This window comes from Conger conger, chromosome 14 (genome assembly GCF_963514075.1).
Source record: "Conger conger chromosome 14, fConCon1.1, whole genome shotgun sequence".
Taxonomy (NCBI): Eukaryota; Metazoa; Chordata; class Actinopteri; order Anguilliformes; family Congridae; genus Conger; species Conger conger.
Window position 1 is genome coordinate 35839776 of NC_083773.1, and position 72089 is coordinate 35911864.

Below are 72089 nucleotides of genomic sequence, written 5' to 3' on the forward strand. Positions count from 1 at the left end.
GGAGACTGTTACCATTTGCATCCCAGCCCAGAGCCGCAGTCACGTGACACTGCTGGAAAGGCAAAGATGCATTTATAGAATTAATTTTAAATTGCGTTTAAACAGCACCCATGGAGAGGGTAACTCACCAGTCCCGTTCCCTCTCCCAGGGTGAGTTCATTGCACCAGGGCCGTATGTGTGGTCACTCCATGGCCTTAAATAACAGTGACATCCCATGTACAGAATCATGTATCTTTAACAGTGTGGCACTTGGCGGAGAGTATGACTCGTCACAGCCACGCCTGCTGGTGGAGAAAGCACATGCACCTGGTATGAACCAGGTGTTTACCCCCTTAAGTAAAAATGAAAAATTAGGGTGTGGGTTTTTCAAATTCACATTCAAAATCTGGTTGATGACAAAATACCAGAAAAGACCACATCTCCCTGTGTCCAGGTTTGTTCGTCACTGGGGGGCCACACGGTTTGTGACATATTAGAGTTTCTCATCAACATCTCATTTTCTATTTACATGGACTCTGCAGGACAGTATCTCTGCAGGACAGTATCTCTGCAGGACAGTATCTCTGCAGGACAGTATCTCTGCCGGTCTGCATGCTGGACGGCCCTAGCCTTCCCACTGCTGTGCTGGAGATAATCCGCTGTATGCATCAACTAAGCCAGGAGACGTCAGAAGACTGGCTGCACTGCATTACTTCATTGGTCTGATTAAAAGCCATACTGTAAGACTTCCTCAAACTGAACTCCAACACAGTTTTGCGTTTGGAAAACAGAAAAGCAAATGCATCACCTTCATTTAAATCTTGTTACCTAACACTGAATGTTAAATATTATGGTAGGAAGTGTTGTTAGGATTCTTGGTGTTATTATTGAACAAAAATGTCACCAAATGTGTCTCTGTAATTCTCTTCTCTCTGTAATAATTCTTGAGGCTCTGCCCTGGCTACAGCTGACTTCAGAATGCAGTTTTCCACACAGGTTCCCCCTTTTCTCCAAGTTTGGATTGCCTACTGGGACCCAATGGAACAGAGCCTTAATAGATACCAGCCTGTGTAACCAATCCACATACTGGAACAGAGCCTTAACAGATACCAGACTGTGTATCCCAGCTACACACTGGAACAGAGCCTTAACAGATACCAGACTGTGCATCCCAGCTACACACTGGAACAGAGCCTTAACAGATACCAGACTGTGTATCCCAGCTACACACTGGAACAGAGCCTTAACAGATACCAGCATGTATAGCCAATCCACATACTGGAACAGAGCCTTAACAGATACCAGACTGTGGGGCCCATCCACACACTGGCACAGTACCTTAACAGACACTAGGCTGTATATACTAGCTACACACTGGAACAGAGCCTTCACAGATACCAGACTGTGTAGCCCATCCATACACTGGAACAGATCCTTAACTGAAGGCAGACTGTGGGGCCCATCCACACACTGGAACTGTGCCTTAACAGATACCAGACTGTTTAGCCTATCCACATACTGGAACAGAGCCTTAACAGATACCAGACCATGGGGCCCAACCACACACTGGAACAGTGCCTTAGCATATACCAGACCATAGGGCCCATCCATACACTGGAACAGTGCCTTAACAGACACCATACCATGGGGCCCAACCATACACTGGAAGAGTGCCTTAACAGATACCAGACCATGGGGCCCATCTACAAACTGGAACAGTGCCATAACAGACACTTGACTGTGTGGCAACAGCCCCTTGCACAAATTTTAAGCATAATGGACACATTCCATAATGGACCAACTTTTGTAACTATCTAGCACCATAACTGATTACATTTAAAGAATGTAAGCTGTGCATTATGTGAATGCCAAAAATGTAATGTTCAAGGCATTGTTCCGCCATTTTAGGGCATTAGTAAACTGCCGACCCTTGAGAACACTCTGGGCTGTCTCTCATGTCACTGTTCAATTACCTTTTTGTTATGCCGGGAGGAACAGAAGAACCAAAAGCAGACATGGGTGCAGAAAAAATGCAAAAGCATTTGTTTAATTGCAAATGCAGGGGCAGACAGAGTGGAGTCAAAAAACAGGTGAGGGTCACAAACCAGGCGGTCAGTCCAACAAAGCTGAGGTACAGATATCCACAACAAGCAAAGAAGAGTCCAGGGAAGCAGGCAGGGGTCAAAACCAGGGGTGGAAATCCAGATAAACAAGGGCAAGGGCAAGGAAAAAAGGAGGCTAGAACCAGGGGAAGGAATAAAGGGCTCGGGACAAGAAAACAGGACAAGACGAACTAGCAGGGTGCAACTGAAAAGGACAGGTATGAATACACAGGGGAATGAGACAAACTAGGCGGGGCATGGGAGTGAGGGCGGTCTAACAAATAAACATCAGGTGAGACACATGAAAGGGTGATAGCGCAATAACGAGGGGGAAACAAAAACGCGGACTGGATTCACAAAGACACACATGTAATACAAACGGCTCCGGACTAGGGAGTAGACAATTGCAGAGAATCAGGAGATGCAGAGATAAGGAGAGACAGGTGCGAATACTTCGCTGAAACTAAGCAAGTAATCAGTGACAGAGTTACAGAACAGAATTTAAACTGGAGATGCGTTAGTAAGTTAGTTAAGTGATTTAAATGACAAATACCCAAAACTAGTGAATGTTAGTTTGTTAGTTTGACAAACATATTAGTCTGTTAGTATAATTAGTACTGTACAACTTCTATGTCAGTTGGGATTAGTATATTAGTGCTATGTACAAACATGAAATAGAGAGAAAGCAGGAAGTAAGGAATGCAAGATTGGAAGGAAGGTTGAACCCCGGAACTACCGTAAACACCCGAATAGTGGGGCACGCAGACAGGTGAGTGACTGGGCTAGTAAACATTCAGACTCAGACATCACAGGGGAAGACGAGTGCAAAGACTAATGAATATAAACAGAACACCAGACATGAAATATGAAAAATAATAAATTACAAGAATAATGATAATAAACAATGATAAACTAACAGACAGTAGACGGGAACATAACACTGGGCTCCCTGCCCAGCTCTTATTTTAAAGACTAACTTTCACTGGCCTTCCTCTTCCAGTCATATTGCATATTGCATATTGCATCCAATACTTTACATATTGCATGTACATAGATTCATAACTGCCAGTTTCATTTTTGTATCTTTTCTCCACCCTTGTTCATGTCCATTAATCCTCTAATCCACTAATATGTTATTTCTTTGCTTTTATTGATATGCGTGTCGGTAAATTGCATTTGGAATGTGTTTTCTTTTTTGCGTGGAGTTATTTGCTCATGGATATGAGAGCTGTGTTTTTTCATATGTGTGGAACGCTGCCACTGCGACGCAGCTGTATGTTTGTGTTTGTCCGTGAATATTGTACAAGTTATTATTAGTTTCCAGTTTTTTCACTTGCCTTGTCTGTACAAGGAGATGCCTTCTGGGATTCTAGCAGCCATAGTATCTGTTTGCCATTCCTCTCCTGCGGAGAATGCTGGCGTGGCTTTCGTCAGGCCGCCGGAAAGTAAATCCTGGCGACGGCTCGTGTGGACAGAGGCTGTTTTACGGGAAACGTTTGCGGAGACGGGTTGCGTCAGATCAGGGGGTCGAATTCTCCTTCTGGAATGTTGCTGTTGTGAGTCTGGGAATTCAGAGATCTGTATCTGTAGATCAAAACAGGACTGTTGCGTGGCGTAGCTCTTTGCTTTTTACCCTTGCTTTTAAGCAAGAGCATTCAAGGCCTTATGGCTTCAGAACTGTACTTTCCTCTGGGGTCCTCATTGCACTCGTCCCTGGGTTTGATTGTACGTCGCTCTGGATAAGAGTGTCTGCTAAATGCCTGAAATGTAAATGTAATTAAATGTAATGTTTCCGGTATTTTACATTGGGGCTGTCCATATCCTGTTCCTGGAGATCTACTGCGCTGTAGGTTTTCATTTTAGCCATAATCTGACATACTAGATTCCAGTAATTAGGACTTCAAGGCGATCTCTAGTTGTTGAATCAGGTACGCTTTCTTAAGGTTGGAGTGAAATCCTACTGAACAGCAGATGTCTGCGAACAAGGTTGGTTAGTGCAACTAAGAGGGTAACAGGGTCAAAGCCGTAGACTCTGATTTTGACTCATGACTCAACTGATTTTGACTGATTTTGGAAAACAGTGAGGATTCTTTCATTGTAATGTTTCTTTCATTTACTCTATCATTTTATTTTTCTTAAAATAGCTGTATAGTAACTCCTGGGGTTGAGGCATGTCAAATTCCTGGAGGGTTGCAGTGTCTGTCGGTATTTGTGGTCTCCTTTCAATCAGTAGCCCATTAAGGAGTAATGTGTGGATTCTTCAGCCTGTCAGTAACTTCACGGAATGACCAGGAGGTAAATGAGCTGGATTGTTTAGCTCTCCCGACCCAGATATTCTGAAAACACCTTTTTGAATGTCAGTTCAATTCTTTTTGGAATTGTTTCGAACAGTGCTATACCAGAGCAAATTAGGATCTCATTAGGATATTTATTTTGTTTTCCCAAGTTTACTTTCCAAAATGATATACAGTGACCTCCATAGTTTTTATGAAAAGGTATATACTGTATTATTTTATTTAGCTCCTTTTTTGATTATAAATCTTTTTTTTCTGCATGTGCAGCATTCAATTTCATAAAGATTATGGACCCACAACTATTTTCTTGAAATAAATGATACAAGTGAATCGTTTTCAACATTTTTGTTTCTAAATTATATCTTTTCCAGTTTTGTTATATAGAGAAGGCATATGCTTTTACAGGGGCATTGGAAAAAAATCCTAAAATGTGTGAAACAAGACAAAACAAAAAATGGAGAAAATAGCTAAAGAAATACTAATAAGTGTGAAAAGGGATTTCTTCAGTCATGACACATTTGGAGTGCATCCCTTCCCCTCCTGTGTTCGTGCACTATTACATGCCCTGTATCTCTCCTCTGACACATGAATTGCACAGAAAGAAAACACATTTTTTATTCTCCATGAGCAGGGACCACACACAAATCAGTCAATTCAGAGTGTAGCTATTCGCAGTCTTAGTTTCTGTGAAAAAAATGAAAATATGTCAGTGCAGTTATCTCTGCACCTACAGTTTTTGTCACAGGGCGGCACAGATGGTGCAGAGGGTAGCACTGCCGCCTCACAGCAAGGAGGTCCTGGGTTCGCATCCCGGTCGACCGGGGCCTCTCTGTGTGGAGTTTGCATGTTCCCCCCGTGTTTGTGTGGGTTTCCTCCGGGTACTCTGGTTTCCTCCCACAGTCCAAAGACATGCAGGTTAGGCTGCGACCCTGTTCAGGATAAGCGGGTTAAGATGATGGATGGATGGTTTTTATCATCTTCTGATTGTGCCCAATTACTTTCGATAGCTTATGATTTGCATCAAAGTGTTGGACACTCAGTGGTTGAATAATGAGCTTGGAGGAGAGAAACACATTCCCACCTGGGTGCCAGTACCTGCTGGACTAATTCCTGGTATTGGATTTCGCTGAAGAAAATACAAAGTGCCTGCGTTTCACCTGATGGCATCAGCTCTGGCCTTTCTAGTGTTAAATAAGAGTTTCACGAAGCACTTCTGAATTTTGCACATTTTATTATTTTATTTTTTATCAGCGGTGTCATGCCAACCCCCCTTTGAAAATGAATGTTTCAAATCTTTGGAAAGGATTTCTGGTTTTTGTTTACCCTGTCCGGTCGAGTGGTTGGTCCTTGTCTCTGAGGTTTGAACCTCTGAAGGGCGTATCTGACCTGAAGAGCTCATTCAGAGGGAGGGGGAAACACAATAGGACATGGCAATTTAATTCAGTGTGAAAAAAAAAACAGCCAGCCAGTGTCTCAGCCACCCTCAGATCAAATGCCCTCTTGTGAAGCTATACTTAGCTGCTGAAGCACCTATTCCCTGGGTGCTGTGATTCTCCCTCTCTCTCTCTTTCACTGTTTTTTCCCTCTCCCTCTCTCTGTCACTTCTCAAGAACAACACTTTCCTTCACAGCTAAAATCTAGGTCTCTACTTGCACACTCACTCAGGTTTTTAAAGAAAGCGTTTAACCTATTTGGGTTATTTCTGATCACACAACAACATGCGCATTGTGTTGAATATATTACACTCGAGACAGAATTAAAACTTTTTTTTTATCTCATGACTTGCTATGAATTCCTGAATACATTCAATGACACATGCATTTTAAAAGTGAGAAAGTATTTCAATGGTCATCAATATAAAATGGGGATAATGTCACTGACGCCTAGTGTGGAGTCAGATGCGTTTTCACTGTCTTCCTCAGATCTATTCACTCAGATGAGTGATTTCTTTTGAGTCCTCCAAATGTAGTCTTCTATTTAGACTTAGTCATCAAGAACCAATTTTTCCAACTCGTAACTTTAGTATGCATACTGAAACTGAAATAAAACATCTGTGTTGTTTTATGCAAGCCTAACAAACAATATACCATTGGAAACATAATTTAATTAGCTAAAATGCTACTCAGTCATCACTCTAATACCATATTCCTAACTGGCTGTACGATAAGCAAAACTTATTCTGCAGGTTATTGCTCACGGAGAAGGACGTTATCCATTCCACGTCCTGACCGGGATTCAAACCCAGGACCTCCTTGCTGTGAAGCGGCTACCCACTGCACCATCCGTGCTGCCCTGTCTTACAGTATATATTGCAAAAAAAAATGAACACCAAAGGTTTTCTCCATCAACTTCCTGGAAAACGTGTCAAAATGTCTGTCAATTTTCTGTTCCCCTCCAATCAATATCCTTTTCACACAGTGGCACACATCCTCATTTGACGTCCCCCTCCTCATTTGACATCAGTCAAATCAACTGCCCGCCCTTCAAATTTCTGGAAATTTAGTGCTGCTTGTCATTAAATGCTCTGGGTCAGCCAAAGAGAGCTGCCAGTGTGTGATGAGCTGCACCATCCCAGCCCAATGAAAGCCCCTCTCTCCCTGGATGGCACCGTGGAGTCGTCCCTTCAGTCCCAGAACTGAATGAAAAAGGTTTTCATTCCATCAAATTCATGTATGAGTAATTGTTTCCAATTACACATACTCAGACATACATTTCCAATTACTCATACATTACTTTAAATGCTTTAATTACTCATACATTACTTCAAATGCATTACTTACTCACATATTTACTTTAAATGCTTTAATTGTTTACAATTACTCATTCAGTAATATGCATTTAACTGCATTGAAGCTCAGAATATAAGCAATAGCCGTTATTTAGACGACACAAATAACACATTTCACTTTATATTGTATACATTATGTGCAAATCTCCAGCCCTAATTCAGCAAATAATTGACCTAATTGCATAATCAGGATATGAGGCCGGAATAAAAACCAGCACACACGCAGCCCTCCATGGCATTCAGTTTGAGACCAGTGTTCTAGGCCATCTGGGAGATACAGGCTGTTATTGGCCTGCTCGGAGGAACGGTTGACGGATTGCTGACTGTCTCACCGAGGATGAAATGAAAGGTCTCCATGACTCACTCACTCGTGATTACAATCCACAGCCCGGCTAACCCTTGACCTCGCTAACCTCCTCCCATTCCCCACGTCCTTCACCCTTGGGCAAAATTAATGATTTGTTTCTTAGCAGCCAATGGCATAGCCCCTGCGTTATAAATCTCCCCCCCCCCCCCCCTGCTTGGATATCCCGCACCCTCCAGCTAAATGAGCGTGGCTTATCTGTGGCAGCCCGTTTCAACTGGACCGATTGTCTATTAATCTCCTTTCCTTGCACTTTATTGTCCATATTATCTCAGCACATTAGCCGGCTCTCATTTCATAAGAGCAATTAATGATATGCCCTGCAGGCAAATAATAAGATATCACTGAAACAATAGCAACTACACAATATTATAAGGAATATGAATTCTATCTATCGTCTTAATAAGAGTTGAAGAAAAAAAAGGAAGCTCCTGCTTTATAAATGAGCCTGAGTGATTAACTGATTATCGTGGTCTTCGATTATCTACAATGATGTCTGCAGTGAATCTATCCCAGGGTGCATGTGTTCTGTCAGAAATGTGTGTGTGTGTGTGTGTCTGAATTACAAGTACAGTAAATGCCAGGGCTGTGTTTAAGGGGATCGAATGCTGCAGGCTGTTTGAATGACTGAAACGGTGGTAGGTTAAACAGCTAGTTGCAGAATGATGTTACTGCACATAAGGTGATAGCATATGGTGTGGCAGCCATTTTAAACAAATTATTCGCTCTTGTGGTTGCACCCCAGGTGCGCCCACAATAATAGTCAAATATAACTTCTGCATTACACTGAATGCTCAATTTGAACCAATGGTTTGTGCTTTCATGTCTTGGCATTTGAAAGCTTTTAAGAGTGCAGGCCCTATCTCAGCATTCCTTCAGTGAAATGCTTCAAGTAACTTCTACTGTGTGGAATTAGTCTGATATGTATCATGATAATGTTCCCTAAAGTATCTTAGAATATAAATATTGTTAGTTCCAGATATGTTGCATACAAACATATTGGTTACCATATATCTGCACCATATCAGCATTGCTTTTCTTACCTTGAATGTAGCCCAAGTCTGTCACTGCCTGTTGGCAGATGGCTCTGCGCTGCTGACATGAGCTTTTCCAACAAGCTGGATGCACCCTGTGCTCTGCTGGCTTCCAATGAGCCAGATGATTTGATTGATTTGTTAAAAAATACAAACAAAAAAACAGATCAATACTACCTAGCAATATGCTGACTTCCATTAGGACTTTTATTTATAGACTCCTCAATGCATGTATTTTTGACAAATAATATTTTAATACTAATACTACTACTACTACTACTACTACTACTACTACTACTACTACTACTACTACTACTACTAATAATAATAATAATAATAATAATAATAATAATAATAATAATACAAATAAATAATTTATTTTAAAAAAGTATGTAGGTACATTTTCACAGAACAACATTTGAGTGGGTAAGACATGGATTTATGCAGGACAAGATGGCAGATTGGTTAAAACAGGGCCTGGATTAGCAGGAAGTGAGAGGGAGATGGGTTAAAACAGGGCCTGGATTAGCAGGAAGTGAGAGGGAGAAAGGTTAAAACAGGGCCTGAATCAGCAGGAAGTGAGAGGGAGATGGGTTAAAACAGGGCCTGAATCAGCAGGAAGTGAGAGGGAGATGGGTTAAAACAGGGCCTGAATCAGCAGGAAGTGAGAGGGAGATGGGTTAAAACAGGGCCTCAATCAGCAGGAAGTGAGAGGGAGATGGGTTAAAAGAGGGCCTCAATCAGCAGGAAGTGAGAGGGAGATGGGTTAAAACAGGGCCTGGATTAGCAGGAAGTGAGAGGGAGATGGGTTAAAACAGGGCCTGAATCAGCAGGAAGTGAGAGGGAGATGGGTTAAAACAGGGCCTGGATTAGCAGGAAGTGAGAGGGAGATGGGCTAAAACAGGGCCTGGATTACCAGGAAGTGAGAGGGAGAAAGGTTAAAACAGGGACTGGATTAGCAGATGAGTTTTACAGTAGGTGTTGTGTTTTGACTTTGTGATGTGACATTAGTATCTGAGAGCTAAGTAGCTGGGCACTCAAAGTGTGTGTGGTGGGTGCGGGGGGGTCATGATGAGGGGGCAGCGATGTTATAAAAACATTTCCGACATAATGACAGCACAATTTGATCACTCACTGCACCACTGAAAGAGCTGCAGGAACAGGAGGCCCTGCTGGCTCTGGAAGGAAGAGCGTAATGAAATTAGTTAAATTATCAGATTCCGAAAAATAAATCAAGCTGCCTTCCGCTAACACCGAATAATACAGTCAATTTCCTAATGAGGTAACTGGGCAGTGACATCATTCTCTCAGAGAAGTTTGTAATCAGTCTATTAGTGTTAATTAACCCAAAAATGTAATTCCAAAAATCCAACCTGAAAATGACTGCTATTCCTTTTCATTTTTTAACCTCAAGGAATGTATTTTGTCATCACAATGACATGTTTTTTGGGATATGGCTGTAATTACACATACAAATGATACATTTTCCCAAACAAGGTTTTTTCTTTTTCTTCAGTATTTCTTGAAGATTTTAAATGGAGCCTTAGCTGGAACTCCCTTCTCCACACACAGTAACTTTTCCGAAACATTTTTGAAGGATGAATCATATCTGAAACAAAGAAGATGGAGAGCAGTCATTGTCCATTTATTTATGAATGTAAGACAATGAATGATATTAATATTTTTAGGGTGAACTACCCCTTAAATCTGTGATTCTTTCTAAACTGTAGGACATGGAGTGAGTCGTATACCTGGCCCAAGCATCCAGTACAAATAGTGAGTGTTGAGCAATTGGATCAATGATGATCGAAGAATAGACATGGTTTATTTTATTATTTATTATTATTTATTTTTATTTGTAAAGTTGAAGGTTTTGGATTAACAACGCACTTCACTGCAAATTGCTGTACATTGGGACTATTCAAGCAGTGACGCTCCACTCACTCTTGGTTTAAACCACACCCACTTCGGAGTATGAGTACGAAAACTCTGTGAAACTTGAAAACACATATAGTATATCAACATACAACTGTCATTATCAATATATCAACATAAAACTCTGTAATCATTGATAGTCTAACACAAAGGAAGGATACTGACGCACTATCAGCGTGGAATAAAATCCAATTTAATCCCATTTTCAGGATCCAGGGAAGGCAATGTTTCCCCGGATGCAGTGCAACGACATCACATCCGTGGAAACAGCCATGTACCCACGGTGCGATTACCGCCCACGTGCTGTAAGTCCCAGCATGGTCATGAGACGAAAATACGAACGCAGTCAGATTACAGATATTAAAAATAAAACCAATGGCACAGGATTAAATATGTGTTTGATTTAATAACAGTTGTGGAAACAAGTAGCTGTTGCATAAAATGTATTATAACAAAGAAATGCCAGGGGAAATCAAATTGCTTTAAAAATAAATGTCTGACCTACGACTAGTGCTACTACATATCAACTAGTGGGTTAGCACAACTGGGGTATAGTGCATAGTATTTATTTATTTATTACACCTTTATTTAACCCGAAAAACCCCGTTAAGGTCAAAGTTTCTTCTGCAAGGGGAGCCTGATATAAAACGCAAAGTTACCCAACAAGACATTGGACAATCAAGTTAAAAACATCAAACAGAGAATTGGACTGTAGTGCAACAGTAATTACAAAGCAGAGCAGAGGTCAAAAGCAGGAGCAAGTCACCAAGTCATGAATTACATGTTTATAATTAGCAACCAAAATTAATTTGCCAAGTTTACGTTCTTTTCTTGATTCTTCCAACTATAAAGTACAACATATCTGAAGCCCAGCTTTCTAGATTCAGTATAGAAGGTACTTTGCCAAGACACCTCTCCAAGGCGTGGGACCAGCTGGGTGAAAAAGCTGGACCGTTTTAATGTGCTAACATCAAAACATTTAATAAAATAACAGGAAAAAGAGGTCAGACTGATGTCAGCTCAATCTGGAGACAGAGAGTCTCGACCAGTGGTGTCCAGTCATTTGCCATGGACAGCCGAGAGTATGCAGGTTTTCATTCCAACCTATCAAAACACCAGCTGATCTTACTAATTAGTTCCCTCTTCTCAGGTTGAAGGTGTGTTAATCATGGGAATCAGCTGCTGTTGTGCAGGTTTGAATGAAAACCTACATACTCATGATTGGGCACCCCTGGTCTAGACTCTACCTACCATTGTATTCACAATTAATTGACAATAAAAACAATTTAATTTTGTCTGCAGGCACTGACAAAAATAATACAGAAAATATTGATTCACAGTATTGATTTCCCATAGCAATAAAAAGCTGAATGGGAAGCACATTAAATACAAGGTTATTGAGAATAACATACATTCCTCCTTGAAGCCAGTGCAACTGTAGTCTGTCCAGAGCTTTTAAAGCGGCAATAAACTCTCAGGGCTTAAAAAAATATACATTTCAGTTTAGTGAATGTTTTCAAATGGCTTAGACCAGGGCTGCCTAACCCTGGATATCGACTGTCCTCTAAAGCAAGAAAAGTGTGTAGATATGAACATGATAATTGTGCTGCATTTATTCAGAAATATAAACATTAAAAAAAAATATATATATATTTAAAAGTCCTTGATGACACACAAAACTGCCAATCAAAAGAATTCACCTGAAATAACATGTTTAAAAGACCCTGCAAACTATCCCTTTACGGAGCAGTAAAGTCCCCAAGGACAGGGCAAATACAGTCAGTACTCACTGCAGAACTGCTGAGTGCTATGACACTTAATGAACTTGTTAAGAATTTGTCACAATCACGGTCATTGCTGGTGCAGGATATACACTCTCTAGAGTTTGCAGAGAATGGTGTGAAAAACAAAAAAACATCCAGTGAGCAGTAGTACTGTGGGCAAAGGAGGTCAGAGGAGAATGGCCAGACTGGTCAAAGCTGATAGTACGCAAATAACCACACATTACAACAGTGATATGCAGGGAGTATCTCTGAACACACAACGCGTCAAACATTTTAAGTGGATCGGCTACAGCAGCAAATGTAAGTTAAAAAAAAACAGTCAAATAAATACCTAATAAAGTGCTTAAGGAGTGTACATTTTTATCATGATCGATCCATATTAACAGAATCTATGAATCGCACTACATATTTCTTTAACTGCAGATGTTCTGACCTTGTTGGAGAGTGTGCTGATTTATAATGGGCATAGCAACCGTAGAAACACACACTGTAATGGAGAGGACAGGCAATTCAGCCCAGCTTGACTTGTTATTAACAGCAGACCAGAAAGTATCCAGCACTGTGAAAAGAGCAGCTGTGACCACCCAAAGGGCCTGTAATACGTGGCCTGGCATGTGTGTACCACATCGGCTGCACACTGCTGTTGTGAGGACCTGTATAATTGTGAGGACCTAACTGTGTTATTAGAGAATGACATGGACGCTGGCAGCTGGACTCACAGGGGGATGTGTCACACACACACACACACACACACTCACACAAGTACACAAGCACACGCACACACAAATGCACACGCACACACACACTCACACAAATACACAAGCACACATACACAAGCAGACGCACGCACACACACACACACACACACACAAATACACATGCATGCATGCATGCACACACACATAAATACACAAGCACACATACACAAGCAGACACACACAAATACACATGCATGCATGCACACACACATAAGTACACAAGCACACACATACACACACAAATACACACACACACACGCATACATACACACATAAATACACAGACACACATACACGCACACAGTATGTAAAGGTCAATGAATCTGTGATACAAACTGACTGGGGCAGCAGGATTCAAGCAGGAGGCCTTAAGGCCAGTGTCCCAGTAGACTCAACAGAGGATAACTGATGACACCTGGTCAGGGAGAGTGGCCTTAAGGCAGCCATGTGTGGAATACTTGTCTGTGCTTGTGCGGATAGGTCACCTGACTCACTGAGGTCTCTGCTGTCGAATTATCATGTAAGGAGAAGGGATCTGTCAAGAGAGACAGTAATACAATACAGCAAAAGACGCCGTTTGAAATCTAAAGCCAGATATGCTGCGCAATCAGGAACCGATCATTAAACACGTAAAATTACACGTATCATAGATATTCTGCTAGTGCGGTTCCCCTAATTGTTTGTAACAAGATAATGCAAATAAAGTCCTGATTTAATTTGATATCAGACGTATCTGAAGGGCCGCTTTTGAAGAAGAGCATTGTGTCTGCTTTGATGCAGCGGCTATTTGATCTAGCCGTCAGAATGAATGTGAATAATCTCCTGATTAATTGCACGGCCGTAACCCCAACACGGAAAAAGGAAGCAGTGGGAGTAGCCTTTAAAGTTTTCCTCCATTTTGTCTGCCGAGGGAGGCATCACACCAAAGCACTCTCTGATTCTGTCACCAGTTGCTGCCAAATACACTCAGTATCCATGACAACAGCTACAGAGCTCATTGAAGATATTTTTATTCTTGATCCAGATTTTTTACATTTATTTATTTTATACTTATTTATGTAACATATTTACGTTAAATCACAATGTGTATTTCATGAAATATTATCATGTGCAATATCTACTTCTAACATGAACTATTGTGAACAATAACACTAATCCGTCTGCCATTGGATTAAATCACATACAATAAATTGTTGTATGTGAAGTTGTATTTCTGCGACAAATGTGCCACGTTCTTATTACACTGCATGTGTTCAATTGACATGACACTTACTTTAACTTATTTTATAGCTTATTTTAAGGCCCAAATGTCTGGGGTGTAGTTGGGGTGAAATGTTCCTACACATTATAATATGCAATATAAACATGTAAACCCTTATTCTAAATCACCATGCGCTGTCTTCAGTTTCTCCTTTGCTGATAAAATATCCATATTGACTATGTTACACCCTAGAGGACACAGAGAGTACTACAGGACAGCCAATTACTATTTTACACCCAAAAGGCCACACAGTACTACAGGAAAGCCAGTGACGGTTACACCCTGCAGGTCACACACGATACTGTGGGGGAGCCAGTGACTATTTTACACCCTACAGTCCACATACAGTACAACAGGAGAGATGGAGACTATTTTACACAGTACTGCAGAGAAACTTGTGCCATGTGATAGATAGCATGGAAATTCAAAGTAATTTAAGGCAATGACACAATTGTGGATATAGAGGAAGCTACAGCTATTTAGAGCTCCAAATTCCAGTTCAAGGTATTGTCTTTATAATGAGTACATTAAACAAAACTGATTTGGAAATGACTAAACTAATGTAAAAAGTTCAACTCCACAAGAGACCACAGTACATTATATTAAAATGTGCTCCAATCAATTGGGCCATTGCAGTCAGCTGAAATACCTGCTAACTGGCAAGTTGCCACAGTTATTAATCAAGTGAAGGAAATGTAAAGCATCTGAGATCGATGATCTGGTTTACTCCTTTAGCCTGCATATGCTGCACCAGCTGTATATGCTTTTAAAAAAAGCTTCCCACTTAACAATCTGAATGTCAGACTTGGCAGAAACCGTACAAATCTGCAACCCACATACTTTCAGTAAATTAAAACATATCCGTACTATAAAAAGCACCTGCCTGGTTCATTTTGTACAATGTAAATAATAGTGACAGAAGGAGCCAGACAAAAGCCAGATTTTACCACAGGAGAAGCATTAATGCTGAACACACTGAGATGCCAAAATGTCTGGGAACTGTTTGTCAGGATCCCAAACAAATGACTATAATTATTGTTATCCGTATGCAGCCGGACTGCTTAAACAAAATATTTTGGAAAGCACAGTCGATAATTTTACTGAACATCAAAGGTTCTGTAATTCATTTGCAGCTAAGCCTTCCATAAATGTCCAAATGCTGCAGACACAGTGTTTGTAATAACTCTGCACTGCCCCTAGTGGTAAATCAAAGGAATTATTTCACAGTAATAAAGCACTGATTTGGCCAGGTCCATAGTTGCTAAATGAATATGTTAAGGTGGTAAGTGAATACATTCAAAGAAATAACATCAAGACTTTGTTTGTTTGATCCCTCGGCTTGCAAATAGTGGTCCAGTTGATGTTGGGGATTTTTGCTCTTGAAGAGGAAGGGCTGTGGTTTACGGCTTTGACCGGGGGGTACGGTGCCAGACCCAGTACTGTGCCAGGCCCGTTAAGAGGAAAGCTTGGCCCATTAGACTATTAGATGCAGTGAAGCAGCCATTTCAGAACTATGCAGCTATTTCTATTTCTGAAATCTATTAGTGAATCGCATCATGACATGTTTTTGTTTGCGTTCAGACAGGCATCTGAAAGGTTATGTATGAATTTAATTTGGCGTGTTGTGTGTGTGTATGTTTGTAGGTGGTGGTGGCTTTGGCCAGGCTAAGTATAATAAATAATGTTTTCAATGGAATTAACAAGTAGAATTAAGTCAAAATATTTGGCTATGCTCTAGCTTTACCGTACCAGCGAATTATGTGCATGTCCAGTTTCAATTGTTAAAACTGGCATCTTTTTCCTAAAGAATGCAGTGGGGACATAGTAAGAAAGCATGGGGGGAACGCAAACAGTATTTGCCATAAAGCAGGATCAGATCAGAGCGAAATCAAACAGATCGCATGAAAGGCCAAGGATGGCGGTTCAATAATGTACTCTGTTCTCACAGATCCTGATTACGGCTTTACCACCGTCTTTGACGCGCATTGTATTTCCGCACTGGCGATTGGCTGCTCCCCTGACCACTTTGATCATGGCTCATTACTTGGCTGCGTAGTAAGTGTATAATGTTTCACACAGACCAGAGGGGAAATTGTCCATTTGGACTAGCCATGTGTATTGCATCTTATTTAAAAAATGCTGATGATCCTCAAGGAATGCCCTCATTAATATACCATGTTGATCTGTTGAGGATGGACAGCATTTAAAAATCAGGTATTGCAAATATCTATTTGCATGTATGGGTTTCAAACAATGTGTATATACCACCCGTAAAGCAGCCAATTTTGATTGTAGTTGTAGAGGTAATTTTGTGTGGATTCTTTTCTCTTAAAATAGTACAGCCTTACCTACCAATGTTGGCACTGCTGATCTGCAAAAAATATTACATAATATCATTAGAAAATGCCATTATCTGGATTACTAAAAATGGTGGGATTGCTAGGGGGGTTGGGTGGGAGTGGGAACCAAAATGGCGTCTGTAGAGATGAGTCTTCAGTCGGCATCAGAAGGTACACAACAAGCTCTGAAGCTTGATGCGAGATGTTACAGGGAGCCAGTATGAGGAGGGATGTTAAGCTTGTAAAGATCTGTCCATGAGCAGTCCTGCAGGCTGTATTAGCTGCCTGATATCAGTCAAACAAGAGAGGATAAGGCTTCTTTAGATGATCTGATAGGAGCCAGTTTCCCCTTAGAAGTCTACTATCGAAGCATTCTTCCTCCTGTGCAAACATTACAATAAGCCTGATGACTAAGCCAGTCAAAGAAAAAACACTCATATTATTAACATATCAAACGAATGTCAGCTGGCTTCACCACTCCCTATTCAATACATCCGGTACAGTGGATTTCAGCAATGTTCTAAATGCAGATTCCATTATAATGAAAATACTAATGTCTTACTGTGAATAGCCTTGTAAACTTGCTTGTACCAACATAAATATCATTATTAGTATTTTTATTAAACCTGGCGAGTGATGGCTTTTTAATTTTTTAATTAATTTACAGCAATAAAAAAAACCCTGCTTTAAGAAGCCTTGCATCGTATTATACAGCTTTAAACACACCGACTCCATATATTATTATTTTTTTTTAGATGATTAAAATAGCCTCCAATCTATTTTCCGCTCCTAGTTATGTAATTTTGTTGGATTATTTCCATTAGCTTATTACATAAACAGGGAAAATGAAATGTTTTTTGTGTGATGTGTGCATGTGAAATTATAGTGCCAAATGTCCACATCATGTAGATGGTTTGAGTGTCTTGAATGTTATACTGAGAAAATGTTAAATGTATGTATCCCAGAAAAAATGTATTATGTATCAAATATATTTTTGCAAATCCCAAATAAATAATGTATGGCAATGTACCTGGAAAAGCCACCTGCATTACATTACATTACATTAATGGCATTTGGCAGACGCTCTTATCCAGAGCGACAGTAGTGACAAGCCAGTAGCATGCCGTATACTATTGCACAATATGTTATCATCATCTAAAATATCGATATTTAACAAAGACATCGATTGTAGCCATTTTTCTGAAACACTGATGAAGATACTGGATGAAATGGTCCCAGTTAATCTGTTTCATGAGGTTATATTCCTGATTGATTTATTATTATTTTTCTCAAACAGTGCCCCCCCCCCCCCCCCCCCTCCCCCAGGCAACAAATTCAAATGCCACTGATGCACTGTTCTCCCTTGATAAATATCTGTTTGGAGGGAGGCATAGACCCAGTCCCCTGCCTGAAAATGAGTTCTGTCAGCCGAAGATTAATTACTAAATTTCCCCCTCAGTGCTGAAGACATCCTTAATCAGAACAGGTTGAGTTTATGCTGTCTTCTCCTGTCTTTCTGAGTGCGCACGACAGGCAGAGAGGCGCTAAATGAGACGGGGACAGAGAGAAAGAGACAGAATGGAAGGAGAGCGAGACTGAGTGAGGGAGAGAGAGAGGAGAGAGAGAGGGAAAGAGAGAGGGAGATGGAGGAGGGAGAGAGAGAGGAGGGAGAGAGAAAGAGAGAGGGAGATGGAGGAGGGAGAGAGAGAGAAGAGAAAGAAAGAGAGAAGAGGGAGAGGGAAAGAGAGAGGGAGACAGAGGAGGGAGGGAGAGAGAGAGGAGAGAGAGGAAGAGAGAGAGGGAGACGGAGGAGGGAGAGAGAGAGAGAGGAGAGAGAGGAAGAGAGAGAGGGAGACGGAGGAGGGAAGGGCAGACAGGACTGGCAGAGCCTGCCGTGACACAGCCTCCCGCTGGCTCCGCCCCCTCGTCCACATACGCCTTCCCATTGGTGCGCGCTCGCTAATTCCTCCAGAACAGCGCTCTGCCACCACCCCCCGCCCCCCACACCCCCTCCCTGTCTCCACAAAGGGCTCAGCCGTGAATGAAACGCACCCACCGCCAGTCTGAGATGTAGTAAGAGAACGCCTCTGCCTTTCCCACTCAGCAGAAGGACCAGACACCCGGCTGAAAAGGCTCGCACACCTCTCCCGGATGCTACTCCGCTCTCAATACCATGCATGCGACGCCGAGCACGACGACGCCGTCTGAACTGTAACCTTAGATTTTTTTATTCCTTATCCTTATTATTACCGTAACCGTCTCTCACTATTTTTGACATTTTTTCAGTCTATATCTGCTTCTCTTGAACTACCCGGGGAGTTACAAACGACAATAACGACAACAATTAAAAAATAAAAAAGCGAAAATAAACGTCGACGCCGCCGAGCCCGCGGGGAAACGGAAAGCGGGGTAAAGTTTCGGGGGGCCGAGAGGAGCGAGTGGCGGAGGAGCGTTAGCCCCCTTCTCTTCGCGCGGGACCCGTGAAAGCGCGCCAAGACGCCGCGTGCCGTGCTACGCGTGAAAAATGCCCAGACGAGGCTGGCCAAGCCGCCCGCGGCCGACCCCGCGGCCAGCGGCCTGTACATGGAGCGCTCACAGAGCCGCCTCAGCCTGTCGGCCTCCTTCGAAGCCCTGGCCATCTACTTCCCCTGCATGAACTCCTTCGACGAGGACGACGTCGGTAAGCGCCCCCGCGTCTTCTCCGCCGCGTTCCGGGTCTGGCGGTTACCGGGGGGTGGGGGGGGGGGGGTGAGGTCGGCCGGGGGTTGAGACAGAGCCTGGTGTTCGTTTGGTGTTTCGTAGCCTAACGACCTCACGTTGTGTCGATAACACGCATGAACTGCCTTTTCTCTCTGACAGCCAATAGCAGGAGGGAATGTTCAGCAACATTACCACTGAATACTAGTGCCCCCCCCCCCAGAGACATTTAGGGTCTGAATGTGCATTTACAGATCAATAAGGGAAAAGCAGAAGGCTAGTGAGACATATGTAGAGTTCTACGCGGAAGTTGGTGATAAAGACTGATGTTTTGGGAGATAGGGAGGTTTAATTTAAGTGCTTTCTGTGTTGGATTCCATCTCCCTTGGGGACCACATCATATTATCAGAGGTTCAAATAACAAAGTGTAAAATAAGCGTGAACTGATTTGCTTTTCTTCGGGGGGTCAAAATTCAAATAGCATTTCGGTGGCTCATTGCTGTTAATATGAAAAGGTTTATTTCAGTCTCAGTCCATAGTCAGATTAAATCCATAATACTATAGCATTGACAAATACACATGCACACACACACACACACACACACACACACACACACTATGTAATTTTCACAATCTCTTAAGAGACTGGCACAGGTTCTAACCCCATCAGATGACATTTATTGCAAGGCAGCCATTTTAATTTGGAATACTTAGAGCACTAAACTAATTCAGATTTCTGAGAAAATGATTTATCCTCTCAATCCCATTAGAGAGAGACAGCTGCAGCCGCAACACCAGCACCAAGGGCTCCATTCTCTCTCTCTCTCTCTCCCTCTCTCCCTTTCGCTCTTTCTATCTTTCTCTGTCCCTTTTTCTCTCTTCCTCTGTCTCTTTCTCTCTCTTTATCTCTTTCTTTTTCCCTGCAGTCTCTCTCTCCGTCTCACACACTCACACATACTCACAGACATTCAAGCACACATACAATACATATATATGCACACTCACACTCATACCCATTGCATATGTGCACACTCACACCCATACCCATTGCACACAGTGCATAACCTGCACAAACAGACGGACTGTTTCATGTGCCAGACCAAAGTCATGTGAAAAATCTGTAAGATTAGATTTCATACCTAAAACATCATAAGTGCCTGGCTGACCTATAAAATGGCAGGCCTCATCTCAAGTGCTTTTTTCTTGGCACATTTCACACATTTTATCAAACCAAAGTTCGGCCATTACTTTTTTGAGTCCATCTTTCCCCATATCACTTCCCTGTCCCTCTACTGTCTCTCTCCCTCTACTCTCTCTTTCTCTCTCCCTCCCCCTCTTCTTCTCTCCATCCCTCCATCTGTTTGTCTTTCTCCCCGTCTCTGCATCAGTCTGCCGTTCCTCCATCAGTCTCTCTCTCTATCTCACTCTCTTTCTCTCTCCCTCTCTCCCTCTGCCTACAAGGCCTCAGACAGAACACAGTAACGCTTGTCCAGACATCACGTCTCACCAAGTGAAACTGAGACGAACTGCCGACACATTATACCGTGTGTTTCTCAGTATTTCTTGTAGCGTGGCTATATATTCTCATTCAGCACATACCCTGAATTCTGACAATAATATCAATAGCAGCAACAACAACAACAACAACAATGGCAATAATAATAAACCTATATTTTAGCTTTAAAAAATGTAAATATGTTCAGCAGAGATCAGCGATACCGCTGATGCTAATGCTAAACTACCGGCATAGGCACACAGAGTGATCCAGCCAGGTGAGCATGTTGGTGGCCAGGTTTGGGATTATCACCTGTAGGGAAATGTACCGACGACCAGCTGTGATTATCCATCGACCCGGCACGTATGCACACACACACACAAACATTCACACACGCACGGGTCCAACCTGGCTGCCATACAAGAGTATAATGTCCTGTCGCATAAATACGCCTCCCTACACCATGGTCCCTCACACAGGATGAGCTAATGACCATCTCGCTTCCTCTTCCTTTCCTTATGCATAATGTTGACCCCCTTTTGTATGAACTGAGCTGAAAGAAACTGACAGGTGAAAGAGTTAGAAAGCCTAAGCTTTGCATCTCTAATTAAAATCTGTTTTCAGTTGTGAAGCATATAATGTAGTCATGCGTGTTGCCTGTAAAACCAATTGTAGCTGTGTTCTTGAAAATAAATCTCTGTAATCTATACTGTATATAAGGAATTATAAGATTCACCTTAAGGTGTAATGAGGTTAAAAGCTCCTTATGAACCTGCCCAGGTTAGTGCTTTATTATTGTAATGACATTTCAAATATTATATTTTTCTCTCAAGTAGAAAATATTAGCTTGTTTTAATATGATTTTGTCTTTTCAAGTGTTCTAACCCAATTGGAAAATCTTGAAATGTGTGAAATGGTCTCACCTCATGAGCAATCTTTTTGTCTTTGTTGTTGCAGTGTAAAAATAGAAAAAAATCAGCATGTGAGAAATGAAATATAAGAGTGAGAACTAGTTTTGTTATGCTGACCTGGATGTAAATTGAGGTGGATCATTTGTGAAGGAAGTGGAGCAACTTGTGAGGTCAGTGAGTGTGTTCATAACTCTGGTTTCAGTCTCCACAGGCAGAGAAAAACAGAAAACTGTTCTGGGATCTCGTGGGGAAAAATGACCCCAAAAAAAGTTACTGAAAGTCACAGAAAAGGCAACATATACTTAAAAAAAACATATTGTTCTCATATTGAAGTCTTTGGTACACAAGAACATTAATCTTGGTGCTTTGGGAATGGACAGTGCTGTACGTGAAGAGACCTCATGCATGGACCCACACACACACAGGTCCAACCTGGCTGGCATACAGTATAATGTACTCTCTCATAAATTCACCTCCCTACACCAGAAGTATTTCTTTTTGTCTGTCACTTATAAATGATAAATGCTGAGATGGTCATTAGATTGAGCCACAGTATACGGGGAGAAAGCTTTGTGAGCTGTACACATGGGTGTATGGAGAGGCTCCAGAAGGCCTTATTTAAAATGGAATTTAAATGGTTAAATTCTTGTTAGTCCCAGTGGTCATCTGTCTGACAGAACGCACCTACAGCACCGTACATACCGTATTATAACTGACATCTTAATTTAGGACAGTTTTCTGAATTTAGTAGCTTTATTGAATCCGATGCGGCACACTCATATGAGCCCTTCCTATAAAAAGTGAGACAAAAGATTTCTTGCATAAGCCCCATTGTTGTACAGAATTCCTTTTTTTCTGGGTAAGCCACAATCACAAGTAATTGTGCTTTTTTGACTGTGATGCAGAAGAGCCCCTGTGGATATAATGTTAAAAACAGAGGATTTAATGTATTTCTTTAATGATTTGCTTGTGTTGCCAACCACGTCAATCAAAAATGGTTACATTCTGCGAGAAGAGAATTTGCTCCTTCAAAACTTAATTGTCCCGGTCCTCGCAGTGTTTCACATCCGTTCTGCTGCTCAAAATCAACTGTTTAATTTTAGAAGCCATTTAATCCCACAAAACTGTAATATAGTGAAATCTCATTTGCATGCATTGTTTTTATTGGTTGTTGTTAACTGCACATTATTATACTGTGTAGAATAAGATAACGCTAAGGCATTGCATACTGTTTCGGTATGTGGATAGGCCCCACGGTCTGGTATCTGTTAAGGCTCTGCTCCAGTGTGTGGATGGGCCCCACGGTCTGGTATCTGTTAAGGCTCTGCTCCAGTGTGTGGATGGGCCCCACGGTCTGGTATCTGTTAAGGCTCTGCTCCAGTGTGTGGATGGGCCCCACGGTCTGGTATCTGTTAAGGCTCTGTTCCAGTGTGTGGATGGGCCCCACGGTCTGGTATCTGTTAAGGCTCTGCTCCAGTGTGTGGATGGGCCCCACGGTCTGGTATCTGTTAAGGCTCTGTTCCAGTGTGTGGATGGGCCCCACGGTCTGGTATCTGTTAAGGCTCTGCTCCAGTGTGTGGATGGGCCCCACGGTCTGGTATCTGTTAAGGCTCTGTTCCAGTGTGTGGATAGGCCCCACGGTCTGGTATCTGTTAAGGCCCTGTTCCAGTATGTGGATGGGCCCCACGGTCTGGTATCTGTTAGGGCTCTGTTCCAGTGTGGGGATGGGCCCCACAAATGTCCGGTATCAAATGAAGACCATAGCATTCATCTTAATAGATAGATTTGTGTAAAACCACCAAAAACAAAAATGTGTCCTTAGGACTGACAGTTTCAATTTGAATTACCTCATCAAAGCAGATTCTCCAAAAGGTCTTCCATCTTGTATTTTATGGGCAGTATTATCCGTTGGATATTGGTATACAACTGGATATTTACTGGGCTTTAAGTACCTTAATGGTACAAGGAACTGGAATCAGAACCCTTTTAGTTCCGTTCCATAATCACACTGACACTGAGTCATTCCAGTAAGGTCACATCTTTCAGACCACTGCGTGTACTCATTTCACAGACCCACACACACACACACACACACACACACTAATAACTCACCCCCACACTCCTACAAAGCTGTTCTGCGCTGGTATCCGTTTTGAGTAGCATCTGGACATACTGGAAGATGAGAGAGAAAACGTCCATGAAATGTCTGCACGCTGCTGTGCTTGTGACCCCTGCTGCGTCAGACCACGGTGATTCAGGAGAGAAACTGGGGCGTGCTGGTGAATATCTTCCCTGCTGAAACCTGTGTACAGTACATCATGTTTTCTAAGCGTTGTTTTTATGTACTGTAGATGTGCCTCTTCATTGCCTTATGATGTTTAGTTACGTGTTCTCAAACACAGTCCTGGTGCTCCTCCTCTGCACGCCCGTTCTTGTTGCAGCTGATCGCTTGGTCAATTAAAGCGGTTACATAAGAATCATAATAATATATAATGTGGTGAATGAGGCAGTCAGCCCTCCTACAACATAAGAGCAAAAAAGACATGATGAAAACAGGCCATTCAACATACAAACATAGGAATGGAGAACAGGCCATTCAACATACAAACATAGGAATGGAGAACAGGCCATTCAACATACAAACATAGGAATTGAGAACAGGCCAGTCAGCCCATCTAGAACATGAGAACACATAATGAGGAGAACAGGTCACTCAGCCGATCTAGGTTTGTCATTCCTTTAAATAAATATGTTCATGCTCTTACATAATTTTGTGCTAAAACTTATTTTGGTTTGGTTCATTTGCTTTGTCGTTGAACAAATCTAACTGATGAATTGTCATGGGATATACAGGTAAATATAGAACATCCATTCTTCACAGCTAACATAGCTTCTTCTGGCATAATGTGTCAGTTAAAGAGTAAATCAGTCATCTGTCATTAGACATAAAAAGTGGGTAGCAGCATTCAGTAAACTGAGGTAGAAAAGAGGTGCGATGGAATCCATGACAACACCCACTGTGCAACTAGGGGAGGTTTCTGTGTGCAAAGAATTAAAATGATGGTGCACTTTTAAGCAATATTTCATTTTCACATTCAAGATGTGTCTGCATCAGGCGTCTTGAGATCTTAGAAATGCGGGGCTCGTTCCACACGTTGCATCGCCGGTGAGACTTCCAGTTCCCATGTGAAAAGATTGTTTTCGGTCACGTGTGATGCACACTATAATTCCGCGTTCGTTGTCTGTATTCTCCCGTGTGTAAATCTGCGCTCGCGTTTCACACGCTACTTTTTCGTCTTTGAAACTAAGCCCAGGATTCTGGTGGCAGATCAGTTAGGGCTCTCAGACAGAACTTATTATTGAGTAAGCGATGCTCCAAACGACCCATAACCAAAAAATTCACAATAGAGCCGACTTTCCTGGCTGTCAAAGAAGCGTTATGTTGAGTGCGTTTAGTGGACCGACGCCATCGGATTGCTAAAGAGGGAATGTTTCCTGTTTCAGTGTCATGGCTGTAGACCAGTGCCTAGTATGGATCTGACAATTGGCAGCAGGCTGAATAAAGAGAAGCAGGACTCTAAGGATGAGAAGGATATTGTGGGTTACCAAACTGCTGGCTTCACTGCAGAAATAAAAAAGCAAGTCAGTCTCAACACGTATTTTAGTCTTATCTTATTTCTATTACTTTTTTGTTTAAAAAAGACCAAAAGATCTTGCCAGTGAAGTAAGACGGTTTTATTAATTTCAAGATTTGCCAATGGGGAAAGAAAATTTCACTTAACAAGTAAAAAGTAACTTAATATTAATTATTTAATAGAGAAAAATGTTTTTAAGTCTAATTTCAAGACTAAAACACTTGTAAAGATGTTGCAGGGTTGTGACTGTTAAATAATGTTTATAAATGAATCATCGACATATTGTTTCTATTAATTCTTATATTGGAAAGTAATTGTATTTATATTGTATTTAACAATTATAAAAATATATTGTTTCTAAAACAAGGCATTAGTGATGGAGCAGCAGCACATTTTAAAATTCTATTAATATCTTTCGATGTATAGAAAATATGTAAAATCACTGCATAAATACAGTGTACATTTTGGTTCTACATTAGTCAGTTCTGTGGATTGTGCTGATGCTGATCCATCTGTCACGTACAAGAAAGAGGCCCAAGTGTCAGAGGTTGGGTAGTACATGTAAAAAGTTAAATACACGCCTCCCCTTTGATAATTTGTATGGGTCGTGGCCTGCTTCAAATCAGCAAGATTTTGTGAGGAACAGCTTCCTGGGGGAGCCCTATAAACAAAAACAAAGGTATCTAACTGTACAATAAAACACGTTTTAAGGTGGCATATTTACAAATGGTTTCAATGCAGCTTTGCCACTCAAAGGTCATTTTTTCATCCAAATACACATTCTGCAATCTGATTTTTTATTCTGAGATTCTGCGTATGGGCGGCACGGATGGTGCAGTGGGTAGCACTCGCGCCTCACAGCAAGGAGGTCCTGGGTTCGAATCCCCGTTGGCTGGGGCCTCTCTTTGCATGTTCTCCCCGTGTCTGTGTGGGTTTCCTCCGGGTACTCCAGTTTCCTCCCACAGTCCAAAGACATGCAGGTTAGGCTGATTGGAGAGTCTAAATTGCCCATAGGTATGAGTGTGTGAGTGAATGGTGTGTGTGCCCTGCGATGGACTGGCGACCTGTCCAGGGTGTGCCTTTCGCCCAATGTATGCTGGGATAGGCTCCAGCCCCCCTGCAACCCTGTTCAGGAAAAGCGGGTTAGGATAATGAATGAATGAATGAATGAATGAATGGATTCTGCGTATGTGGTTTAGATATTCGATTGGGTTGGCAGCAGGGGTTTTCATGGTTCTCCCTGTATTTGTTTTGCATTTCTATGGAAATATTTACTTTACCACTCTATAACCAGCATAATGTACATTGTTATGTGCTCATCAGAGCAAATTCCCTGAGAGGTCTTCCATTTTATGAGCAGTATAGTCCAGTTATACCACCGGATATTTACAGGGGTACTATAAAACATGTTTTAATGCCGAGTCTGACACGTTAATGGATGTGTTGACTCCATAGCAGAGCTAGAGGAGCTGCTGCAGTTCAAGAGCAGCAGGGTAGTCAGGAGCAGACTGCGGACCGCTGTCCCCCTTTTCACTCTTCCTCCACCGCTGCTCGGTCTTTCTGGAACTGTCTGTCTTTTTAAAGGAAAACACCAACATTTTGGGAAATATACCTTTTTTTCTGACTTACCTAGGCTTAGATGAGATGTTTGATTCATTTTTGTGCATTCACTGGCTCATTTTGACGTAACGTGTTAGCTTAGCATAAAGACTCATAGGACTCATAGCATAGGAGTCGGTAGCCTAGCAGAAAATAGAAATACACCTTACAGCAACTCCAAAGCTGTCTTATTCGCACAAGGTATAATGTGTATTTGAAATAAACGTGTGGGAAAAAAATTGTAAAAATATTGTTTTCTGAGAAGTTAGATGGTTGGAACTATAACCGCTGAACACACATGTATCCCCTAAATGCACAGTATGGCCTTCTGCTTAGTGCCTTTCTCTCTCATTTGCTACTTCTCAAGATCTGCCATATTGGAGCATCAAAGTAAATTGGGAGCCAACCCCTCAAGTCATCTGAGTCTGTGAGTTATGGGGACCAGTGAGTTCATTTAATTAATCACCGCATCAAACAGAATAATGTGCTTTTGCACTAGGGAACGGGAAGATTTATCCACCCTGGCTAGCGAGTTAAAGATAGCTTGTTAGGGCACTAGATATCTGGCATATCTTTGCACTGCCAGACAGATGGATTGGCTGAGATAGAGAGGGGGCACTATACTACATATTATGTTCAACTGCAGTCACAGAATCCAGACACTCACATCTGGAGAGACCTGAAGACCTCCTGGAAACAGCACTTACTGTTGCAGTCATAGGCCACTCCAGGGACCTGTCAGCTTTGCCATTGGTCAGATTCTTGGTGGGCGGTCATCAGAATAATGACATGATATTCACTACAGGCCTCCTCTTACTATTCAACCACCACTTCCTGTGCCTCATTGTTTATGTTTGATTGGCTAGTTTTAATCACTGAATTGATGTGATTGGTGAGAAAACTGGCTGCAGCCAATGGGCTTAAGTGGGAGGGTTTACTGCGCTGAAAGGCACTGCTTTCACCAGGCTCATAGCTGTGAGTTATAAACCTGACACACAAGGCTAGGCCAGCTGAACCTGCTGAAACTAAACCACAACCTCATTCCACAATTCGAGTCATTAAATTCAGTGGTGCCATTAATTTGCCACTAGAGACATAGTTCTGTGCTCCAGAATGTTCCCTCCCATTAGCCCAAATCGGTGTGGTATATTTATACGTGGTTAAAATGTAACTGGACCACTCTAAGGAGGTCACTTTATGTCCAATTATAGACTCTGCATAACTTTGCCCTTCTTATTCTGAGATGGCTGCATCCATATTTCTATATGCTTTTCACCTATAGGGCAATGCGATTTTAGTTAATTTCACAATAATGCAGCTCATTTTTCACCTTTCAGAGAAAAATAAATACTAAACTCAGGATGGTTATCACAAACAGTATTAAGTATGAACTGTACTCAACTTATAAAACAGAGATCAACTATCATGGCCTCAAATCCAAATCCAGCCATGTTTTTCTTTTCTCCTGCGTAATTAGTGCTACTGATTGGACTGCCTGTTTTCACACCTTACTCCCAGGTAAAAGGAGGGTGGAAAATCAGCAGTTCTCAGCCGTGACAGGACCTCGAGTCGCTGATCCCTCGAATCGAATATAGTTACAGCGTATAGAATATGGTTAGTTGTCCGTCTGCAGAATTTGAGTTTTTCAAAGTCCGAGTGGCAGGGCTTCTGGAAGGGCCGATCGATCCAGTGCTGCGGGTTCAGCCTGACTGTCCGTTAGGACTTTTCCAGAAATTTCTACTCTTCGGATCAATGAGCCCCTGGCACTGCCAGTATATCAAACGGTTAAGACATTATTAATGCGGGAGTGACTCGTGAAGCTTGATGCCAGGGATTAATCAATTCTCCGGAGTGGCCAAGCTACGGACTGCTCTCATACAGATCGATAAGATTCTTGGCAATTGCCGTGGTGTCTTATCATTTTAATAAAGTAACGTAACGCAGAGTAACAAGTGTGATTGGTACCGTTCGGAAACTGGCTAGATTGGATTTACTATTTTCACGTCAGCAAACTACATGGGAAAATGCAGCTGGTAGAATAAATCTATATGAAGCCAAGCGAATGCTGCAGTTTTACCATACGTGGACATAAAATGACAAAATAATTAGCAGGAATCTGTTTAGTTACAACACATTTTAGGGGCTGGATCATTGCATCAGGGCAACAATTATTATTAATGATATTTACTCATTACAATGTTATGCATGCCCGGTTACCTAAAACATCAATTATTATTGTTGTATTGCGGTTTTCAAATCCGGAAAAAGGCAAACTGTCCTGAAACATCTCTCTTCAAGTACAGCCAGTCATACATTTTTCAATATGGACTGTCCATCTGAATTCAGTTGCATCACTGAGTTGTCACTTCTGTCATATCAGCGCTCAACCTCTCCCGTGACCTGTGTCTGCAGCTTTGGTTTGCTTTCTTCAGTTTGCGTTTGCTTTGCTCTTCAGGTGTATTTCTCTCTACTCAAACCATTCAAACGTTTTCTTTTCAAATCATCACCGTTGTCTTTTTTAATTTTCAAAATAATGTCGGGAGATGCAAGCGCTCTGACATAATAGCCGTTGTGTTATGTGTAAATTCTGCTGGCGTGCAAGGTGAATTGCGGAATTCAATTTTAACTGTATGTATCTACACTATGAGTGATGTGCCTTTAAAGATTTTACAGTCGTGTTCATCATTGACATGAATGAGTGAATTTTATCGGGTCTTGTGGGTCTCCACCTGCACGAGTCCTCCGCATGGGGGAGGTTTTATTGCAGACAAGCTGTTAGTGAAGTGTGTGTAATTATTGCACATATAATGAGTCTTAAGTTGTGAATTAACGTTGTCAGAAGAGTTAACAGTTTACTGCATAAACGAAATAGAAAAGGCTAATATTTTCTACTTGAAACTGTTGAAACTACTTGAGAAATGTCCTCCTCTGCAAAGCTGTAACAAAGCACGGAGCCATGTTACATAGGACAATTTGGGAATTGTGCCAACCATTTTTAATTATAGTCTGTATTGCTTCATATTTGTCACTGTCATCTTGATGAATGAATTCAGGCAATATTAATGAATGCGCTCCGCTCAGGACATTTTTATCTATTCTCTGGAGGCTTTCTTAATGAGCCCTACTTCAGCTTATGCTAGCGTCTAATTTAGCAAACTGGTTCAATATGTTGGAAATAAGACATAAAAAGATGTCTCACATTGTACAATTTGGCCTGTGCACAGCGTTATTTCAGTACAATCTCAAAAATAACGGCGCTTAAGGTTCTGATGACGCAGGTTTGTGGGTAATGCTCTTCTCGCTAACATTTTCGCTAACTACAGAGCCATCTGAATTCTGTTTTTTTGTTTATTTCACATTGCTTATAATACCATTGACTACTGACAATACCCATTCACTACTGATTCGACTTATGAAATGCTATTTAATTATACTGAATCCAAGGTCACTTGACACTGAGGGAACCCGGAATCATCCAAATTATTAAATGAATCCGTGTTCATATGAAAAAAAAATACTCAAGCATAAAAAATGCAGACAAACAGTTTGAATTTGGCTCTTAATCTCCTCAGGCTTAGCCAAATGAGACTGGGGGAGGATGTTTTACTGTGGTTTTTAAAAATTTAAAAGGGATTAATAACAAGGATTACAAAAGTTATTTCAGGTCAAGTTCAGTCAGCACATAAAGGGGGTGTAGGTGGACATTAATTACATTTAATTAGATCCATTTAAATAATAAAATGAAACAATAAATATGTATTTTGAACCCAAGAGCCCTTAACAGATGGAACAGCTTGTCAGGTCATGTACCAAAAGCAGAAATCCCTGGTGTATTCAAGACCAGACTAGACTCTCTCCAGACAGTACACTCGAACAGTCTGATAATGTTTTCCAGCATTGTTAGTATATTATAATTGACAGGGATTGGTTATGTTAAAAATGAAAAACTAAAACTTTAGACCCAAGAATACGCGTGCATGAACGCGTTTCAATAAGACTGTATGAATGCTGACAGTGAAGTCACGAAGGAGCAGCGTGAATTGATGTCTTGATTATTAGCACAGGCTAAATCACACAAAGCCAGCCCTCTGCTGAAACTCTTTTTATTAAACACATTTTACACAATTGCGAATCAGAATTGTGAATAGCGTGTTGAGTGTGCGGTGTCATGCAGCGATTCATTAACCGTTCTTCCGTCCAGCTGCATAAAATTGCTCCATCCTGATTTGTGGAACAGTGGCAATTTTCAGTTCGGTCTGCTCTGGACTGTCACCCAGGGGCTGGTGGATATTTATACCACCCTGATCTCATTTTATAAATCACCTTCACGATAAGAAAATGTAAAATAATGTCAGGGCAGCACAGGTGGCTAATACTGTATAGTTTGACACGCATATGAAATAGCTGGTAGCCAATGCTTAGAATTTCTAATGGGGAGCAAACAGCGGTTCCAGGTTACTGTTACAAATGATTCTCCCTAGCATTCGGAAAGCATTGTATTACATTACAGACATGTAGCAGATGTTGCCATCCTTATAGTATACAACATTTTAACATAGTATTCATCTGTACAGCTGGAATATCCATGTTATGTTACTATGTTACTGGAGCAATTCTTGTTAAGTACCTTGCTCAGGGGTACAAGGGTACCTAGGAACGAGCCTGTTTGGTTTCTCTAAGCAGTATACCAGGCTGCCGCTATTTGTGTTTAAGTCTGTGTCATAGTGATACACTCGAGCAGGTATTATCACAACATGGCAACTAATACAGCCTGAAGCCCTCCAGACTGGCACGCCTGCAGCCATTTTAAAGCCACAGATAGCACTGATCTCTGAATTTCATTGGACTGTCTCCCTTGGCAACAACCAATCATATTATGTCCACTTTGTCTCTGAAACCGATTAATACTGATGTTTTGTACATTAGTTTTGCCGAAACACAGTCTTGAAAATTATAACCCTGAACACGGGAACAGGAAACCAGGCCATTTATTTAATTGGTGAAAGAGTGAGGATGGTGAAAAAAAGCTTTTAAACATATTATTATTTTTTGATAGTGGATATTTCAAACAAGGTTGTGTTTTGGGTAAAAGCATCCAGGATATCCCTTAGAAGTTTGATAAAACAGTAGTCTGGTCAGGTTCAGATGTCGTGAATGTGGAACCCTACACCCTTACTTCCCCTGCTGGAGAAATCGAGTATGGCCCATCGCAGGCATCGAAAGTATCCGAAGATGAACAATGGGCACTGTGTCACCGCTTCTGACATCAGATATTGGATATCAGATTTAAAATAATTAAATTGTGAGATAAGCAAGATAATTAGCTTAATAAATATTGTCCAAACATTTCAATAACATTTTAAATAACAATAGAATATATTTAAAAAGCATGTAAATATTAAAAAACATAAATGGCTAGTTATACTGCATCTAGATTATTTTATTTGAATTCTGCCGATACTGTAATGTCTCACGAACCACATCTGAGCCTGTGTTTTAGATACTACTGTCACCATTTACTGACTAATAATAATAATAATAATAATAATAATAATAATAATAATAATAATAATAATAATTAGAGTAAAAATCTCTAAATGCAATTTGTAGAATTGAAAGTATACAAGCCACCTTTAATATATATATTAAAGGTATATATAAATGTATAAATGAAAGAGAAGAGGTTATATAAATCAAAATTCACAAAAAGTACAAGGCGTACAAGTGTTTGCAGATTAATTGTAACGAAGCTGCTGCCGCTGGATTCTGTACAATGAGCGCACATAATCACTCCAGTTATCTTAAGACAGATGGACATTTCAAAGCCTGCTGTCTACTGGAGCTTTAAATTAGACCACCGTCTAAGAGGTCTGCGGTGCACAGATCAAGCATGGTGAGCTTTATCGATATCTGAGAGAGCTTGGTATCATTCAGAGCGAGGTCAATCTATTATTAAATACCTGTTCAGTTCCCTTGGCTGTAAATCAGAGAACAAACAAGATAATTAACTCTGAGGTTTATTGATATCTGAAAGAAGTTGATGAATGTCCGCTACTGAAGCCAAGTACGAGACATTTTGTGTCTGAGAATTGTCTGACCAGCAGAAGTCACAGCTTTGCTTATATTTGGTGGCCTGCCCTTGACTTGCCCTTCCTCCGGCAGACTCAGAGGGACGGCGGTTGAAGGGGACAATCCAGCGCAGCACCGAGACGGGCTTGGCGGTGGAAATGCCCAGCCGTACGATCCGCCAGGCCAGCCATGAGTCCATTGAAGACAGCATGAACAGCTACGGCTCAGAGGGAAAGTGAGTATGCCCGCTGCTAGCTACAGCTGCCGGCTATTGCTAATACGCTAACTATTCATGCTACTAGTTACAGCTCCCGGCTACTACACACGCTGCTAACATGCTAACAACTATGCTGCTAGCTACAGCTCCCGGCTACTACACACGCTGCTAACACTATTTATTTATTTATTTTGTTAGCATCAGCCAAAACCTTAAAAAATTAATTGGTTTCTCTGAAAAAGTCTGATGACTACAATTGCATTGAATAATTTATTTTATTAATGTCAGCAAAGTAAAACATCACCTTTTTTTGTTTAAGGGTTTTCTCTGATCTATACCTTTGTAATCTATGCGGTGGTTTCCCTGCTTTCTGGCCTGGAGAGTGCTGGTTCAATGGAAAACAAAACAATCAGGGAAAGCAAATATCCTGCATATTATCACTATATAATATTAAATACAAGATCCCAGACACAGTAAAATCATCTCTATGTCAATGAAGAGACAGACCCCATGTTAGATTGAAGAGAGGAAAGTTTATTGACATAGCAGGTTGTGAGAGTGCGCTGTAGGTGTGTTGCAGTGTTGGGCAGACAGACACACAGTACAGTTCACTTTTACACAGTTGAAACAGTGTAGTTACATCAAGGCCCTTAAGTGTGAGACCCTATCCTCTGCCTGGTTGGTTCTCAGACACTATTGGAATAAGAAATATAACATAACATAACATAACATAAGGTAATGGCGAGAATAGGCCATTCAGCCCAGCAATGCTCGCCTTTTCCTACCCCTAAGTGTACCTACTGCCTAAATTGCCTAAAAGCTAAATGGACTCTAACAGTGTATCAAGCCTGTTCTTGAAATCCCCCAGTGTTTCTGCCTCCACAACATGCACTGGCAAGCTATTCAACACATTGACCACTCGCTGTGTCAAAAAATGCTTCCTAATATCTGTATGGAATTTCTCCTTTGCCAATTTCCATTTGTGTCCTCTTGTCCTGGACTCATTCTGACATTAAGTAAAAAATGTCCAAATTATTTTGTCAATGTTAGAACATTTCCACAACAACTTTGTGAGTATTTATTTTGCTTGCTGGGGCTAGGCCACTATGTATGTATGTGATATGCAATTCTCTTGTAGGCAGGTAGGTATATTAACTTATATTAGTGTTAAAATCACAGGACTATTGCTTATATCAGAGTTAAATGTTCAGGGCCATTGCTTAAATTAGTGTTAATATTGCAGCACTATTGCTTATATCAGAGTTAAAGGTTAAGTGCTACTGCTTATAGCGTTAAAGGTACAGTACCATTGTTTAAATCAGTCTTAAAGTCACCGTGCTGTACCTTACCGTAGGCATTTCTGGTAATAAAGCGATGAAGCGCACAGCGGCGTGTAAACGCACAGCTGTTTGATCGTGCTCCTCGACGCTATTGCAGTGCACAGCCAGACTGCAGGCCCCGCTGGGGCTGAACTGCAACACCCCCCTCATGTGTGCAAACCCCCAGCGCTGTGACATACAGCCCAGCAGCCTTTCTCTTCTGTTTCACACAGACAGGAAAGGGGAGAGACTCTATTGGAGATTACGTGACAGCATTTAGCAGACATTGTAATCCGGAACAAACTTTTAGAGTTTCTTTTTTACATTCAGTTCCTGGAAACCTTAACAAAGCGCACCTCATAAAACAGCTAGACATCTCTTCGAGCTGCTAATCAGTAGCATTAGGTGTGCCAAATTAGAGTTGGAATGAAAACTTACAGGATGGTAGATATCCAGGAACAGGGTTGGGAACCACCATTTTACATTGAATCACTTATTAAGGTATTGTAACACACAGTGAAATAGATGCTGTCCCTTCACTGCAGTCTGTAAGCATGACAGCAGAGTGTTAAGCACAGTGACATTCAGTAGAATCTGCTTACAGTTTTGTGCCAATGGAATTTAAGCAGGAAAAAAAAAAACTTGATCAATTGATCATCCCCAGTGACGTTATTTCCGGGCCATTAAATGTTTTCGTCGTTTCCATAGCTTCTGAGGGAAGGGGCGTTCTTATTGACCGTTACCGGATCTCATGACGAACAGTTTGTTTATTCTGGTGTCATTGCCTTAATCTTCTCATGAAAGAATAATCAAAGGGCTAATCTTCCGTAGGTGAAGCGGTTTTCCCTACTGAGACTCATTCTACAGTCTCTGCATCTAAATAAATGTCGCGCACGCTGTTAACTGGGAGGGGTCGGCAAATTAATTGCCGACTGTCTACGTGATCAAAGACATCACGCGAAGCTTTCAGTTCAGCTGGGGCTTTTAATCACGTATGAAGCAGGGTTCAGCCTGTACTTGGACGATCAAGGAAAATTAGCATTGTAATTATTTTTTCAAATTAGACAGGTTCAATTACCTTTGTGGTTTTATTCATAATTGCATGTTTTAGACTAAAGAGGTTGTACTTGGATCTTTTATTCCTGGGCAGAACTGGCACAAATTATGAACACACTGCATTTATAAAGAGAGTTTGACGGCAATATTTTGCTATAATTTATTTTGGCATAATAAACTTTTTGGCATACTAAATGTAATATGCAACAAATGTAATGTCAATGTCAAACAAAAATGAATAACTAATTCGAATTACTTACATAATTAGAGAGTCTAATTCATCTCACTGTTGGTCATTTTATTATCAGCTTGCTGTGTTTCGTTGCCCAGTGCATACAATGTGTGTACATAAAATTATAAAGTTCATATAAAGAATACTGTTTCTTCATAACAAGTCCTGTCTATTCTTGCACAGAGCTATCAAGCCAGTTATCTGTGTTTATATTTATTTGATATAAAGTTAGTTTACTTTATATTTATAGGTGTTCTCTACCTGTGTACTGTATTTTAAGATGTGTTAAACTGTGACAGGGCACAAAATGTGTTGTTTTAGATAATTAGAGGGAAGAAGTTGCCAATTTGAAGGAAAATAATTAATCTTTGAAAACAGAAGGAATTGTTTTTGAGTTGTCATTTCTTTCTGACATATCGCAACAGTGGCTTGTTTGTGAAAAAATAGAAATTTTAACTTAAAATTTGAAATTTATTGTCATGCTTATTAGTAAATGTGTTTAATAATGTACAGATATTCCAATTACGGCCACTTTGGTCTTATTTACCTTACTTTAGCAAAATCCAACATGTATATTACAACCTCCAATGGTGATTTTTACTGAAAGGATGAAAACTACTTATCGCAACTCTTAAGGCCAAAAGCCAGATAGATACCCTAGATGGGAGGTATTTTTTATAATCATTACTTGACCTCTAAAATGGCTGTACCCCTCCCACCTCTCACTATTATAGAGGCATAGAACATAATAGAAATGTAATAGGGAAACAAGTCTCATAAGTAATTTAATGTACATCACAAAATAATAACACAGCGCCGGTTCTAGGCATAGGCGATGTAGGTGGTTGCCTAGGGCTAGGGGTGGTAAATGTGCCCGCAATTGCCATCTCCAGCACCCCCTACCATCCCCCTCACACCCCCCCACCCATCCCGCACTCTGACCAAGGGCAGCAGAAGGCTAGAACTGTTCCTGTATTGCCACTTGCTGGTCATCCAGTGCCCTCAACAATAATTTATAAAGACAGTAATTAATTTGGCAGTATTGGCCATTACCCTCTTCTGGTTGTAAAACGTCAGGGCTTTTAGCAGTGCTGTGGAAAGTTCCCTTCGCCCTCGGACCGTGCTATAAATGTTTGGTGAGGTTGCACTCTGTAACCGAATCAATCAAGGGAGCACAAGCCCTTCCAGTACGTCATTGAGTAACCTTGCGCCCGCCCCCTACAGCAAAACAACCGCAGGATGACCTCGCCGGGCGCGGTTTAAGCGAAATTTATGGACGGAGTGCGTTTCTGACACGAGGAAGATATTTAATTATACCGCGGGTCAAGTACCTCATGAATGCGAAACTAGCAACAGGACTTATATATAATAGCCCGGAAGAAATGCGTACAATGGCCATCAGGGCTGAAATGATTGTGATTGTTCTTTTTGGGTTGGGTGGTGGCGGGGCTGGGGATTGGACCTTGATTTGAGTGGCTGGGTGAGTGGTGGCGCTAGCCGGCCTGAATCCCCTCCGAATGCGGCATTGAGACGAGAACCAGAAGGAGGTCAAGGAGAGATTACAGGACCACGGAGTAGATTGCCTTAGTAATGCGCTTTCTCCACCCGTCGCCTTGCGAGGCTGTGCCTGGAATCTCTACATATGAACATACAGTACATATCCGAAACCAGGGGAGGTCAACCCTGGTCCTCCAGTGCCAGACATGGTCCTGTTTTTTCTCTCCATACAAATACATAATTACATAATTTAATTATTTTTCATTTGTTATATTAACCAGGTTTAAGGCAGTCAGTACGTTTCACCATTCATAATATTCAGACTTTTAATCATCCATCAAACTGTTGTGATCAAGCTGAGATGGATCAAAAAACTAAATTGTAATTCAAATAATTCAAATGAATAATACCATTTACATTTGCCATTTCATGTATTCGTATTGACATTCCAATTAAACAGGGATTTCCAGTCTTTATGAGCAGCTCTATTCAATGTCTCTGTGCTCATTAATACCGCGTACAGAGGCGGGAAATTGAGGGACTGAATTTTCGAGGCCAGTGTGGGACAGATGAACACAGAGAGCAGTGGAGATGAGAAGGAGGTGGGGACCGGGGGTGTCACTAGAGACCCCTGCCCTCCCCGAAAAACGAGCAGCATCTGGTTAGGGCCATCCCAACAGTAGCTTAAAAATAGACCGGGGCGAAAAAAGAAGAGGAAGAAGAAAAAAAAAAGGAATAAAAAATGGAGGTCAGAACTGGAAAGGGAAATTAATTACGGCCCTTCGACACCTCGGTGATAAGCAGCGGGAGCGGGTTGGTTGGGCGCGGAGGAGAAGGAGACCAGGATAAAAATACGCGGGGAAAAGGACGAGAAGAGAACGTGGGGCGGGCGGCCATGTTCTCTTCAAGCCCCCCGCCAGCACTCATTACATATCCATTGATCCATTATCCAAGGATTTGCCAGGAAATATTGGATTCGATGACTTTATTTCAGTTAATGTTAATTTGTCCTGTTGCTTTTGGTCCCCTTAAGTTGGTGGGCGATATATATTAAAAGGGCTGTAATTCCTACACGGTTTACTTTGAGGGTGTAAAAACCCTCAAATAAAAGTTGAACGTCTGCACTCTGCAAAGGTTTGTTTCCTGAAAACAACAAAAAATGTGTCACTGTCCAAATATTTATGGACTGCACTGTATCTTAATATCTGGACTCTGAAAGTCGGTATTCAAGTCAATACAGACATTGCTTTTTAACAGCCGGGCCAAATATGAACACAGAACACAGCCGCTTGACAATCTTATCAGTGCAAATAATTACAAACTGAACTCTCGTATGGATACACAATGGACTATTTTTTATAAGTTTGTCATTGGCAAGGAAATTAAGCACTTTATCACATTGATCACATTTCTACCCTGTTATTTCCCAGCCCTGTGTTATACATAATATTTTTCAGATAATATTTTTCAGTTTTATAATACAGTTTATAATAGTAAATAATACTCCAATGCTGATCTGCATTATCAGTTCCTAGCTCTGGATTCGTGTCTGTCACTGAGTGTACAGAGATGATTTTGGGGAGGGGGATTTGCAGGGGATAACACAGGATGTTATTCCGTTTAACGGTGCATATCAATTCACGTTTTCAGAGACCTGCAGGCTTTTTAGACGGATGTTTGGTAAAAAAAAACTAAAAAAACTAAAATACCAAGTACTAGCATCCGGAAATATCTTAAAAGGCTACTACGACACCCACGAGAGCTGGATCTGTAGCTGGCAGCACGTCAGCCCGCGCTACTTGGAAACGTGCTCCGTGCGGTAAATCTCCCCCGCTGAGACTCGCGCAGACCAACTGCGAAACACCTGCGTGGCTTTGCGCCGCACCCTCCCCCTTTGAACGCCACATTCTGTTTGCCTCGCCACTGCCAAAAACCACACACTCGTTAATTCCTGAGGGTTTAGGCTCCCACCACCCGTGGCTGCTTGCCGGAGAGCCTCTCTGCTGCGTCTCTATCCCGGAGGGTCGAAGGGCACAGAACGACTCTCAAAACCCCGGCCCTCCACCCCACAGCACGGGAGGAGCTTTATCGAAAGCTTCCAGAATTATGCAACTGCGCAAACCGGGACGCTAGCTGAACCGATGGGGTTGTTAGCTACTGCATGAATATACTTTGCAATTTATTCAATAATTCGAAACATGGCTACGAAGAGTTTAATGTATTGTGCATTAATTAAATGTTGTATTTTAGCCCCATTTATTTGTAACAACCAAATAAACACCAAAAATGGAAATCTTCCTATATTCCAGATAAATAACAGTAGTTTAAGTGCATTTGGTGCAGTATAGTATGTACTCATAATATGTACTTGTAGTAAGTACTGTATGCTTCTTCCCCATGCACTCTCCACACTTACCATCCTTCATGACCTCAGTGTGGTATTTAATGGTTTTCAAAACAGTTCTGCCAATAAACAGCTTATTTGAAAAAGTTACAATTCTGCTTTTGAGACTAATTAACTGGTCAAATGTTTGTCAATGATATACTGTTAATCAACAATAATAATGATAATAATAATAATAATAATAATAATAATAATAATACTCACATGCATTAAAAGCCCTTTCCAGATACAAACTAGCAATAATACATTGAAACACATGAAAATATAGTCAGCAATGTAAATACACACAGGAAAGGGAAATATAAACAGCAAATCAAATAACAGGCAAGGACCACGACAGCCTCTCACATCCTGAGTGCAGTTAGCATCAGTCTCTGCTACAAACTTTCACCCTGTTCAATTCGGTAGCAGAGGTAGTTGACAGTAACTGCATTCGGCTGTTGAAAATCTGACTGATAACCTTCCCAGAACGCTCGTTCTCTTGAAGCCTGAAAATTAACTTTCTGAAATTATTAATTTTTTATGTAAGAATGGCTGTGTGAAATCATAGGCGTCATAAAACATAAACCATCTGGAACTCCTACCATAAACATGGCAGGCAGGGATTTGTAATGATCCATCTCTCTCTCTCCTCCCTCCTTCCCTCCCTCACCCCAACCCACCCCTCTCCTCACCCAGTCTGACCTACAGTAGGATGTGCCTGTCCTCAGATGCCCAGTTCAGCGACTTCCTGGATGGAATGGGCCCGGCTCAGTTTGTGGGCCGACAGACTCTGGCAACAACTTCAATGGGTGAGTCTATTTCTGTGCTACTGTCACTTTAAATGGGTGAGTCTATTTCTGTGCTACTGTCACTTTAAATGGGTGAGTCTATTTCTGTGCTACTGTCACTTTAAATGGGTGAGTCTATTTCTGTGCTACTGTCACTTTAAATGGGTGAGTCTATTTCTGTGCTACTGTCACTTTAAATGGGTGAGTCTATTTCTGTCCTACTGTCACTTTAAATGGGTGAGTCTATTTCTGTGCTACTGTCACTTTAAATGGGTGAGTCTATTTCTGTGCTACTGTCACTTTAAATGGGTGAGTCTATTTCTGTGCTACTGTCACTTTAAATGGGTGAGTCTATTTCTGTGCTACTGTCGCTTTAAATGGGTGAGTCCATTTCTGTGCTGCTGTCGCTTTAAATGGGTGAGTCCATTTCTGTGCTACTGTCACTATAAATGGGTGAGTCCATTTCTGTGCTGCTGTCGCTTTAAATGGGTGAGTCCATTTCTGTGCTACTGTCACTTTAAATGGATGAGTCAATTTCTGTGCTGCTGTCCCTTTAAATGAGATGGGCATCTCTGACTATTCTCATGTTATAATAGCACTCATCCCAGATTGGTTAACGGGACAGATTGTTAATGGACAGCCTAGAGAGGCTGATGGCATGTTCTCATTAAGCTTCGTAGCACCCAGCATGTGTGTCCGGCTATACTGTACTACTGTACTACTCCCCAATAGATGATAGCGTTAGTGACAAATGGACATGGTACCAACAATGCCCTCTGCCAGTCCACATTATTCCAGCCTTCTATGGCTCTTAAATTGGCTTGCCCGTGCACATGCTAATAGGAAGCGTGTTACAATTTCTCTGCATTCTCTAGAAGTTCTGAGGAGTTGGCGAGGAAAGTTTCACAACGTGTCTCGTCGCATCATATGTTCTTATTCTTTGTGCTAGCAAACAAATGCTCGTCTAACTTCCTTAAGTTCCCCCAAGTAAAAAAGTTATGCTGTTCTTCAAGTACACATTTTTGACAGTTGGTGAGCACTGAACTCGCCAAGCTGTCTTGGAAAACAACAAAAAAGAAAACCCTTTAGTTGATTGAATTCAGAGCATGGTTACTGCCGGTGAGTGAAAACACAGGTTGGTTTCTCCTTGTTTAGGCGATGTGGAGATCGGCCTGATGGAGAGGAACGGAAAACTGGAGGTGGAGATTATCCAAGCCAGAGGGCTCACCGTGAGGCCTGGATCAAAAGGCCCCCCAGGTAATCCGGCAATACCTTTCCTGTGAGGACAGCCCTGTGAGAAACTACTGGTTATATTTCACTGTCAAGTTCTTGTGGCACTACCCTCAGCATAGACTGTGCTCCCTTATATTATTCACTGTTGTTTTTGTTTAAATCTGACAATATGTAGTTCACACAGGTAGAATGGGACAGTTATATGGCTGCAATATTTATAATCCAAGCTCCTAGTTTCCTTCACACGGACATCACAGACATCTAAATGTAAATTGCGAAACAGTTGCACAAATGGCTCTTTTGCATCCGTGTGCTGCTCATTTTACGGGCTGGCAAAATGGGGCAAGTTCTGAAACGCGACACGGAAAGTGTGTCAAACTGGCAAAATAATCAATTTATGTGGTACTGTCACTTTAAATGTCATGGGTATGTCTCTTTATTGGGATGTCTTAATAGCATACACCATAGAATGGTTAAGGGGGCACAGTGCTAATGGACACCATAGAGAGGCTAATGGCATGTGTACAAAAGTCCTCATTAACCTTAGTAACACACAGCAATTGCACAAATGGTTCTTTTGCATGCTTGTGCTAAGTGTTTGAAATGTAAAAATAGAGCATAAAACACTGATTACATAAACATCGATTGCGTGTTTTTCGATAAAGAATTCAGCTCATGAAATACCACAGATGGATAATTAATTGCACTGAAGAGGCTGGTCAGTAGACAGAACATCAAAGACCAAAAAACAAAATGACAGTGTTTCCCTCTGTATATTGCTTGTTTGAAATTTAAGCCCAAATTAATGGAAACTGGAGAGTTAAACACAGCCATGCAGATTTTAATAATCCTGTTAAGGCCAAGAAAATCTTAGCAAAATCCCACAGTATGTACATTGGGATTAATTATGCTGAATATTAAAATATTTTGCTCATTCTTCAAAATCTAGTTAAGCTTCTTTAAGTCTTTCTTCCTGCCTTGGTGTGCTATGGCACACTAATGTAGCAGCTGCTAAGCTTAGCCTCAACCCCATGCTTTTCTCTTTTCAACAGCATGACACCAAGAAATATGGCATTCAGTTACGCCTGGATAGCATAATGTTAGCGAGCTTAAGTATTGACTGTACTTAACTAACCAGCCAGCAAGTGAACGCTTAATTAGCATGCCTGATGTTACACCTTTTGTGTGAATAAGGGCTCTACAGTGCTCCCATTTTAGGAACATTTGCTCCAGAAAATGAATGTGTGCTAACTGTAAAATAATTTAAGAGCACATCTACATCTACTCATTTGAATGCATTAGTGTGTTCCTAATTTGTTCAACTTCAAGGCACACGTGCTCCTTGGAAAGAATGTTAGCGTTGAGTCCTGACTAGCCTCTTAAACATCATTAAATATCATCTAAAATGATCCAAAACCCATTGAAAGAATATGATTTTATAACCTTCTAAGAAAAAAGTTGAAGTATATTTTTTGACACAAAGATATCATGTGTCTTGGATGATAAAAACACGTTGCAGTGAAAATATCTTCAAAAAGTTTCTTGAGTGTAAGACCAGCTACTCATGTCCCCTAAGATGTGTCTTTGGAGGATATGAGCTGGTTGAGCCTCAAAGAGACGAGTAATTCATGTCATTCTTTCATTGCCAGCTGCTTATATAAAAGTGTACCTACTTGAACATGGTATCTGCATTGCCAAAAAGAAGACCAAGTCGGCGCGGAAGGCCTTGGATCCACTCTACAACCAGGTCCTGGTATTCTCAGAGAGCCCTCAGGGGAAGGTTGTACAGGTATGGAGGCTTCATTCAACCAACCAGTCAATCAATCAACAACCAACCAGTCAATCAATCAACCAACCAACCAGTCAATTAATCCATCAATCAATTGGTCTTTATTTCTGTAGCTGAACAGGGCCATACAAAGTAAAAGTAGTAGAAAGTCACTGAGGGGAAAAATATTCCTTTCCCATTCCTTCCATTTCCTTAACCCCCTTAAAAGGCTTTCAGGCAGAACTCCTGTAAAGGGCAGCTGAGGATAACAGCTCATTAAACACAAGCTTTCTGTACAGGAGAAAAGACTCATGGTCATGTTTACAAGAATGATTTTGGAAGGCAGTTTGTTCTGGGATCTGATGGGAATCCTGGGGGGTATATCACAAAGCAAGATTACCGAGTTCCTGTAGCCAGATAACTGCACTGAGTAATGCCCGGAACCCCTCCAAATCTGGAGTATGGACTGAAATAAAAAGAGCTGTTCCAGGTTTTACTCAGTGCAGTTATCCAGCTAATTCAATCCTGCCTTGTGAAACAGGACCTTGGATATACTGGAAGTCAGGGTGAATGTGGATTTGTACTAATTTGAGAAAACGTTCATTGAAAATGTCATATTCAAAGTTCAACTGTAATGTTCTACCTTACCATGCCCTATCATGGTGGAAGCACTGATCTAGAAGGAAATGGCTTGGACCTAGAAGGGAGCAGCTGTAACAACAACATACAGACAAAAATGATAACAAAGACATTCTCTTTTCTGGAGAATCGTCACAGTCGCACCTATGCAAATCCATAGTTGGGAGTTTGGGGACGAGCTTGATCCGATCCGATCAGAAGGATTTTGCTATGTAGTGCTTTGAATCCAGTTGCATCTGAACATAATAGCCCTTTTGGAAGGATTCCCACATAGAAGACACTGGGGGGGGGGCTTGATTCCCATAGAAGAATCTAGATCAGAGCAGCCAGGTTAATAGAGAATCTAGGCTAATAGCCTTGCATAAAATTTGTTTCAGCCGCTGGTGAATAATTATGAGAATAATTTGGTGTCTCGTCGCTGAATATTTGGATCTGGCACGCCCGTCTAATCTTTAGTCTCTGACACACTTCGGCTTCTGGGAGTCTTCTGGTGGAGGGCGGGAGATAAATCACTCGCTTTTTTTCCCTTCATTTGGCATTAGATAAAAAAGCAAGTGTTTAACATTAATCAGAATTTTTTTTTTTTGGAAGAGAACATTTACTCCACACTGTCAAAACAAATGTTACATTCTCAAAGGAAAAAAGCTTTTCAAAGGGTAACGCAGAATGTGAAGGGCATCTAGGTGAAAGCCGTCTTGCATGCACAGGATGATAAATATAAACAGCAGTGATACCTTACACTATGAGATAAGCAGAGACAAGCTATTTAATGTAGGGGTGGCCCATTGTGGGCCCTGTGAACATTTATACGTTCATTTTGTGTAACACTACCCTTGGTTACCACAGACGCACGTAACATTACTTAGCATGTAGAACCCTGGATCATTAATGATATCACAATTTCGACTGTAAGGCATTAATGGCATTAAATATTTTTTTGAAGTGGATATTTTGGCTGCCTGCAACAGGATTTCAGTTGTTTAAACTTGGGAAAATATGTTTAGATGATTTATATTATTTGTTTGCTAAATGGGACAAAATATTACCAAGAGGGGAGACAGTTGAAGATTTGCCAATGTGGTAAGAAAATTTAACTTGTGACGCAAACAGTAAAGTAAAACGAGCTAATATTTTCTATTGAGAAAAAGTGTTGAGTCTTTCTGAACACTTGTCTTAACACTTAAGACAGACATGTTTTGCAGTGAAGCAAAATATTCTTTTTTCAGTCTGCCAGTCATGTTAATTTCCAATGAATGTCTAGATTATTGAAATTGAACAGAAACAGCAGTGTCCATTTGTATACTGAAGCGTATTGCTTAGCCAACCCAACCGGACTCATCTTGTTTTTTTTTTCTTCTGCAGGTAATCGTTTGGGGAAACTACGGACGCATGGATCGCAAGTGCTTCATGGGCGTGGCTCGCATCTTATTGGAGGAGCTGGATTTGTCGAGCATGGTGATTGGCTGGTACAAGCTTTTCCCCACCTCCTCCATGGTGGACCCCACCATGGCGCCTCTGATCCGCCACTCCTCCCAGCTGTCCCTGGAGAGCACAGTGGCGCCCTGCTGCGACCGTTCCTAATACCGCCACCGGCTGGCTTCGTTTTTCTTTTCCGGAACTCTCTCATTGCCTGCCCCGCCCTTCCCAGGGTCCCCCCCCCCTCCCCCCTCTCCGCGTTTGGGACGTCAGCAGGCCCGCTCCGAGGAAGCGCCGGGCAGGTGTGGCGCGCAGAAAAATTTGACGCTTGATTGGTGTTTCCATGGCGACGGAAACTCGGACCAGCACCTGATTCGCGCCGCTGAGCTGGGCTTTGCTCCCAAGCGCCCCGTACGGTCAGGGGTGGCGGGTTCCTGGGTTTTGTCGAATCGAAACGACGCTCACCCTAGCTCACCCGAGGACGACTATCCATCACGGAGATTACCATCCGGAACGCTGCCTCCACGTTTCTGCCACACCGTAGGGCACGTGCAATATCGGGGCGACGACCGACATCCATGGCAACAGGCCCGAGGGCAAGGCGGGAAGGCATCCTTAGTTACGCAAAGCCGGTTATGCCCTTTCACCGACGATCCAGAGCTCGCTGTCACACACTCGGGTTTCGGAGGCTGGACTGCATTCACTTTCGCTGTTGTGTATCTGAATTTCTGCTCAAGAAGAAACATGAATGTTTGTCTTTGAAGCTTGGCTCGCCCCTTGATTTATTAATATTTATTATATATTTTTCTTCTGTTTACTGTGCCAATTTACCAGCAAGTGTCTTTACTTTGTGGCTTGTGCCATTGTTCTGTGAATTAAGAGTGTCTTCTTGGACTGAAACATCAGATGACTGCTTTTAAAAGATACAGTATATTGAAGTATTAGAATTAGGTTCAGTACTTTTCTAAATATTTGTTATCCCGTTGAATCAATGTGAAACATATCTGTTGGATAAGTCAATAACAATAACATTTGAACTTAAAAAAAGCATTGTATGTCATCTGACAGGAATCATCTGATTACAAAGCTGAAGCTGCAAGCTAAAAGGCGAAGAATTGAAATGAGTGTACACACAGCGAAATATTAGCTGAACGAATGTTCAATTTAACGGGCTATTTGTGCACTTTATTGTCATTATTTATTTATTTCCTTTTTTACATTATTGATAATCTGATGTGAGCCAAAGTCTTTTGCTGTATTGATTCGTAATTTTAAAAAAGAGAGACACAGGTACACAACTGGACTTTGGTAGCACAGCAATCTTGTAGCATTAGCGTTCAGCATGAGAGACTATATAGCTTAATACAAAATAATAAGGAAGATTTAGAAAAGCATGGGATTGTTGTTACTGGGCAATTGCCAGAAATATTTTGCTTGACAAACTGAAAAATCATGAAGTAGGGATTAACGATGTAGCAGCAGACTAAAGTAGTTAATTATAGAGGCAAATTTGCATTGTACTGTGAAGAATACAGAAGTGAAATCATATGTGTTTTTTTTTTTACAATGAATGACACATTATGATTAAAAAACACTGAAATAAGAAAAAAAATGTTTAAAAATTCCAATCTGGGCTACTTTATACCAAAATACACAGTAAAGAAAAGATGCAGGAACATCGGTCCTTTTTTGAAAGCAAATTCCAACACCAACGTTGAAACATCATTTCTTAATGCATCGTACATAACATATTTCTCTATTGCTTACAACATGGATTGCAGGTGTTTTACATGTTTACAGTTTATCATGTACCACCTTGGATCGCCATGTAAAAGTCAATTATACATACAAAAGAGAAATTAAACTTGAATTGAAAATAAAGCTATTCTATTATATAGTTTTGTAATAAGGATATTGTAACATTTATAAACAATGTGCATTATGACAGACCACTAAATCCGAATGAGGTTTTGTGGCAAGACCACAAAACACTTTAACATTTTTAAACAAAGTAAAATGTTTCTAGCTGCTGGAAAATGGAACTTGAATCTTCGAGAAACCAGTAAACAGCAATCAGAATGTTTTATAACTGACACTTTGTACAGTGTAGCTGAAAGGGCATTGCAATGTACTCTGCACCTACGTTTTAATTTAAGAACTATAATTTATGAAGCAATAATTAACAAGCTCCTTATTTCTTCTGGTATTGCCTGATCAGAGCCAATAACCAAATGTTATTTAAAAATACAATAAATATCATTTCAAAATAAATAAAACATGCATGATTAATTAAGTCAGCACACCAATGTGTTTTTTTTAATTTAAATTATTTTTTATTTAAAGACTTTATAAAATAATGTAATGGTAGTCTGAGGAAAACATTTAAAAAATAATATGTGAAATTCACTTGTCCATTCGAAGTAAATTAAACTAGAAATGTATTTCATGCATAATGTACAAATGTATCTAAAAAAGTTTCTAGTTTTTTTTAATATATTGTTCTGTACCAGCACAAATTTAAGACATCTCATTATGAGTGTGTTTGTGTCCGTGTGAGTGTGTGTGTGCGTCCAAAATTGTTCAAGAAATGGTGAGGTACAGTAGATGTATTCAATTCCAGGTTTTGTCATAAATAGTCATAAAACTGCCCCACCCTGGCACGATCTACAGTACTCATGTTCCTCGGACATTAAATCATTGCCATCATGGATTTGATTTGTACCAATAGAATGGAAATGGAAGCTTAAGTGATATTTCTGACATACACCAAGGAAACAGTAAAACATAAGTACATTGTATTACAAAGTCATGTTATACTTCAGCTTTGTTTCTAAAATCTGATGTGAGAATTTAAAATGAAATTGAAAGTGTGGCTGTGGTTTAGTTTAAAATTTATTTGACATTTTCCCTTTGGAGACTCATAAAATAAGATATGTATATTCTCCATGTACAGTACACCCACATCAAGATACAGTAGTAAATCATGGAAATATTTGGTTAAATCATGGTTAAAATTAGTTTTCCCTTTAAAGGAGCACACATTCATTTTATTAAACTGACTTCCAAGATTGTTTCGCATTGGAAATTTATACACAGCTGGTGCCAAAAATGGCGCCATTTTTGGTTTATTTAAAAATAAACATGCAGAATTGTGTTGTAACACAGCTTATAGTTGTTCCAGGATAATAATGCTTGATCCCCCAAGTATTCATAGTCGTCATATATTATAAGATTTGATCGACAAAATGTCCACCACAGCAACATTTCTCATATTGTAACAGTTATTGGTAATTAAGGAAAAAACTGGCCTTTGTTCTGTTCTCTGATTCTCTTTCTCCCAAAGGCTCTTTCATTTGTAGTGAGAGAATAACATTAACCAGAAATAAGACAAGTAACTCAACTAAAAAATACCTTCTAATCAAGAACAATTGCACTGGACAATTATATTTCTCTAAACAAAATGACTTACACATTATTAAAAAATGAAAATCTTACATATCTATTATTACTATATAACAGGAAGTTTCCTTTTTCAGCCAATTGTAATGTAAGGGGCTTTTGTAATTATCACTGTGGTGGAGTCCACTAAACTCATGTCACAAGGTTCCTGATGGCAAGTTGATGGTATTTTTGAGTATCACGTATTGTAGTCTGCATAATTTCTCAATAATGCGCATGCGATTATTTTTCTTTGAATTATTGTCTAATTCATTTTAATTTGAAAGAATGTGATGACACATTGGCAATAACCTGGATACAGTAATCAAGCTTAACAAGCAATGAAATATTCTCTGATTTTCCAAGGTAGTTTAGACACAACTCCCTAAGCACATTCCAATCGCTTATTTTATCCTTCCTTGTCTCCTCGTTATTCAACTGACCTCCAATCAGTTGAATAACAAGTTTAAATGCTCTTTGAAGGAGCTAGGAGCAAGGAGCTAGGAGGCTCCTGAAGCAAGGAAATAGGAGCTTATCCTTTGCGAAAATATAACCTGCAATGGATCTGTGGATCCACCTCTCCCAATCAGCCATGTCTGTTATTGACAGGGCTTCAAACTGATGCTTGTAAGAGCAAGGACATTGCCCAGTACATTTCCTTGATTCCTCCATCCTTGCTTCTTTCCTTGCCTGGCACTGTGAATGACAAAAAGAGGCAAGGAAAGGAAACAAAATAAATTGCATGTATTGCTGGGTCTTAGATTCACAGGTGTCCAATCTTATCAAGGGCTGTGGTGTGGATGCAAGTTTTTGTTTTAGCACAACACTACACTACCTGATTCAACTGATTATCTACTCATGCTATTCAATCAAGCCTGATTCTACTCAATCTTGATAAGTGGATTCAGGTGTTGTAGCGGTGGGCCAAAACAAAAAGCCCTTTTCGGATAAGAACGGGCGGCTCTAACCGGACACCTGGGCCATCACGTCTCCGGGTCTGAATTCAGAAGGCTGCAAGACGGCACGTGCTCTTCTTCCACAGACAGCCCATGGAGCTGCACAGCCGCTGGGTGGAAGTCAGCTCCCCCAACACGGGGTAGCCAATCACACGCGCCGCACTGCGAGGCGGCCGGCCGCGGCAGGCGTTGGCACGGAGACGACTCGATGTAGCGTGTCCGCACGCTCAGAACGGAACGAGCCGTCCGGCGGCCCTGTTCTGACGCAATAACTTCAGCCGCACGTTCAGCCTCCATCTGCGATACAGCGGCGATGCGCAGAACACAGTCTGGGTCCACTGTATGTGCGAAGGCTCACGGCTTGTCTGATGCCTTTCATTTCAATCACACCTCCCACCCTCTACACGGTCGGGAGAAATTGGACCCTTTTTTCGGGGGGGGAAACGGTCGCTTGTTTGCCAGGGCATATTGCATCAGTAATTACAAAACTGTGAAAACTGGAATGACATCCAGAAAATTGGGAGTCCAAAAGCCGATTTGAGCAGAATCCCAAGCCGGGTCTGAATTTTAAGAAGCAGTCAGAGGAAATGGAATCCCTTTGTTAGTCGGCGCAACTAAAAAAGAAACGAAAATTCACACCAATGAAATGACGCATGCTAGCATCTCTGAAGCTTCATGTGTGAAACACACCTATCCAAGGTGGCCCTTCCTTCCGTCCTCGTTTTATATATATTATACATTTATAATTTATAGCATATGCCCAGCAGGCAAAAGAAAGTGAAGTTACGTTTGACACTCAGAGGTACGACAGGAATTTGCACCCAAAAATCTTCAGGGTTCTTTCCCCTAAATCACCCAATGCCCCTCCATAATGACATTTGAATGATCAGCCATAGGGAATGCTAGAGATGTATCCAAATATATATGTACAGTACCAGATTACAAAAATGATCAATTGATACAATCATCATCCAACCCATAACAACATTCTGAAAGTGCTATTCATAAGACTAATACTAATAATAATAATAATAATAATAATAATAATAATATCCTACATTATTCTATTATTATTATTATTATTATTATTATCTTTATCTAAATTATACTTTTAATTTCAGGCAGAATGACACCAATGAAAAATAAAATGGATTCCAGTGTGTGGCAGATTCCTCAATTAGCAGTCATTCAGCTGTTACCTGGGCGATCTGCGCAGCAGGGGGGTTTCTGTGAGGTCATCTCTTGCATCATTTCCTCTTATTCTTGAGTCTATATCACACACTCTGACTTAGAAGCCTTAAAATCAGAGACTCCAGCGGTCTTGTGAAGCAAAAATGTAAATACACCTGACACTACCTACCTAACTATTGAGAACAAAAACTAAACAAACATGTGATTGCGTGGTCTCGTCTGAAAATATTCAGCAATGAATTTGGATTTGTTATTTTACACCATCTTGTTGTTCTTTAAGTGCGTCTTCTCTTTGTGGTGTATGTGCTGTTTAATGAGTTTAAGTCTTCCAGGCCTTGACTTATAAGCCTGGTTAAGAAGGTCTATATAGATAGGATGCTGTCTGTGTCCATGCACATATCACTCACCTCTGTTAGGTATGGACTAACAGGATTCAGCCATGTTCTGGGATGTTGTCATTTGTAACAGGGAGTTATGTTTTATTTTCCCTGGTTTAATGACGTAGATTTGAATTATTTTAAAGTATATTACTGTTGAATAATGCACAGTTTGATGTAACTGTTAAAACTATTCCAACTGTTAATAAAAAATGGCTTAATCTGTTTTCTCAGAAGCATGTGTGCCTCTTTTCTTAAATATTTAGCTTTCAAAAGGTCAAACTCAAAGATCCAAAATGCTTTGGACAGGTCAGATGTTATGGCATGGTGATGTCATAACAATTCCTCTAAATCAAAACAACGGTCGCATGCATCTTCATATGGCGACACATAATTGGCCATAGTGTAGAAAGCACAAGAACATCTCTGTCTGGTCAGACACCCGCCCTTGAAGCCCCACACAATTCGATGCACATTCTCAAGTGTGCAAGATTGTGTCATACAAGTAGTTTGCAAAGGACCCTTATTGAGCCCTTCCATGAAGTCTGCATCTCCGGATACTTCGATGAAGGATTCTTACAAACAGCAGTTGTCATGTATAAATTAGCAGCCTTAATCTCATATATAAACATTACATTACATTGCATTATATTACAAGCCCATCTCTTACCAGCTCACCAGCAATGAAAGGAATTGTATAGAATCTCATTTCTTTCTCCCATCTTTGCTTCTCTGATACCTTAATTTCATAGTAAGAATATATCTAAAACTGCTCGTAAACAAGTACCAAGCTGTAACGGGCAATGGGCCACATTTAAATGAAGCTCTTTGAGTCAGATAGATGAGTGATAGATGAGAAGTCTGTTCCATTAATCTGTTTGCATCTGATCAGCCTCATCAACATGGCGGCAAACCGTTCATTTTCCACGGAGGCAGCGTTGGCAGCGACGGCACGCCTGGTGTAGCGCGCAGCTCGAAATGAACGCCGTGTTGTGATGTTCAACGCTCAATTTTGACCTAGTTTGGCGCTGACCTTTTCGTGGAACCAATCACATCGCGGCTTCATGTGACGCAGGGAAGAACGGCTTGAAGCCAATACTTTTTGTTCTCCGGCGTCAGACGTTTTCTGCCGACAGCCTACTATTATCGCTATTATCCTGGCGGTTTCCTGAACCCCCATCTTCCTCGACGGATGACGCGAAGTTTCAGCAGCTGGTGGCACTCGATTCTTCTTGTGTGTAGTCACCGCCTTACTTGGCGTTGAGCATTCGCTTATTGCCACGAGGAAGAGGCTTTAGAGAGTAAAATGGAAGAGTGTGTAACTCTTACCCGAGGAGACCCCGGACCTTACGTGTGGAGGGCTGCAGCGTCGACACTGGGATGCAGTGCTGCAGTCTGCCTGCACCAGTTGGGCCTGCCTGCTCCTCCTATGCGCTGAATGCACAGCTCAGACTAATGCACGGATCATAACATCTGGCCCTCGGATCCAAATCCAGACCTGGTTTTATTTTCTCCTGGCTAATAAACTGAACATTTAGTGCTCCTGTCTGTCTGGCCAGACTGTCTTCACACCTGACTCCCAGGTAAAGAGAGGGTAGAAAAACAGCAGCTCTCAGGGCCCTTGAAGTAAAATTCTAGTCAGGCCATTTTCATATTTCACTCATGCTCTTGGAAGTATATTCATGTTCAGATATTCATTCACCAAAACCATATGCATACTGTATTGTGCTAGTTAGGTATATGTGTTGTGCAAATAATCCAAAGGTGTTTCTCAATACCAAGAACATCGAGATTGGACTTGAATTCTCTTATCAAGTTTCCACAAGGACAGAGAATGTTGCTCTATGTATTTGAGATGCAGTACATGTGTGTGATGTGAGGTTATGCTACCACTAGCAGCCAGCATCAGCCTTTTTTGACAGTTGCCCCGTGTCTGGTGTATGTAATTTCTTTGTAAGGCTGTTTTACTTGCCTACATTAAGTTGTACGCTAATTTCCATTATCACTCGTGTATTGATATAATAATAAAGCCAAAACAAACTCAATCTTTTCAACACTATTTCACAGCCTTACAGTATCTTAGTCAGCATGCAAGTATGTTTCCCTCAAGGGCAGACTCGGCTAACTTGTGGCAGCCAAGCTAGCGTCAGCAAGAAGCTAGCCAAGCTGTTCCCTGTTTAAAGTTGCTATTTGCTTGACAAGTACAACTTTCTCACCCTATTTGCAAATTCTGAAATGAGTCAAAATGTCTTACCTCATTGGCTGTCATTCTATCTTAATTAGCGTTAAAATATTCAACATGGTGTAAAGCCATTAATTTCCTATGGAGGGAGAGTTAATTATCAAAAGAGTAAAATAAATAAGTGCCAATATAAGACTAAAACAGAACATGTATCTCCAAAGACACAGCTGGCTCTGCTTTCATAACAGGTCTAATGATGGCAATGAGTAGCACCTGCACTTTCCTGTGAGTGAGGTTTCTGCCAACCAAGGTCCTGTAGGCCTTCCTGTGCAGATCTGACCAAAATATATATCCGTGTGGCAAGCTGTTTCAGTCAGAAATACGGCTAAAAACAGGGTAAGGTTTTGTCTGAAGAGACTTTTATAAAGGCAAAGAGCCCAGGTAACAAAGGCTGGATGTCCTTCAGCATACCCACGCCACCACCACCCCCCTACCCCCCAATCCCTCTTGGGGCCTGGCAGCACTTCAAGAGAGGCAGCCTCCAGCATGGTAGGCTTCTGTTCCCCGGATAAGGACAGCGTGTGTTCAGGTAATCCACCGGGGTTTGGCTCACATGCAAATGAAGGACCCTGGCTCGCTACCAAAGCTGATTCTGTGACCTTTAGCCCACCAGCTAGAAACAAGGGGCAGACGGTAGACATCAGGTTATGTGCTAGGTAAAGGGGAAATAGCAGCATGCTACTTGGAGCAGTACAGAGAAAACGGACAAAAAATGAGAAAAAAGATATTTATTCATAAATAACAATGTTACACTTTACAAAATGCCAAGTGCCCTTCTGTAAGAAGGCTCGTATGCTTTCATTTTGAAAGAAATTTTCACATCAAGCAACCAGCTCTGGATAGCACAATCCTATAGCCAATTCTTCACTTAAATTAGAGCGTACAATAAGATATACATTAAAAACCTCAATCACTGTTTTATGTATTTGCACTACTGTATGCACAAATACACTTATCTAGAGCAACAACCGATTACATTTTGTTGCATACAAACCATTGAAACTGCTGGATATTTTACTGAAGCAATTCACGTTGAGTACTTGCCCAAGGGTACGACAGCATTGTTCCAGCCAGGATCAAACTCACGCCTTTCGATTTACAAGCACACGTCCATAACTTAACCACACTGCTGTTGTTACAGCATGAATATACAATTAATAATCATTCATTCTTTCGTTTGTTCATTCGTTCATTCATTCTTTCAGTCATTCACTCATGTTCATATAATCCTGCAGCCCTCCTGCAGAGGGAGTGTAATTCATATCATATCAAATGTATGTGCATTTATTGCGTACTTAAGCGTACATTTCCTTTCCCACTCCCTTTTGGGGGTCTCAGACTCCAGTCCTGGAGAGCTGCAGTCTCTGCTGGTTCTTGTAACATTTTATTTCAAATCGGCAGCCAAATTAAGCCTTGGAAGGCTGACTTAGAAACAAAGTGGGGCGATATTTGGCAGTGATAGCATCGAGAGAGCAGAGAGTGTTTTGGAGTAAATCTATTCGTAGTCCCCCCCTGGGGCTGAGCCAAGGAAGCCAGGCGGCCCAGAGGTGCCTCTTCCCGGATGGGATCCCCTGTCAGTCCAGGAGGGTGATGATGATGTCGTCGTCCTGCCCCTGCCACAGCATCTCGCCGGGGAAGTCCAGCATCCCGTGCTTCCTGCAGCGTAGGAGGATGCCCACCACCTTGTCGGAGATCTTCACGTAGCGGCCGAAGAGCCTCCCGAAGGTCATGCAGATCCTGCCGTCCTCGCCCACGCGGCCCATGTCCCGGATGATGTAGCACATGTCGTCCATCTCCCTGCGGATGTGCCTCTGGGCCCTCTCGCCCCGCTCGGCCGTTTTGGTGCCCTCCTTGGGCTTGCCGTAGCCCTCGTCGCCCTTCTGGAGGCGCTGGGACATGGCGAGGTCGTAGTCGAACTCCTCGCTGAAGGGGTTGAGTTTTTGTCCGTCGATGTGCTGCTGGGACCACTGGGCCCACTTGGCCTTCAGGTCCCCCATGGAGCTCACGCGGATCTGGGGAGCGAACGGCACAACGTCACCAAAAACCAAGTCACCTTTAGCCAGGGGTGCACAACTCGAGGGCCAGTCTGCTTACTGGTTTTTGTTCGAACCAGTTGCCTTGTTTTTATGTTGCTGACAGCTCTATGAATTACTCTGGTTCAAGCCTGTACTTGAGTACAGTAAAATCATTAGGATACACTTGCAGTCTGCAACTGTAGACGGTCCTCATACACATGGAAGATAAGATATGGTTGAGTCAATTAAGTAATTAAGAGCAGAAGCTGGCACAAAATCCTGAAATGGATCGGCCCTTGTCGTGCACCCCTGCCGTTAGCATTTAAGAGCCATTTATATTTCTATGATGAGCAGTCATCTACAGTTTTTGCATATTATTAATGATGGCTGTTTTCTTGTTTCCTGGCTGTTGTAGACTGCTCAGCTTTTAAGTCCCATATTATAGCAACTTTCTCACATACTAATTTAAATGTGCAGTGAGAACGGAACTTGTGATGTGGTGTTAGAATTTAATATTCAGCTGATTATTAATTTTGTTTTTCAAACAAAAGAGCACTAAGCTAGTAATGTGAGGAGAATATGTATAGTATCTGCTAATAGTTTTCACAGGTGTGTGTGTCTGTGGAATGTAGGTGTCTCCACCTCAACAGACTTGTACCATGAGGATGAAGACACTCAGTTTACATTACATTGATTTATATTTCAGTATATTCAGTATATTCCATTACAATCAACGTACACTCATAAGTGAGTCAAAATAGGACTGTGTACATCAAAGTAAAATGTGCTCTATAAGAGTCAAGTGGAGTAAAATCTCCTCTCTGACAGTGAACTATACTTTACCAAAGAGCCAATATTTTGTTTGAATCACCTGAATTTACAAATAATCACAATTCAGCCAGAAGGTAGAACTAATGAGTGTAATCAACTGGCTGAGAAACATGGCAGAACTTTTTTTAACTTTCTGATTACTCGACTTTCCACCTGTAGAGTAAACCCTGATAAAACAAAAGCTCAAGCTACATTTTTAAACAGCTGATAGTTGTGGTAGCTGGTAGTTTTTTGCTGAGAAACACCGGATTTGACAGCAGGGAGGTGCACTCGGCGTTGATTTGAGGCCTACCTTGGGCCTGCTCTTGCGGGGACTCTCCTGCTCCTCGCTGTTGTCGCTGAGCCCGGCCTCCTCCCCCAGCCCGCTGTCCTCGGTGTCCAGGCTGCTGCTGCGGGAGCCCATCCTCCGCACCTCCTTCCCCAGCTGCGCCCAGGCCCTCAGCCCCCCGCTGGCCTTGGAGGAGCAGTGCCGCCGCCTGGTGGGCGACTCCCCGCCCAGGAAGGGCTTCACTTCCTCCGAGCCAAGATGGCCGCCGTCGATCTTCTCCTTGACGGCGCCGACCACGCCGCTGGCGCAGGCGCTCCGGACGGGCTCCACGGTCCTGGTGACCGCGCCCGTCCTGATCCCGCACCCGTCCTCCCCGCCGTCGGCCTCCACCGCCCGGGCCTTGACCGCATGCTTCACCTCGCTGCGCACCCTCTTCTCTTTATTCACGTCCTCCTGGACCGAGTCGGGGACCCACCCGGCGGGAACGGACTCCTGTCTCTCCGAGTTCTTGGTGGCCCAGGTCTGCCAGCTCTTCGCCAGGCCGGTTACCATGACGGCGCACCGGAACCTCCTGATCGCCTTGGCGCCCGGCCGGCTGTCTGGCGCGGCCGCGGTAGCCATCGTCGCAGAAACGCCCTCTAAGTACGTACTGTAAATAAGCTTCAGAGACAACGGCTGTCAGATCCTTCTGAGGCTACCCGAAGTGCAGCAGGACCCTTAAATAGGAGAGAAAGGCAGGACCCTTAAATAGGAGAGACAGCCTAAGGGGGCGGGGGGCAAGGAGAGCGGAGGGAGGGGCGTACGTGTCACATTCTTTCCACACATGGCACCCGCAGTGACCCAAACACACCCGTGGAATCCCCTCGCATGGGCTCCCGGCAACAGGTGGTCACACTTAGACCCAGCGATGCCCCCCACTGTTTGTGTACACATATAATTAGCACAAAATGGCTGCATACGATAAGGTCATTCCAGTCTATATTCTCTTTTTCAGCGTCATATGAGCCGTGAGTTTATGTCCGATAGGAAAGAAATGCGTATGAATCCATAAATGTATTCCTTACAAAGAAGTTCAGTATACAGCCTGCCTCATGGCTCATACTATTTATGCCACTGCTCATGAGAAATAGGAAATATTTATTCTCTTACTGTTGGCTAAAAATGTTGCGCAACCAGCTTCTAGGTATTAAATATAATATGCATGAGTTTGTGCATGAGATGACATGGGAGCCCTGATTGAGAGATGTTCCACTGGCTGTTGTATTTCGGTGGTGCGTTTGCTCGTGGAAGGGCCTGTGTTTTGATGGTGGCTATTTTTGAGTGTGGCCGCGGCTGCTGCCAAGTCATGGACTGGAAACATTAGCGGTTAACACAGGAATCCCAAACTGGAAGGGCGCACTACGCCTGGTGCGTTTACATTCACTGAGCGCTTTGCTCCTCCGATTAATCTCAGTCGTACTGATTCAGCCTCTGCCTTTTTCCTTCTGAACTTCACTCGGGAATGCCTCCTGTGTTTTCCATGAACGCATTCTGAAATGCGCGCCGACACCTGATACTGGCGTGTGAAGGGGAATACATTCCTGCCGTGTCTGACATTAGAGACGTAGGCTAGGGGTCCTGCTGGCTTGCTTGTGGCAATTAGAGTTGTTATCGTACTCTACTTTAGACTTTAATGTAGTTTTACTCAAGACAGATACTCCATTCATCATGAAAGTGATCACAAACACCAATACAGTGTGTTACACTATAAATCTAAAAGCAGAGTATAGTATTCCAAACAAATACGATCTTCTCCTACTACATCTAAAAGGGGCACACAAGCCATTTTTTAGTTGGTGTCATTTATTATTATTATTATTATTATTATTATTATTATTATTATTATTATTATTATTATTATTATTATATGCGCACTGCTGTTTAATCCTCAGTTCCAAAAGCTTTGATAAAGTTTCAGAATTATCGGATCAGAAAGGTTGATGCTATCAAAAGTAAAGACCATAAATGTTGTATGTTGAAGGTGAATGTGAAGGTTTTTTAAAGACAGAGATTCAAAGACTAATCGCTTATTGAAAGACACTGAATGTCAAGCTGATGATTTCAGAGCGATGGACGTAAAAATACGGCACGTCACCAGGATTATGGTACAGGCTAATTTAGGTTGAGGAATGACACGCTAGCACGCCCTGCATGATGTCAACTGACAAGGAAACGAGTGGTATTGCACAATAAATCCAGCAGGGATTAAAACAATTCCATTTTATTTGTAGAGCACTTTTTTACAGAGACTGTTACCAAGAGTAACAGAAAGGCAGAAAGGGAATATATATAATATACATAAAAATATAATACAGTATGATATAATATTACATTACTTTACATTAATGGCACGGCACGGATGGTGCAGTGGGTAGCACTGCCGCCTCACAGCAAGGAGGTCCTGGGTTCGAATCCCCGTCGGCCGGGGCCTCTCTGTGCGGAGTTTGCATGTTCTCCCCGTGTCTGCGTGGGTTTCCTCCGGGTACTCCGGTTTCCTCCCACAGTCCAAAGACATGCACGTTAGGCTGATTGGAGAGTCTAAATTGCCCATAGGTATGAGTGTGTGAGTGAATGGTGTGTGTGCCCTGCGATGGACTGGCGACCCGTCCAGGGTGTATTCCTGCCTTTCGCCCAATGTATGCTGGGATAGGCTCCAGCCCCCCTGTGACCCTGTTCAGGATAAGCTGGTTCAGATAATGGATGGATGGATGGACATTAATGGCATTTTGCAGACGCTCTTATCCAGAGCGACGTACAGTTGATTAGACTAAGCAGGAGACAATCCTCCCCTGCAACAATGCAGGGGGTTAAGGCCCTTGCTCCAGGGCCCAATGGCTGTGTGAATCTTACTGTGGTTATACCGGGGATCGAACCACTGACCTTGTCGGTCCCAGTCATGTTCCTTAATCACTACGCTACAGGCTGACTACTAATATAATATAAAATACAGCATTAACCCAATGTACCTAGCTTTGTTATAATATTTAAATCAAATATTTTTAGGATTCCAATGTTTTTGGCAAAACCAGTATTCCTATTTGTCACTGTACTGTAATGCAATTCCCATCAAGAATTTATCTACTTTCTCATACACAAAGAAAGTAGCAGACTATGGGAGCTTCAGGCAAGGGAAATGTCTGTGTTCACCATCTTGCAAGATCTTGCAAGATCACCATCTTTCTTTTAAAAGACAAGGCAGACCTGTATACCAGCTTGTTAATGCAAATATTTAATCAGCCAATCATGTGGCAGCAACTAAATGCATAAAAGCAAGCAGACATGGTCAAGAGGTTCAGTTGTTTTTCAGACCAAATGTCAGAACGGGGAAGATATGAGATCTAAGTGACTTTGACTGTGGAATGATTACTGGTGCCAGACAGGGTGGTTTGAGTATCTCTACTACTGATGTTCTGGGATTTTCACGCAGAACAGTCTCTAGAGTTTGCAGAGAATGTTGCGAAAAACAAATAAAATATTCATTGAGCAGCAGACTTAATTTTGGAAACACGTAACATTGGCGGCACGGATGGTGCAGTGGTTAGCACTGCCGCCTCACAGCAAGGAGGTGCTGGGTTCGAATACCCGTCGGCCAGGGCCTCTCTGTGCGGAGTTTGCATGTTCTCCCCATGTTTGCATGGGTTTCCTCCGGGTACTCCGGTTTCCTCCCGCAGTCCAAAGACATGCAGGTTATGCTGATTGGAGAGTCTAAATTGCCCGTAGGTATGAGTGTGTGAGTGAATGGTGTGTGTGCCCTGCGATGGACTGGCTGGGATAGGCTCCAGCCCCCCTGCAACCCTGATCAGGATAAGCGGGTTAGAATAATGAATGAATGAATGAATGAATGAATGAAACACGTAACATTAGACAGAGTGTGTCGTTTATGACTATGCTGCCCATGAATGGAAGGTTGAGTCACGGTGAGCTGAGAGTGCAGGAGGACTGTCTCTGACATCAGAGAAAGCAGGACCAGATGGCTGCTTTCAGACCAATGCTGTTAACTCCTGCTGCCTGTGACACAGAGCCGGTGCAGAGCAGTGTTACGGAGAACATTATTATGGAAAAGAGTGTTACGGAGAGCTCTGTTATGGAGAGTTGTGTTATGGAAAACAGTGTTATGGGGAGTCTGGTTCACAACTAAGCACTGTAGTAACTGTACATATTTTGCTCAGAAATGGTCCTGAAATCCTGCCTTGGATTTACATTTAAATTTATATTTTTCCCAGACAGTATGAGGACACACTCATGAATACAATACTAACACAGCCATTACCAGGACACATTAATATAAAACCATGAGAGGCATTATGAGGGTATATATATGAATTTTAATGGTTACGCTTTCCATGAACTACTCTATATTGCATTCACTTTGCCAACATTCTTATCCTGAGTGAATTACAATGTAAGAGAAACACAATTGCATCTATCCGATGAACGTGAGTCATAGCATGTCAAGTCAAGTCAAGTTTATTTGTACATTTTCATACACAAGGCAACTCAAAGCTCTTTAGATAAAACATAGAAAGACATTCCATAAAGGTGTCATTAAAGTAAATTAGAATTTAAAAACAATCTTAATAAAGGAAAAAAAAGAAGTAAAACAGTCTTTTTTAAGTATATATAGCACAGAAAATGAATGTTTTTAGCTTAGTTTTAAAAGTGGTTAGATTTTGGGCATTTCTGGGAGTTTGTTCCAGCTCTGGGTAGCATAGTAACAGAAGGCTGCCTCTCCATGTTTTGTTTTAACTCTTGGAATACAAGCAGCAATGTTTTGAACTCAATTCTCCATTTACTGGGAGCCAGTACAAAGACCTAAGGATTGGCATGATGTGATCAAATGTTCTGGTTTTTGTTAACACTCTAGTATTTCTAGCACCAGAAATCAACATTTACAGGCCAGTGAGTAAATGCAACAAACCATTTGCAAACCAATGCAAATAAAAAATATGTTAAAAAAATTGAGCCATAGAAATACCAAAAACCTGAATTAATACAAAGGGCAGTGCTAGAATACACAATCTACTATCTAAGAAGAGAAACGTGTGGAGAATGTAAGGGTGAATTGCTGTAGACAAGTGCATACTGGTATTTCATAATCATCCATGCTATTGTTCCAAATTTAGCTGATGCTCTCACGCATTGTACTCTACTGGCTTCTGACCTCAGCGAAATGACTAGCAGCATTGTTATGTTATTATAGGTGTCATGCCATAAATACAGCATTTCACTGTATTGGTATTATTTTTAACGACATGCCATTTGCATCATCTCAAGTCACATATTTCATTCACCTGTTCCAACTGTTAGTAATACATTCAGTATAGGATTATAGTCTAGTCAGTAGTTTCATCGTGGGAGAAGGTAACATCTTGATTTTAGGATTATCCCATGTGTCACAGTTTTAACTAACTAGAGCAAAGAAAAGTCCGAAAAAAATTACTTTTCAACACAGCAACAGAGCATGACTGGATAAAACCTTTCGCATGATTTTAGTTCCTCCAAGCATGCAGTGTCACCTTCTCAAAGGCCATGCATCAGTCATGGATGTAGCCATGCGAAAGCTCACCAGGGCCAGAGGCGGGCCATTGCACTGTATGGAGACGTGACTGGTATTTTCACTTGCCCAGTCAGTAACTGCAGGGTCAGATAATAGTCGTGGGACGTATCCATAATTCATTGTGTTGTGTGCACTGTGTGGCACAGTTTTAACTCATTACTCATTGCCACCTTTATTACTGCTGCCATGTGAATGTTTACTGGCATTGGTTGTGAGACCAGAGCAGAGGTGGAAAGTACAGGGGCCAGAAAGTAAAAGTCGTGTTTCTTCCACCCATGAACTCAGCCAGCTGATTTCACTAATTAGGTCCTCCTCCTGGCAGATATGCATGACAATTAGCAAATCCAGATGATATGGAACAAAATACTGGGGAGGACTTGAACCTGGATTTTCACCTCTGGACAAGAGTAACAGTTAACCATGCAATGTTATCTATCAGAGCTGAGCAGACCAACTACCCCAGTCCATATTCCCATGCGTGCTCCCAAGCGGCTTGTCAGACTCACCTCCTGACAAATCCATCCATCCATCCATCATCTTATCCCGCTTATCCTGAACAGGGTCGCAGGGGGGCTGGAGCACACACACCTGGATGAAACCCATGCGAACACGGGAAGGCCCCGGCCGACCGGGATTCGAACCCAGGACCTCCTTGCTGTGAGGCAGCAGTGCTACCCACTACACCATCCGTGAATTTGAATTGTGTTCAGGTTGGCCATCTTAAATTAATAATTGGTTGTGAAGTTTTAAAAAAAGTTACAGTTTGCGACAATAATATGAGCTCCCCCTGCAAATGAACCATAATGTTGACAAGTATGCAAAGGGAAGTGATTCAAACTTCTGTATTGGCCAACATTGTGGATAATTGTCAATCGCTCTCCTCACCAGCAATGGAAATGTTTGCTTCATGAATGCAAAAATAACTTGTTTATTGGAAGAAATAATTATGTCATGTTGTGGAGCGCATAACTTTGTGAAAGGTTCATACAAGTATCTGACTCACAGCTTGCTGTCGTCCCACCAATTTTTGGATCCATGAAATCTCCTGTCCCATCTGGACTGTTCATAAATATTTAAGTTCAGATGAAGTGCTGAACTTCAGCTGTCTATAGCCTATGGTGGAACTGGAGGACTACTTCTACTATGGTGTGCTGGGGTTACTATGCTACAGTAGGTAGGGGTCATGTGTTAGAGGTCGTATGCTAGAGGTCATGAACTTCAGGTCATGGTGCTAGCGTCTTGCAGCTTGTGACAGAATCACCTTAACAACATAAAAGTACATAGAACCATAAAAAATAAGAAACAAAGTTAGATACTCTGATGCTTTAGGGATACTTTTGAGAATTATTTACTTGCTGTAGTTGTAATTCTTTTTTTTTTTTTGGAGGAATATTTTGTATCACTTATTTGCCTGTGTCAGGGCTTGAGGGCATATAATTGCAAAACCTCTTGGCTAGCCCTAATGCTGGCCTTGCCCTGAAGGTTTTAGTTGTTTTGTTTGAGTTGATTTAGTGTTTGTTTGGGTACCAGAAAAGTACACCATATTCATATTCTTTTTTAATTTTTTAGGAATGAAAGGGAGAATATTTGTTAGAGACGCATTTGTCCATTTGTATTATTGAAGAGGCATTTGTTACTTCCATAAATCCTTCCTGCTTCCCTATATTTTATGTGTTTGGGCTGGTTCTCAGGCTTCTTCCTGCTCAGCTGAAGTTTGGTAACCACTACTGCCGCTTAAAAACACAACAATACGTAATCTGGAGCACGCTGAGTAACAGTGGACAGCATACGTCCAGGCCGAGTGTGGAGTAGCACTGTCCTCGAGAGCATCCAGCACTGTGCATCTCTGGGGCACGGACTCCCTGAGGGTCTCTGCCTGCCCTGCCTGACCCAGCAAGCTGTTCCGCAAACTGACGGGAACAGGCTTATTCCATCGCATTATCGTTTTACTGCATCCAATAGCTGCAGACACGTTTGTCCACAGGCTGGTAAGGGAGGGTAATCAGCCCTGGCTGTGAGCGGGAAGAAACCAGTGTCTTTGGGGGTAAACGTGACACACTGATGAGTCCCGACACATCAGAACGACAAGCGAAGGGGAAAGCAATTAAAGCTCTGAAAGCCTTTAGAGTCGACGGTTCTGCGAGAACTCCACGTCCTGCTGATGTCCCTCACAGCACATGCAGGGTTCGAATTATAGGGGAACCAGCGGGAGCTCAGGCCTCCTGAAAGAGACCAGGGGAGCGTTCAATCAGAAAACAGTTTGCTATGTTTTGCTACGGTTTTCCGGGTTGGTGTAAAACATTTAGCAACAGGCTTTGAGTTATGTGTGCTGCCCGTTTGGTGGGTGTATCAGGGGTGTAGCCCAAATCCATAATGATGTAGGCTTACGTTTTAAAGCCTGGAGAACGCCTTCTTAGATGCCATAGAAGCAAACCATACGTAGGTCAGTCAGTCCGTCCACGGTTTGCAACAGGATGTTCAACTCGCCAACATTTCCATTTCAATTACTGTCCTGCTATTAGCTCCCCCCCGGTCTACAATCTCACAGACCCCCGAAAGCTAGTGTAACTCGAACCCAGAGCACACATCAGAACTGCACTTTCAGAGGTGACTGCATTCATCAAAACTGCTTCCCACATCAGTCACAGGTCTGCTTTCGGATGGCTCACGGTAGCTGCTGAAGGGTGATGTCATCCTCCTGTACCGTGAGGGCAGTGTATGACCATTCGAGCTCACCGGCCACAAATTCAAACCTGAAACCCCAAACCTCTCTGTGTGCGTACGCCGAATGCTTTACAAGAAGGGTCATGTTTTCATTCTTCTCCCGGAGGGGTTTGGTTTCCATGGTAATTTGGGGCTGCTTTGAGGAGTCGCTCGAGACGGCGTCGGGGTGTTAGCGCGGCGGAGAATTCGCGAGAGCGGCTACCACCAACACCCGCGAACGCAGCGGCGAGCGATCCGGCGCCCTGAAAATAACGTCCGTCTGCAGCGTGACTCATGCGCACAATGACTACGCCTCACATTCTCTCTAACGCCACTGAATCACTGCAATGAGTGCGGAGACCAAACACCTGCTCAGGACGCGCGTGTGCCCGGGGACGCAAAAAAAAAGGTTTAAAAATAGACGGGCACATTCTGGGACAGCGCACAGTCCTTCGAAATGCGAACATGTGTAAGGCTGGAGACGCACTGGTAAGCGCTGGGGCACATGCCTCTTTATCCAGCGGTAATGCATATGTAATCCTGGCTAATACAGATTAGTTCTTGTGAATACTGTGAGCAATTGTATCGCTATGCCTCTCCGTAAGGCAGGGGTGTCCAAAGGGCCCGGCGTGGATGCAGCAGTCAGACACTCGACTCCATTTGAAGGCCGTGAAGGGGCCTTCACAGGGGCAGGTGCTCGAAGTGAGAAAAGAGCACACCAACTTATAAAAAAGTGTTCTATGACAGCAATATAGAAAATACACTCACCGAGCACATTATTAGGAACACTTTGACTTTATTACACCTACTTCATGCAATTATCTAATCAGCCAATTGAGTAGCAGCAGTCCAATGCACGTAATCATGTAGAAATGGGTCAGGAGCTTCAGTTAATGTTCACATCAACCATCAGAATGGGGAAGAAATGTAATCTAAGTGACTTTGACCGTGGATTGATTGTGGTGGCAGACAGGGTGGCCTCAGAATCTGCTGATCTCCTGGGATTTGCACACACAGTTTGCAAAGAATGGTGCAAAAGTTCTGCAGACAGAAACGCCTTGTTAATGAGAGACGTCAGAGGAGAATGGCCAGACTGGTCAAAGCTGACAGAACGGTTACAGTAAGGACACATTACAACAGTGATATGCAGAAGAGCATCTCTGAACACACAATGTATCATAACTCTTAAGTGGAAAGGCTACACCAGTAGAAGTCTAAAAAATAAGTCAAATAAATACCTAATAAAGTGCTCGGTGATTATCATGGGGGCAATAGCCCCCAGGATAATTATAAACATACATTTTAACAGTTCAAATGCATCACTTTAGTGCACTTTAAGATGAAAATAAGGTTTTCATTAAAATAACACATTCCGCTGAATAAGAATGGCTCAAGAAAGTAACCCACCTTGCATCTCTCTCACTAAATTGTTAAAATGTCAAGGAAAACATAAAAAAAAAAAAACCTCTCCTTTGTTTTAAAGCTCTGTAACCTATGCCGGTTCACTCCCGCACAGTAAGATCTTTAGGACACCCTGGCAGTCTGTCAGTACAGCTGGTGCTGATACAAATATCAGATCAAGATATAATTGAGCTAATGAAATCAATAAGAGTGGACGAGAGGACAAAAACGATGTCGGAATATGCACCCTAAATGCTTGTGGGTACGGGGGTGTGGGTGCAGGATATTTTCTACGGCGCTAATATGGTCAATGCAGCTAATCAAGGTCTTGATTAAAGATTGTGTTTTGTTCATTAGTTGAATCAGGTGTCACAGCTGGGCTACAGCCGATGCTTGCATCCACACAAGGCCTTCGCAGATAAGACAGGAAACCCCAGTGGTCACTGAGTGGCTGAGATGATTAAGGCACGGTAATGTCTTCATCACTTAACAGGTGGCTTCAGAAAGTTATGTTTCTCCCTCGCCTTTGTCGTTAAGTCTTCTCTCACCTTGGTCCTGGATGTCTAAAAATGTTCATTAAACTGTGATTTAATACTGCGACTTTTACTTTTTCTTAAAATGTCTGCATATCTTAAAGAGATACAATAGGTAAGATTTTTGTGTTAAAACATTGTTTAGCCGTATGATAATTCAAGCTCATTGGCTGAAAATCGCCACAGCCAATGGCGTGGGTGGGAGGGTTTTCAACGTCAGCACGTTCTCAGAGAAGGTGTGGAATAAACAGTGTTGTGGCTTGAGCATGTTTGTTGCTGCAATTCCTTTCTCGACCATTAGAAGTCAGAAATTACCCATTCCACCTTTAGTGTGTATGTGTTGCTAGTATGCTGCTGTTACCTGACTAACTCAAGGTCCAATTAAATAAGCCCCTAAGACAAGCCGCTTCCAATGATTGGGCCAATAGGCATTTCCTAATAAAACCCTGTTCATTGATGGGGACACTGTGCCATTGGAGGTGCTATCTTTCATGCGAATGGTAAATTAAATTGTAAATGTCAGCATTTATATAACGCCTTTATCCAAAGCGCAGTACAATTGATGCTTCTAATTCACCCATTTACATGGAGATTGGCTGCTGTTGCCACTGACCAGCTCGTCAGGAGCATTTGGGGGTTAGGTGACTTGCTCAGGGACACTTTGACACACCCAGGGCGGGATCTAACCGGCAACCCTGTAGACTGCCAGTAGACTGCTCTTACCTCCTGAGCCAATGTCGCACCATTAAGCAGAGTTCATTGTGGCTATTAAAGAACCCATGCTGTACAAGAACTAAAAGAAGAGCTGGATCTCGCCAACTGGAAATCAAATCATCCCCTTAAATCTGACTGGCTACGCGTTCCCTGCCCTTCCTCAGTTTGTGCCTGCCAAAATTATATAAGGGACTAAAATAAAGTAAAAAGCAATTCAATTACTTGCAGTATAGCTCAGGAATAATAAATGGTGTAGCTCATATATAAACCTAAAAAAAAAGAAAAAATGCTGAGGCGCGTATTTTTGAAGTGAAGTTGGAACAATGCTGGAGGTAAAATAAATATGGCTGGCAGGCTCTCCCTAGAGAGCAGGAGACTGCCTGTGCGTTTCCGAAGAGCTGTGACGAACAGCCAAGCACTGAGAACTGATGAGCTGTAGCTTTTTTATCGGCCTCCTGAAAGCAGCTTTCTGATTGGTGAAGGTTATTCAGCTCCTCGCATTTCATTCGCTCGTATCCCAGTCACTCAAGGACTGAGCTGCTCCCCCTGGGACCTCCCTCGCTGCTTCTCTCCGATTGGCTGGGCTTTGCCCTTGCTTTGTCTGTGGCAGTGTCTTCTACAATCACATTAAAGGCGAATTTCACACAGATTACAGTTTTAATACCGTGCCCTTCATTCTCATATCAGCACAAATGTTGTTTATATATACACATGTATTAGCAGATACAGAAAATATTGAAGTTAAATTGAAGTTAAATATATTTTTATACATATTAAATAATTTGACCGGTATACAGTTATAATTACACATTCCAAGTGGAACGATAACAATGCACGTTTAAAGGGAGAAAGGGTTAAAGACCGGGAGGTAGAGATCCGCTGACAACCGTGTGATTTATCGCTTGTAATATAGGCAAGAAACAAACCCCTTGAATAATGACTTTGAAATTCCCTTCAGATGTTACTTGGAATATTAAAAACATTCGCAGTATCTGGATGGGCCCCGGGTTCTGGTATCAGGTGTAGACTGTGCCAGCACCGACAGTGGCCATAGGGTCTCCCAGGGTTGGTGATGATGGGGGTGGGGGGGGGGGGGGGGGGTCGGTTGATCAGGTCTTAAGCGGATGGCCACAGTCTGCTTGCACAAGCTGCACATGAAATGGCTTCATCTTTCTTATTCCTGCGCGAGTTCACCGTCGAGTGAACAGCAGCAGCGGCTCAGCACAATGAATGTTTTGGGGGAGGATTTTTGCCCGTCTGCACTTTCGTGAATTGATAGTGGAGGCTGCAGCACGGTGAACAGCTGGTGAGCACAATACGGGCAAAAAAACACAGCAAGAATTAGGGTTGGGTGGATGCATAAAATGTCATCAGCGCTAAACGCATTAAGCCTATTCGATTACACCTATAATCGATTTGTGACAGATCTTTTGTTTATTTTACATGTTGGCAACACACAGGCCTTTGTATCAGAGGTACCCAGGTCAAATACGTAGATGTTTGGATTCAAAATGTTTTCTATGCTTTACTGCGCTTGTGTACTGGAACCTATGAAATTAAAAGCACAGCCCCCGGTGTTCTGGTCCTCTTGGTTTGTACTAGGCACGATCAATCCAGCACAGAAATGTATTTGAATCCAAAAATGATTACGTATTTGACCCAGGTCTGCGTTGTATCGCTTATTACTTTTCATTCATATGCATCAATATGCTCAGCCCCTTAAAGATACCTTCTGCCTGTGTTTATCATCCTAAAATTCGGGTTTCAAAATATACAGTTGACGGCCCGACACTCTGTACCAAAACATTGTATAACTGTACAATAATTCAAGCTCACTGGTTGAAAATTGGTTATAATTGCCACAGTCAACGTCAGTGCATTTACAGAGAAGACGATGGTTTTGAGTGTGTTTGTTGCTGCTATTCCACTCTTGACTGTTAGAATTACCTATTGTACCTTTAAGTCTTTCCCCTCTAAATTCCCCCCAGAATGATGGGATGAAACAGAGGACAAGTGGCTGAAAACGTCTGTAGCCCCTGACATGACTCCTCCGGTTACAGATTTATGCAACTCTCAGGTTGGCTTTTTTGGCTTCGGACACGGTCTTGGGAACATGCAGGGAAAACTGAGGCTATATAAGCTATATTTAAATACAGCTGAGCAAGTGTACCCAAGCAGTGATATCAGCATGTTATGTAAACCATTTATGCAAATACATCTTATGGTATAACGCTATGGTACAGCATAACCGTCTAGAATGTTGGGTTCACTGTGACTTGCTTGAATTAGACTTTGTGGAAGTTTTTAAAGCACTGTTTAAAAAAAAATCTGATTCCCTAAGAGCTCAGTTACATAACAATCAGGCGTAGGTGATTGGTGACTGGGAGGAAGTCAAATTGATCTTAGCTGAATTGGATTTTACCATTTCTACAGACATGCCTATGTATATTTGAGTGAAATGGAAACTTTACACATGAACTGTGTTTTGACTGTGTTATGTACTGCCTATGGACTAAATTTAAGATGCAATTATTCAAATTTTACAATAGATGACAGAATTGCGAATGGTTAATATAATGTAAATTAAACAGCTGTTTTTTCTTCAGATAATAAACCATTGAAATGGTTACATGCCATTTACACTGAAATTACACAGAATTGTAGACAAACTGTGAGCTAAGATGGAAACATACATCATACGATTTAGTAAGACAAACTATTTTGTGTTTTTCACCAGATAGAGTACATCCCTGAGGGGGGAAAGAAATAGGCGATTAGTGCAGAGATCGGAGAAGCTCTGCTTAATTAAGTTTCAGCTAATCAGGTCTCTCAGTCCGGGAATTAGTTGTTTGATGTGAGGTCTAATCGTCATCTCATGCTATCGGGCCACACCTAACTTTTGGTCTCCCCCTTTCTGAAATTTGTTCTCATATTTAATTGCATGCTGTATTTCTAAAAGAAAAGAAAATAACAACTTCACAATTTAATGAGAAACTACAGAAGTTGAAGGCTAGCACACCAGTCATTGAAAAGGCTAGCACTCTGGTCACTGTAAAGGCTAGCACACCATTTACTGTAAAGGCTAGCACACCATTTACTGTAAAGGCTAGCACAACAGCTTCTGTAAGGGCTAGCACACTAGTTACTGTAAAGGCTAGCTTACCAGTTACTGTAAAGGATAGCATACCAGTTATTGTAAAGGATAGCACACAAGTTACTATAAAGGCTAGCACACCAGTTACTGTAAAGGCTAGCACACCAGTTACTGTAAAGGCTAGCACACCAGTTACTGTAAAGGCTCACCTGAAGCCTATTACTTTACATTGAGATGCTGCATTATTAATGTTCAATTTAGACAGAGCATAGCGGTGCATAATGGACCTGCCAGATGAATTGCATGCTGATGTAGAAAAATGAACATCTTAGATGGATTGACTGAGCCATGCCATTGAGATGAAGAGATAGCACTAAAAATGATTAATGACTGGAATAATGAATACAATATTAGAGAAAATATAGATTATATTATTTTATTTTTCTTCTGATGAAATGATATGTGCAGAATTCAAATATTGCATATATTTTGTATAACTGAGTTGAGAAAATAATTTATTTTTCAGGTGAGTAGACCAGCTCTATGGCAAAGCAGATGCTGCATCATCTTATTTATGATTTGATTGTAGATTTATTCTTTGATTTGTTACCAGGGTAATTTCCCATCTCGAGTCATTAGACCTGTCCATATATAAGCATGTGCTGACAAATACCACTTGGTCTAAAAATTATGACCATGTGCACGCAATTTAAAATGGACGTAAATAACTCCTGCCCAATCCCACCGCTACACTTCCCTGTTCCAATAAAATCAATCTGTCAACCGAATGAAGTCTTCATTGACTGCAGTGGCTGCAATGCAAGTGCGAAAATACTCTTTTAATCACTTTTGCAAGAGCATTATTATTATTTTTTATTCTACTATTTATAGATAGCAAAATAACCAATCAAATGTGTAAAAATATAATATAATACATCCTAAATATGAGAAAACTGTACTTCCACAAGGTATAGGTTTACTTTAAGTACAATGACAAAATACAAAATCATTTTTAAAAATCACTAGTTATCAGCAGTGCGATGCTGTTGGATGGATGACCAATCACCTGGGGCCTGTCCAGGGTCAGTGCCTGAACAAATTTAGCAAGGGGTCATTAGGTGTTCATGGGGGACC

General features: G+C 41.8%; 2 protein-coding genes across 4 annotated transcripts; one reads left to right on the forward strand and one right to left on the reverse strand.

Annotated features, from left to right (window-relative positions):
* The first annotated feature begins 19211 nt into the window (after positions 1-19211).
* On the forward strand, positions 19212-48003 carry rims4 (regulating synaptic membrane exocytosis 4). 3 transcript variants are annotated; one of them, XM_061220361.1, is made up of 6 exons: positions 19212-19319; positions 33139-33280; positions 40449-40561; positions 41696-41797; positions 43423-43562; positions 45543-48003. In XM_061220361.1, exons 1-6 carry the CDS (start codon positions 19223-19225, stop codon positions 45759-45761), a joined length of 813 nt encoding a protein of 270 aa, XP_061076345.1. In that variant the 5' UTR covers positions 19212-19222; the 3' UTR covers positions 45762-48003. The 3 variants fall into 3 exon arrangements, with proteins under 3 accessions (XP_061076345.1, XP_061076346.1, XP_061076347.1); XM_061220362.1 differs by lacking the exon at positions 19212-19319 and adding an exon at positions 32782-32869; XM_061220363.1 differs by lacking the exon at positions 19212-19319 and adding an exon at positions 32887-33040.
* A 6510-nt stretch (positions 48004-54513) lies between these two features.
* Positions 54514-57619, reverse strand: abraa (actin binding Rho activating protein a). The gene is made up of 2 exons (XM_061220520.1): positions 56939-57619; positions 54514-55812 (listed from the first exon to the last, which is right to left on the reverse strand). Exons 1-2 carry the CDS (start codon positions 57533-57535, stop codon positions 55375-55377), a joined length of 1035 nt encoding a protein of 344 aa, XP_061076504.1. The 5' UTR covers positions 57536-57619; the 3' UTR covers positions 54514-55374.
* Between the last annotated feature and the right edge of the window lie 14470 nt (positions 57620-72089).

Bases quoted from the DNA above. Each gene is read 5' to 3' on its own strand.
- rims4 (XM_061220361.1), top strand. From the start codon at position 19,223: ATGGAGCGCTCACAGAGCCGCCTCAGCCTGTCGGCCTCCTTCGAAGCC. The intron at 40,562-41,695 runs GTGAGTCTATTT...CTCCTTGTTTAG, and splicing joins TCTGGCAACAACTTCAATGG to GCGATGTGGAGATCGGCCTG. The intron at 41,798-43,422 runs GTAATCCGGCAA...TTTCATTGCCAG, and splicing joins TGGATCAAAAGGCCCCCCAG to CTGCTTATATAAAAGTGTAC.
- abraa (XM_061220520.1), bottom strand. From the start codon at position 57,535: ATGGCTACCGCGGCCGCGCCAGACAGCCGGCCGGGCGCCAAGGCGATC. The intron at 55,813-56,938 runs GTAGGCCTCAAA...TTCGCTCCCCAG, and splicing joins CCCGCAAGAGCAGGCCCAAG to ATCCGCGTGAGCTCCATGGG.